Source organism: Hoplias malabaricus, chromosome 4 (assembly GCF_029633855.1).
Source record: "Hoplias malabaricus isolate fHopMal1 chromosome 4, fHopMal1.hap1, whole genome shotgun sequence".
In the NCBI taxonomy this organism is placed as follows: Eukaryota; Metazoa; Chordata; class Actinopteri; order Characiformes; family Erythrinidae; genus Hoplias; species Hoplias malabaricus.
The window spans coordinates 62,260,466-62,332,554 of NC_089803.1; the positions used below are offsets into that span (position 1 = coordinate 62,260,466).

The 72,089-nt window shown below is 38.2% G+C and overlaps 2 protein-coding genes across 3 annotated transcripts in view; both read left to right on the forward strand.

Annotated features, from left to right (window-relative positions):
• The window catches only part of usp6nl (USP6 N-terminal like), a 69,204-nt gene extending 69,050 nt beyond the window's left edge, over positions 1 to 154 (forward strand). For both annotated transcript variants that reach the window (XM_066668191.1, XM_066668190.1), the window contains one exon: positions 1 to 154. This exon is cut by the window's left edge and continues 6,302 nt beyond it. The gene's annotated coding sequence lies outside the window, so the exon portion shown is untranslated.
• A 4,932-nt stretch (positions 155 to 5,086) lies between these two features.
• cpm (carboxypeptidase M) lies at positions 5,087 to 42,270 on the forward strand. The gene is made up of 9 exons (XM_066669391.1): positions 5,087 to 5,192; positions 6,951 to 7,155; positions 16,792 to 16,889; positions 20,200 to 20,369; positions 37,020 to 37,207; positions 37,346 to 37,516; positions 37,834 to 37,986; positions 39,384 to 39,532; positions 40,843 to 42,270. The coding sequence occupies exons 2-9, from the start codon at positions 6,996 to 6,998 to the stop codon at positions 41,101 to 41,103; spliced, it is 1,350 nt and encodes a 449-aa protein (XP_066525488.1). The 5' UTR covers positions 5,087 to 5,192; positions 6,951 to 6,995; the 3' UTR covers positions 41,104 to 42,270.
• The last annotated feature ends 29,819 nt before the right edge of the window (positions 42,271 to 72,089 follow it).

Sequence of the window (72,089 nt, forward strand, 5' to 3'; positions counted from 1 at the left end):
TACACAGTTTGGCTTGGGATTATTTTTGAAAGGAGCCTCATTCTTTTGTTTAATTTTGTTAAATCTTTCATTTTTGTTGAAACTACTAAATGCAACTTTACGATAAAAACTGATTTTCTCTAATAACAAATAAATGAAACCCCTGGGTGGTGATGAGCAAATCTGATCTTTTTTTGTGGTGTTTTCCTTTTCAATAATCGATTCTTAGTCATATTTTGGAGCTCAAATGCTCTTAAAGTTCTGTTCCTTTGAAAAATAGATCTTGCTTCAGTCACCAGATGGCAGCATAGAACAGGCTGAACATTGACAGTTTGTAGACGACGCATGAAGGATGTGCACACTGTTTACACAAGTGTTCAGTTACGCACACACAATTTGGGTAACCTCCATAAAGGCGCATGAAATGAAAAGGGATTCCAGATAAGCGTGCTTAATGCAAAGCGTGGTTTGAGGGTTATACAACTGCAACGTGGAGTTATTGAGCAGTGGAACTATGTTCTCTGGAGTTCCAATCCATCAAATTACCTATTTAAATGATAAGTTTACATCCTATAATAATATAAACACTTTCTAACTTGAACAGGGCCGTCTGTGTGTTGGCTGCATCCTCAGAACATCACTGGTTCAGGCTTAATTCGTCAGCCATCTGAGGCCTCCACAAGAGCACAATTGACCTCGCTGTGTCTGGTTGGATAAGATAGCCCCCTGTGTCACTATATTGCAAGTCCCCGCTTTAGTGCCTATCTGTTAACTGGCCCAATACATGGTTTAGTGTCAGCAGCAGTTCGAAAAGAAGCACAGGTTGGATTCACATGTCTCAGTGAAAGCATGTTCTTGCCCTCACCCTCACCTTCCCAAGCTGGTTACATTTGTGTGATTCAAGGAGCCTTAGGTAACGGACAAAACGGCAGTGACTAAACTGGGGAGATTACTCATGCATTCATTCGTTGTCTGTAATCGCTGATCCAGTTCTGGATATTACTGCACGCAAGACAGGAACACACCATGGAGGGGGCGCCAGTCCTTCGCAGGGTGACACACACTCACACCTATGGACACTTCTGAGTCACCAATCTACCTATTAGAATGTGTTTTGGACCATGGGAGGAAACTGGAGCACCCAGAGGAAACCCACGTGGACACTGGGAAAACACCAAACTCCTCACAGACAATCACCCGAATCCCTGAAGCTGTGTGACAGGGACACTACCTGCGCGCCACGGTGCCACTCTGAGGAGATTATGTTGAAATCTAAAAAGAATACATGTAAAAATGATAAGTCAGTGTCTGGAAAATAAGTATCTGAATCAGTGAGGAAATTAGTGACGAACGATAGAGATGAAGTAGATCATTGTCTCTTTCTCGTCTCTGTATCAGTCCTGAGTGAACTATAGAGCAGTGGAAAATGTGAGGCTCAGTCCAAACGTTTACTGGAGCAGCTCATTTGCAATCAAAACATCATCCAGCTGCTGGCCTGGAGCAAGAAAGGACATGATAACAACCTACATGCTCTAGCTTTCAGAAGTCTGGAGACAGTGTAGACAGTGATAGGCACTCAGTTCTGCAGCTTCATCTGAAGCATTTTGGAGCAAAGGGTTTGCATTACATTGAAAATAAACTACAAATGAACATGAAGTTAGTTTACAAATTCCAAACAGTCAATCAGTCAAGAATGCCATCACAAAGCAGCTTTACAGAGCTCTGGGTCCAAGGAAATAAACCTTGTGAGGAACCAAAACTCATAACCCATCCTCTGGTCAACACTGGAGAGCACTGCAAGTTTCAAGCTGTTTAATATCAGTGTTAAAATCAGAGTTTAATTACAAACTGAAGCAGTTGAATTCTGCCTTTTATTAAAAAAACTGTTGCATTTTCAATAATAACTTTCTAATAATCACTTGCATAACTACTGTCTGCTATATTTTGATGATAAAAATGACTGATGTTTTAAATAGCCACACACACACACACAATGAAATTCAGTATAATTACTCATTACGTGATATGAAAGTTATACCTTTATTTTTGTCATTCATTTTACAAGTTTTACAAGCTCCCAAAGCAAATACAAAGTGCAGTGAGAGTAAAACCACAATTGAACAAGCCTGCAGTCGGCCTACACTGCTGTAATTAGAGTTTCTGTCTGAATAACCTCAGGCTCATTTAACTCTGTGGTTTACTGAAAGTAAAAAGGAGAAAGACTTGTGAAGGGAAAAAAGTTCTGGGAAAAAATGTTTGGCACTAGAGATTTTTCCAGCGGAATATGACTTTTCTTCTACTTCTTTTTCTTCTGAATATATAAGAAGTTTCTGTGTGTATATAAATATATTCATTCATTCATTTTGTTTAATTGCTTCATCCTGTTCAGGGTTGTGGTGAGTCCGGAGCCTGCCCAGAACCACCGGGTTCAAGGCAGGACCCCACACTTCACGTGGCACCTGTCCATCACATGGCATCACGCACTCACATAGTTTCTCACACACTCACACCTGTGGACTCTTATTTAAACAGCCGGTCTACCTACTAACACGTGTTATTTGGAATGTGGGAGAAAACCCACACAGACGGGGAGAACGTCCCCCTGTGAACTGCTCACAGACAGTGCCCTGAGTCATGGTTTGCATGTACAACATCAGAACCCATCACTACCTGCTGCACCACCATGCCGCCCTGTAGTATTAACAGTGTTAATCATCCTAATCATTAAGTGTGTGAGTGTGTGTCGCCCTGCGAAGGATTATCGCCTCTTCCCGGGTGTGATTCCGGGATCGGGACCCACCGTGAGACTGAATTGGAAAAGTGGTTACAAGCAATGAATGAATTCGGAAGTTTTCAGTGTAATATTATCATAAATTAATGTACTGTTTTTATTTAGTGTTAACTTCTGTTGACCTTCTCTTTGTACACATTACATTTTAAGATTCGTGCAGTGTTATTATTTATCTCTTGTGTATTTGCGAACTGAATATTGTATTTCATGTCGCTCTGAAATGATGAGAAATGACAAAGATGAGTGTTGTAATTTAACTTGTTTAGTGTTATTTATTTATTCATTGGCCTTTAAACAGTCTTTACAGCACATTTCCACTGCTACACTAACTGACCCTTTCAAGGTCTTACTCAGATCTCTGTGTAAACAAAGAACCAAATCCTGCAACTGTAGAGATCTCTATCTACTTTAACTGAAATGATTGAAATCTTATGAGAATTTCCAACTGTCTATTGTTGATAACATCACTATATCACGATGAACTCTATCCTGTTCAACTGCTGAGAATTACTCAGTTCAGATTTCTAATGTGTTTTTAAATCGCAGTACTATTAATTGTACTGAAGTGTTTTAGTGTGTAAGGGGATCCACTTATGCGTTACTGTAAGTCTTCATTCATTAGGCTGTATAAATGCTGTTGTGCCAACTGACATAAACCTGCTTAGACACACATAAGGCTTATTCCAACAAATGTCAGTTGTCATAGGGTTTTCTAGGATGACACTGATGATAGAAACTTCTCTGACAACTGATGCTACTGGAAGCCTTTGTAGATGGAGGTTGTCTGTGTAGGTTTATGAGGTTTAAATCAAGCGTGACAGGCTTATGTGGATCCCATGTAACCTTAATAATGATCAAATACCTTCAAATGTTAAGAGTTACAAGTACATTTTAGCCATTCATATTTAGTCACGGGACGACACGGTGGTGCAGCAGGTAGTGTCGCAGTCACACAGCTCCAGGGGCCTGGAGGTTGTGGGTTCGATTCCCGCTCCAGGTGACTGTCTGTGAGGAGTTGGTGTGTTCTCCCTGTGTCTGCGTGGGTTTCCTCCGGGTGCTCCGGTTTCCTCCCACAGTCCAAAAACACACGTTGGTAGGTGAATTGGCGACTCAAAAGTGTCAGTAGGTGTGAATGAATGTGTGAGTGAGTGTGTGTGTGGCCCTGTGAAGGACTGGCGCCCCCTCCAGGGTGTGTTCCTGCCTTGCGCCCAATGATTCCAGGTAGGCTCTGGACCCACCGCGACTATGAACTGGATAAGGGTTACAGATAATGAATGAATGAATGAATGAATTAATGAATATTTAGTTACATTCTTTTTAGTGTTTAATTTCTCTGGTTCATAAAGGTGCTGCTTAGTGGGACACCATGGGCTTTAGGACACTACTAATCCCTTAAACCTAAACCTGTACTCATGTAGAGTACCACTCACCTAAAGACTATTTCAAGACCCTGAGGGACAAACACACACACACACACACACACACACAACGTGCATACATGAGCTTGCATGGACAGGCCTGTGTGTGAGTGTTTGTCCCTCAGGGTCTTGAAAGATTCTTACACTCATATTTCATCAAGTACAAGACCTCTGTTGTGCTTTGTCAAAAAAAAAAAAAAAAAAGGAAAAAGGGAATGAATGAAAAAACAGATGTTTTGGACAGACAAGTCAGGAAGACAGATAAGGATCTCAAAATAAACTGAAAATTGATGTATGCAGTGGCAGGGAATTTATCATATATAATATGCTACACATATTACAAAAATATTTTCATTGACTCCCATTACACATTAACTATGGTTTACCATTTATGAGAATTGATAGATGACATGGATAATAATAATCACATTAAAATATAATAATAATAATAATAATATACATTTTAAAAATTAAGAATAGATAGATAAATAAATAATAACACATAAGAACGGCACTTTACGGCCATAGAGTTTGTTCAGAGCGTCTATAAAACAGTTTCTTGTGGGGTGTTCCACCGGAAGAACTACTGTAGCACTAGTAACACAGATACTGATGTAAACTGTTACTACTCTACTACTACTAATACTAGTCCTACTACTAATGTCATTCTTATTAACGGTACCTATACCGTATTACAGTGACAACATTGTCCGCTCACTATGAAAGTGTAAGGAGTATTAATGTTACTAACAATGTGGCCAGTGAAGGTGTTAGTTTTTCTCTCTAGTGACTGTTTAAAGTGCCCCTCTGTGCCTTTATATGAAGCTCCGCCTCCCTCTCCCGGACAAGAGAGAGAGAGAGAGAGAGAGAGATGGGGCAGAGAGTAGCTCACACTGCAGAGAGGCAGCACACACACACACACTTATACAGCAGCGAAGAAAAGATAGAAGGGAGAGAGAGAGAGATAACGCGCAAGACAGCTGCTGTCTAACTGCAGAAGGAAGGTAAGTAGCAGCAGCAGCGCTAATAACAGTACTCCTGATAGAGCAGAAGTGTTAGGATTGACATAAGAAGTTATATCAATAGTAGTTCTAGTAAAACTACTATTTGTATGTAACTGCAAAAGTGTTTTATAATATCAGTAGTGATATTAGACATCATTTATACACAGTCAAAACTGTACCACATACTAATGCTAAGTAATATCACCACTGTCATATCCACATACTGAGTACTACTGTTCCATACAGTAGCACTAATATTAAATCAATATTATTAATAAGAAACCAGCATCTATTTAAATACTTATAATAGAATTAATAACAGCACTTTTATTAGATTTAATAGTTAGAGTATTAGTAATAATGGCAGTGACATTAATAGTAATACAAGCAATAACTAAGATAGCAAAAGTACTATTAATAACTGTTAATATTAGGAGCATTTATGTATATAGTCGTTTACATTATTAATTATTTATAAATGTAGTGGTATTTCAATATTATAATTATTATTAATAAGTATATCTTATAAGTAACATATAAGTAAAATAGTTACAGTAATAACATTAATGCCATTACCTGCCATACTGCTGCTTTCTTCTATCACTGCCATTGTTATCTAATAACAGTAGTAGCAATAGCATTAACTTTATCCTATTAGTAATGAAATAAGCAGTAAAAGCAGTCCTTTTAATAGTAGTGTAGTAATATTTATAGTAGTCTTATACTAAACAGTTGCAAGTAATAACAACTTCAATATATCATTACACTGTAAGCGTACTACATCGGAACTAGCTCTTTTAGCAGTTGGAGCTTTTTTTGCTTTGTCAACAGAGAGAATGCTTAGTTTCTTTTTTCTACAAACAAGTCCAGCAGGTAGTTGAAAGTTGCTTAAGTTTGTTGTATACATTAAATTATTTCTTAGACATTTTAAACCCCTGTACAAATAAATAAATAAATAAAATTGCCTGTGTAAAATCACGCTGTGAGTGTTGAAATATAACATCCATTGGGTTAATTAAATATTCATAGTTTTAATGTAACACAGACAAATTTGCTGTGTGGCTCTGCGTTGTGTCACTTTTCAACAGAAGCCTATGAATTTGCTTAGTAATTTGCTGTGGTTTGACCAGTAGTAATTTATTCATGGCCTGTGCTAGCAGCGTGTTTGGGCTTGACTTCAATTACATCATCCTTAACGTCATCCTTACTGTCTCTGTCTAAGTTGCAGTTCAGGGGTATCCCAATGCTTTTAGGTGTGGGCCATTTTACATTGGTTCATTGTCATTCAGGCACTACCAATATTAAGTTAATCTGAATTCTGAATAGTTAAGAAATGAACCCACAATTACCACTTACAAAGAATGGGATACAATGGGATGCTCAGAAGGAACCACACATGAACCTGTGGTCACCACTGTGCCTTCCCAGAAGGATAGGAGATAATAATGATAGCAAAGTGGGACAAACTCCATATTAAAACTATATAATAAGGCATCCAAAAACACACGTTGGTAGGTGGTTTGGCTACTCAAGAAGTGTCTGTAGGTGTGTGAGTGAATGTGTGAGTGTGTGTTGCCCTCCGAAAGACTGGCCCCTCCAGGGTGTGTTCCCGCCTTGCAACCCGTGATTCCGGGTAAGCGCCGGACATACAGTAACCCTAAACTGTATAAGTGGTTACAGACAATGAATGAATAAAAAACTTATGGAAGTTTACGTCCACAAAAATTCTTAAATGTTTGTATTTACACTTTTTTACAGACTGGGACAGAGGCCTGGAGCTGGTTTGTGTCCCCAAGAGGCATTATGTTGTTTCTCACACTTTTCAGCTTCTGGATTACACCATTAAGTTTTGGTTTAGAGTTTCAATATCACAATTCCACCGAAGTGGAGCAGTACCTCAGAGGGATCAACAGGAATTTCTCACACATCACACATCTACACAGCATTGGCAAGTCTGTAGAAGGTGGGTGGACGAATATATGGCCGTCATTTTGTATTAGAAATATTATTTTTGTATTTATAGGAAGATTTCTCATATCTTAGATCTCTGAAACTGAAGAGGGGAAAGTTATAAATGTGTGAATTTGCTGTGGGCAGTTTTATTTATTTGATCACATCATAGAAAGTGTTTCAAACATAACTTTTTTTAAGGTGTCAGCAATCTAGCATGTTTTGTTCAGGCTTATTTTGTGCTTTCATGGTAAAAGCATGTGTTAATAAGAACCATAATTTTATAAACCCATGTTACATTTTTTTTTTCCAATTCTTTTTTGCAAGAAAACTGAGGGCAAAGTGTGTGTGTATGTGTGTGTGTGTGTTTGTATGTGTGCGTTGTACTGGCACTGCCCTATTTGTTGTTGGAGTTGACTCTCCTCACAGTCTCAAAACATGAGAGAAAATAGAACAAACACTCCCTGCTATCTAGATAACCTCATTCACAATCTAAAAAACCATACATCTCTTCCCTGCAGCTGTGTCATTTGGTTATCCTCATTCTCAGCAGCATAATCAAATGACACTGCAAAAGCAGGGGACCGACTCGGATGTTCTCAGTGTGACTGGTGGGGGTTATTTGTAATGGTTATTACTGGTTGATTTCATTTTTCCTCATCCATTGTGCATACAACGGGCATAATTAGAATGTCACAACAAAATGTGACAAAATTTATGACATGATATGAAGCAAATACCCACTGTGTAGAGATGAGCCAGGTATTAATACACCCAGACACTCAGAGAATTTCTCCATTTTGAAAGAACACACAGACGAGTTTGGAATTTTCTGCTATCACTTGAAATAATGAGTTTAGGTGTCGAGACTCTCTCTCTCTCTCTCTCTCTCTCTCTCTCTGCACCACAATTGTGAACTTGTGCACTCAACCCCCAAAAGGCCAGTCCAGCCAATGTCCCCACTGAGTTCAGGGCTTCTGGGACCACATTTTATAATTATCAGCAAGTTAAATGCAGTAAATCAGGCTTTATTTTGGTGTTCAGTTCAGTTTCAGTTTGCCCTCAAACGATAAATACAGTATGAGGCCAAATATTTGTGGACACATGGTTTATTCCATACTCATTCTGAATGACCATTTCCCCTCGTAGTAGCTCAACAGAAACTGACCACTAAATTGAATAGCTTCTACACTTAAGACAAGCACATCATTCTCCAACAGTCTGAAGCTGTTAATCTCAAGTTTGATATTCAGCATTTACCGGAATGTAAATGAGGTTCCATTAAAGATAAATCATGAATAAGAGGCTGTTCTTCTTGGAATATTCACTATTTTGCTCAGTTTTTCATAAACATTGGTAAGCTACATTTCTACCAAAGCTTTCAGTTTATTATTAAAATTAAATGTTCATATACCATTAGCTAAAGTAAAAAAAACAAATTACAAAGCACTCAATAAATTACTTCACATTTCTATTACCTCACTTCTGGTGCTCAGTGTTGAAGCTCTATTAAAATTACAAAAAATGTCTATTAACTTGATATTATGTCTATTCTAATTTAAGACTTTTTTACAGCATTTTGTGGATGTTAGATACAACATAATGGAGTGTATTGCAGTGTGTTACATAATACATATTAGATTATGGGTGTGGCATGGTCACACTGCATATAGTATAGCTATCACATAGCTCCAGGGTCTCAGGGGCCAACCCCTGCCTTGTGAGATTGCCTGCAAGGAGTTTGGTGTGTCCTCCTTGGATCTGTGTGGGTTTTCCTTAGATACTCAGGTTTCCACCCACAGTCAAAATAATTACATATATATATATATATATATATATATATATATATATATATATACACAAGAGATAGATAGATGGATGGATGGATAGATAAATATATAAAGAGAGAGATAGGGAGTGTATACAAACTCTTGGGATTTTACTATTATCAGTTATTTAAACTTGTGGCCTGTTTTGGCCTTTACTGTGCTGTATTACACTATATTCAATGGTCTTTAAGAGATTGTGGTTTTACATTGTAATTACAGCATTGTTATTATTACGCTTTTAAACCGTATTCCCTCTCTCAGCCCACATACAGATGCAATTAACCTGTATTGAAACCATGAATGTATCCGGTTCTCAGTTTCTTTTGGTTTCTGTGATAAACAAAAACATGTTTTTGACCACAGAGTGAGTCACAATTTTTTGCCTCAGCTCAGAGTTTCTCTACAATACAGTCCCATGAGAAAACATCTTCAAATCCTCAGAAACCACAAACCCTTTGTTTCCTGTGTACCCATGAGCTCTCGTTGATTAAGGCGTGATGACAGCCCTAGCTGTTTTGAGACACTTGTGCAAGGTATAGATGCTACCATACTGTTTACCTATAGTAATTTTCTAAAGCCTTAAGAGTTTTTTAGAGTGAACACAGATAGGAGAGAGCTGGTGGCCTAGGAGACCTAAAGAATATTTTCCATTAATTGCTCAGAAGTTCTTCTTACACGATTTGACTTAAAATCCTTCAATATTTGTCCTAAAATTCCTCAGCAATTTTCAGAATAATGAAACATGGGACACTTCCAGATAGAAATGTATATACCGCATCAGACAAGGTTCACAGTGTTGATGAGAAACAGTTTCTGTCTTTATTTTACCTCCAGATAAACGTTAGTGTTATTGTCCCAGTGAATCTGAGCATTGTGTGAGACTTAACTGAAATCTCCAGTAAAACTCAGAAAGAGACAGAGAGGAGGTTCCTGGGCATTTTCAGAAGAGAGATCTGAGCTACAGGAGACTTCAGCTAAAGTCACTACTGTCTCTCCATCTGATCTCAGACTGACCAGAAGAATTAGGAACTACGGAGATATTGAGGAGAGATATTAATATACTGATATTTTTGTTTTATTTACTATGAGATGATACATTTCTATGCTATTTCCATTTGAAACTTTTATAAAATGTGCACAGATTTTTGTAGTGGCATTGTGCATACATTAGCTTAGAAAATCAACAAAACCTTTGATTGGACATGGGCCATTCAAACTGCTCTTCTTTTTCCAGCACTTAAAGTTTCAACTGTTTTTATGTTCTTGTGAACGGTGTGGTCATAACTACAGTAACCACAGTATTGTGCCCTGGCTGTGGGAACTATTTTAAGAGTACACTATCATAGGCTTTTCAAGAAAAAGTACAAAAAAAAACTCAAAAATGTGATCTTTCTCAAGTCATTTTTCATATATATCATATTTATCTCTCTAGAGAACTTGGGTATTATGTTACATTCAGTCACAGCGTCTCAGCATCTGATCTCTATCTGAACACAAGCCTCAGCTCGTCACCTCTCTCACGGCTCCAGGTGACACACACAAACACTCATACACACTGTATCTGTCATGTGTTATGAAGTCATTTGAGATAACACCACATTCTCCAGTCAAAAATGAGAGAGATTACAGATGTAATTGTTGCAGAGATTTGCAAAGTTTTTTCAGAGCTTAGACTTTATAGTAGATGTTGGAACATCTTGTTTGCGCTGTGCAGGTGGCATGCAGCCTTGACGGCATTAGAGAGATCAAGGCCTGATATTGGATGATTAGTTCTGGATCACAAACACCACTTCAGCTCATCCTTAAATACTGAATGGAGCTTCATCATTCCAGAGAACACAGTTCCTTTGTTCCTTAGCCCAGTCTTTTGTGAAATGACTGCTTTTCTCAATGTAAATTAAATGCTTTTCTCTATAATGGCATAGAGCACTGTTATAGAAGAAAAATAAATGACCATTTAATCAATATTCATGACCTTTATGCAAAATATACAACACTATATCCAGTCTTAAATACAGTCTTAGAACACTTTGTAAATAAAGGACATGAGGGACACTGTTCTTTGCCACTGTGAGAGTACTGCAACTAATCATTGCCTACATCAGTGTACTACAGTATTATAGATAAAGATTAAAGTATATGATTTTGTACAGTACCGCTGCGTAGATTGACTAAGCATTGGTTTAGGACACAGTCCTGGTCTTAGTGCCCTGAAAGGCAGCTTTGATCTGCTCTGTGTTATCAGACCTGAACTGGAAGGATAAACACACTCCACTAAATGCGTTTGTGATTTGAAAGTGAAATCAGTTCCATTTGAGAGCTGTTCATTCAGACTCAGGCAGATGAAAGGGGAGCATATATACTGCCTGTAAATCAGCACAGAGCATCTCCTGTGGCCAGAAAAATTAGTATGACCAACAAGACTCACGTTTGCTTTGCCTATGGGAAGACGCAGTAAAGTCAGGTTTAGTCTATAGAAACCAAAGTATGGAGGATGAATTATTCATGCGGATGACATCAAGAGGTTCATGTGAAGGTTTAACCCCTATAGCTCTCTGGGTCGGTAGGTAAGCTCACATTTTAAATTCTCATAACTACAAAACTTGCGTTTTTCTAGGTACTAACTGAGTTAAAACAGCATTTCTCAGTAGATGGAGAAAACAGCCCTCTTAAAGTCACTGCCGTCTCGCCATCTGATCTCAGACTGACCAAAAGAAACTATAAGTATTTTAAGGATAAAGGATGGACAAAACAGCCCTCTTCCTTCCCCATCACTGTGGTGGTATCTTTTGCTGTCACTGTGGTGGTACCCTCAAGGCTACATGTTTCTACCTTTAATTAGGGAACATAATTGTACCATATTTTATTATAACTGTAGATTTTAAAATTGTGTTGATTTCATACGCCCTATTTCACCTCCAAGACTTTTATTATGGTTTTTATATGACACAGTTCTATAATGAAAGATTACAAACATGCTCTGGAGAAGAGAATTTAATGTGTCTTTAAGAAACAAAACTGGACTTTTAAACACTGTTGTACCTTTAAAGGTACATTTACACAGTTTGTACCTTTAGTGACCAATACTGTACCTCTACTGTACCTTTTTTTTCTGAGAGTGTAGCAAAGGTGAGCCACTGGCAGTTAGATTTCTTTAAGTGTACTCAGAATCCATTAATGTACGAAAGAATACATATACAGTACTGTGCAGAAGCCTTAGGCACATAAGATAATTATATATATTTAAACTAATGCCTTCACAGTGAGTGTGGTGCTTGTATAAAGTTATATATAATCACAGTTAATACAAAAAGAAAATAATAATAATAATATAAACAAGTAAGAAATATAATAAAGTAGTGGGTGTGACAGAGTTTAAAGAACAGTGTTTTGTTCAGATTCTCCTTGATCGCATGAATTTATTAAATCAACAGCACAACCAGTAAAACTAGGCATTGGATGATAACTTCAAAAAATACGGACTTCACAAGGCATTGGGCATTATTTTATTATAAATTGTTTGTTTGTTAGTTGGGCGGCACAGTGGTGCAGCAGGTAGTGTCACAGTCACACAGCTCCAGGGACCTGGAGGTTGTGGGTTCGTGTCCCACTCTGGGTGACTGTCTGTGAGGAGTTGGTATGTTCTCCCTGTGTCTGCGTGGGTTTCCTCCGGGTGCTCTGGTTTCCTTCCACAGTCCAAAAACACATGTTGGTAGGTGGATTGTTGACTCAAAAGTGTCCATAGGTGTGAGTGAATGTGTGAGTGTGTGTTGCCCTGTGAAGGACTGGCACCCCCTCCAGGGTGTGTTCCCGCCTTGCACCAATGATTCCAGGAAGGCTCTGGACCCACCGCGACCCTGTACTGTATAAGCGCTTACAGATAATGAATTAATGTTTGTTCAGTTTTTTAGCAAATAAACACTCACTGCTCAGATAAATAGCTTTTTAAATCTCATAATCTCTGGTGTCTAAAACCTTTGCACAGCACATGTATGAAATATATTTCATTTTTGTGGATGCACCTGGCATTTCTGATGTATATCTACCACAAAAATAAGCCATTACCCTGTTCTGACCCTAACCATAACCCTGAACCTAATCCTAAATCTAAACCAAAACCTACAGCAAACCATAACCCCAAACCTAAACGTTTGTAGTAGAAATGGTAGCATTTTCCCCTGTGAAACTTTCACCACAACGGTTTCCTGCACTGTTTCTCTAATTCTTGATTAGACTCATAACAGGTAGTTTGTGTGGATTTAGTGAAACAGCACCAAGATTGGGCAGGAGCTCATATGGTAATCATAAAATAATTACCAGTCGCAATTTTGCTGTCTTCACTTAAAAACTTGGAAAATCTCTGGCTGTGACTACATCTGGGACAAAATGTATTTTATTTGTTATGATATATTTCTGGTGATTTCTTTCAGTTCATTCCTCCTGAAATATGAACACTATAAAGGTGCATGAAAATGTAGTTACAGCGCTGAGAAACATCATGAAATGATATGTTCCCATAGAATAGTGTTCTGAAGGTGGGCAAATCAGATAAAGAAATTATTATAATCTACTTAACACTTGATACTAGTTTTATTGCTTAGAATGTTTAAAAACAGCTACCAGAGCATATTTTCCAATAAAAAATTGCCTCTTCAGCACAGCCTAGAGCATGAAAGCCCATAAGAGTTATTGATTCAATTGGATGTTTCCCTTCACCGTTCTCCATGTTCTTCTATGAAACTGAATAGTTCCAGTGTTTATATGCCATCATAGGTGGTTTTGTTTGGTGTTTGGGATTCATGGGCGATGAAGACACTAGTATATCTCAGGTTCAGGTGCTGCTGCCAGTCAGTGGCATTTTAAAACCCACTGGATCAGGTTGCTTTTCTTGGCGTGACACAAAACGAGTACTGAGGGAAAATGTAGTCTGCCAGGCAACCCCTTGTTTTTCTTGCACTCTTTGTACCCCACTACTTCTCTCTCTTCTCTTTTTTTCTTTCTTTCTTTTTGTCCATCAGCCTCACATGCTAATGTACCCTTGTACTCACTCTCACAATCTCTGGGTGGTCTTTTGCGTGCAAATTAAACCAAAAGACCAGAGTGGACTGGAGATAAAAACAGGAAAACTGTCTCGTGATAGGCGTATGCCTGCACTTTACTTAATGAAAACCTTGGGTGACCTTCTGCTTCCAGACACTTAGTTGCTCTTCTCAGGAAGTATAAGAAACAGCCCAAGCCTATCTCAGGCCCCACTGCTTTATTTATTCATGCTTTAAGATTAATGCAAATATACACTATGGCAAATAGTTTGTGGAGGCATCATGCAACATTTGCTCTGATATGAAAAGCAGTTGGATATTTGCCCAATCTTTACTAAAAAAACAACTTCTTTATGACTAGAGGGATGGTTACACTATATGCTGGAACATTTCTGTGAGGATTTGATGACAAGAGAGCATAAGTACATAAACAATATTTAGAGACTGTGATTCTTTATAAAAGAGTAAGATAGAAAACATGAATTTCAGTCTGATACAAGGGTTAAAAACTGAGCTTCTGTAGATATCCAAATGAAGTAAACACATTCGAATTAGAAATGTAATTTCGGAAAGAATCCAAATCTTGAAGGGGTGGTTTTCTTGGGAAATGCAGGATCCCCCATGATTTGTCTTGGGTGTGTAAGTGCGAACTTATGTGTGAGTTTATGTATGTGTGTGTGTGTGTGTGTGTGTGTGTGTGTGTGTGTGCGTGCGTGCGTGCGTGCGTGTTTCTTAGTTGTTGTTGTTGTTCATGTTCTAAAAAGGTATAAAACTAAAAAATGATAATGTAGTATATGTAAACTCTTAGTGGTCACTGTGGTGGTAGCCTCATATTTCAGTACGTTTAATTAAGGAACATAATTGTAACATATTCTATAATAGTTGTAGATTTTAAAGTTGGGTTGATTTTATACGTCCCATTTGATCTCCGTGACGTTTATTATGTTATTTTATTTTACACAGATCTATAATGAACTACTAGTAAAACCACTGTTGTACCTTTATAAATACATTCACACTGTTTGTACCTTTAGTGACAATAATGCACCTGTGCATTATCGCATAGTGCATTATATATATATGTTTTTTACATATTGCATTTACTTTTATATTTTATATTTAACTTCATATTGCATTATTTAGATTGCAACCCTGAGTTACAAGTCTGTTATTTCACCCCAGAGAGTGTCATGATATATAGCATAACAACAAAGTTTGTTTGTATTTAGCATAAACCCGTAATTGAATGCTAAATAACACCTTATATGTTTACATCACTTGTCATGATGAGCTCTTGTGGTTCTCTAGCCTTTTGAACCTTGACTTACAGTACATTCAGTACAGAATGCTTCCAAATCTCTTGGAACAGATTTTTTAAAGCTCTCCAGGCCCTGTTTTCCTGTAGAGCTTAAGCAGATTTTCCTGTCTCCACTACCTCTGATCAGTATTAGTCTTACCTCAGTCGAATTCCTTACTGTGTCTAGACCGAGGTGAATGACCTGGAGAGCTGAGGTGACCAATGATTAATCCAGAAGACGACTGGCTGACCCACAACTGTTAGCCCCAATCTCCACACAGTCTTAAATTGGCTTTAAGCCACTGATAAAAAATACAATACAGTCACACAAATATTTTTTAAAAGCCTTCAAATTTACTGATAAACTGTATATGTCTTTTCCATATACTGATAAATTAACCAGTCAGACAGAGGCTTAATGTACTTATGTTGTGAGGTGGGAATATGGTGGTTTAAGGGTGGGCACCAAGTGCTGTTATTTGGTCATGGGACATTTGCCTGCTGTCCATCAAAAATATATATGACATCCCTCTTTTTGTTTCTAATTGGCATGCTGGCATGTATATTTTACGTTTGTTGGTAACCAGAAATTGAGCAGCTATATTAAGGGTCATAGAAACATAAAAAACAAGCAAACAATCATAGAGATGCTTTATTTTAACAGGCTAGGTACTGCAGTGCCTTAAGACTGTAAAATTAACTTCTGCTCTTAAGCTGACACAGCTCTCTTAATTTATTATTAGATGTTAATTCAACACATCATTTTAAAGCAGATTAGTAACAAGCATTTACAGGTTACAGCATTATTTTACACACAGTCTTTTACACATTCGCTTCAACAATGTGTTCATTCCACTGTGTTAATCTCAAAGCTTTAATTTGAATGAAGTGCATTTTTTCAGAGGTTTGTCTGAGAGATATGTTCCTCCCAACACAGAAGCATGCTCAGACCTGAAGAGAGAGAGAGAGAGAGAGAGAGAGAGAGAGAGAGAGAGAGAGAGAATGAATGAAGATAATACAGTCTACATGTTAATGCTGTATCAGTTTGTGATGAACAGTTTCAGACTTGGTCATATCTGATCAGTGTGTATGGGTTGGAAGGACACATGCTGGTGTGAGAATATATTTATATATAGGAAAGAAAGCAAGTAACAAACAAAAACACAAAGAATCACAGAAATAAAAGAGGTCTACAAATCTGCAATTGAAATTCTCATTAGAAAAGGGATGAGTTATTTTCAGTATCTGTCTGAATGGCTGAATGAATGATTGACATGCAACAGAAGAAAGCCTGGGTCTGGGTTGCCAGGTGCTCCCCAACACTTTGCTGAAGCATTATTTACTCAACTTATTGAATAGATTGACCACAATGAAACAGTAATCATGTGTTGATGACAGAAAGGATTCATAGTTAAATGCCCACTGTGTGTGTGTCTCTCTGTCTGTGTATGTGTGTGTGTGTTTGTGTGTATGTTTGTTTATAGGCCGAGAGCTCTGGGTGTTAATTCTGGGTCAGAGTCCAACAGAGCATCGCACTGGCATCCCAGAATTCAAATACGTCGGCAACATGCATGGCAACGAGGTGAGTCACAAACACACACACACACACACACACACAAAGTCAAACTTATACAACAAACGTGTCTGTATTCATCCCTCCTGGAAACCATTGTGCTGAGTTAGCCTGTGGAGACTGACAGTCACAGAATCAAAACAGATATAAAACAAAACAGCCAGTGTTGTGTGTGTTTTGTTGCAATGAAGCTAAATTGGAACTGAAAAAGGACTTGGGTGTGTCTGTGCATATGTGTGTGGAGGGGAGGGGGGTGCAGTGTGTGTGTGAGTGTGTAGGACAGATACTAAACATCCTAGAGGTTAGAGAGGGGCTTTTGTGTCGTGTGATATGTAGACATTAACAGTTAACTTCAAATGATGAATTTTTATTAGAGAAATCTGACGTATGTTCAAGAGTCTTATCTATCTATCTATCTATCTATCTATCTATCTATCTATCTATCTATCTATCTATCTATCACTAACTAACTAACTTCTATCTATCTATCTATCTATCTATCTATCTATCTATCTATCTATCTATCTATCTATCTATCTATCTATCACTAACTAACTTCTATCTATCTATCTATCTATCTAACATCAGTACCAAATTTCACTAATGTTTATATGACTGAATGCAATAAAACCACAATGAACATGTCTATGTCGTATAAAACATTCGCATATTGAATTGGACATTGCATGTTCTCTCTGTTCATAATAGTCCTCATCAAGTGCTTGAAGACCTTTTAAAGGGATGAGATGAATGACCCTTTTATCCACTTTTAGAAATCAGTTTATTTTTTACCCCAAAATGATTGTAGCATAAACATAAACAAGCATCCGCTAATGGACTGTGACTCTGAGACTCTGGACCCTGTGGAATTACGTCCAAATTAGTCACAGGAAAACATTCCAATCAAAGCTCCAATCAAGCTCATTAACATTAGTCCAATCTTCAATGTCAAACACTGCTTTTTGTTTGCAGTCAAATAAACACACTCCAGCAAACATACTTGTAGCACACATCTAGAGTGGGACAAGGGATCAAGGCGTGGCAGACTTACTGCTTCACTTCAGACGCATAAAACAGACACACAAAAACGGTTAATGATGCATGAATGGAGAGAAAAACTGGATGAGGACAGATGGAGAAAAAGGAAGACAAAAAGAACGATGGATAGGTCATACATTCATCCATTTGGTCATTTATTCAATCATTTATTAAGGCAGGGTGCACTATACTATCCACTATCCACTATGAACAGGGGCAGTGCATTAAACACCATCTGGGAGACTGGTAGATAAGGGTCTGCCGCTCATCATCATACACAAAGAGACAGGCACTGGATCAAGAACATTCTGCCAGTAAGTGAAATTTTTGCTCTGCTATGGTGTATGATGATGAGTCTTGCAGCTGACACACCAGACACACACACACACAAAACAACATCCTCCACCCACATAACACACACTAAGAACACACAAACCCCTCAAACAACACCATTATGGAAGCTCCCCTGTGAGACCCCAGCCCTTCCCAGATTCCAGCACTGCTACAGTATGTGCAATATCCTTATGAATAGATATTATATTGCTTTATGACACCCGCCTTCATAAGGTCACCCACTCATACCTTCGAAAGTGTTATGAATATAGCTTTATGTGTTTTTAAATAATTATACAGACTTACATTATAAAGTATCATGTATACCATACAATGCATTACGAATACAGGATTCATAGAAAGTGTTACCAAATTGGGGACTGTGTGCTTAAAGCTATGGAGTACTGAAGTGTATTACGTAAATACATTATGGATGGCATATGGTAGGCAGCTGATATCTGATTGTCAAGACGTTCTCTAAGCTTTACTCACTGTGAGTCAGCAGTAATTCATAAGCTATTTTTAATGATTCATAAACCTTTATTTATATAATTCCTCAGCACTTTTCCACTGGAAGTGCTTATCCTGACACTAATTTAATTCTGAGCCAATTTAAAGCCAGAGTGCCAGGGCTTGCAGAGAGGGTATTAAAGCTGATGGAGAATATATTTAATGGTTCTAGACTACACAGCAAAGCACTTTCCTAATCTCCACATGCATTATTAATGCAGTCATATATCTAACAGAAAACACATACACCGGTGGAAAAAGACTATAATGCCAAATGTTTGTGGACACCTTGTTTGTCTGTCTTTTGAGGCAGAAGGCTTTATACATGCTGGAACATTTCTATCAGGATTTGATTGCAACCATAAGAACATTATGGAGGAAAGGTACTGATGTTAGATCACAAATCCCAACCCAAGTTATCCCAGATGTATCGACCCTCCAACATCACAGAGGCACATGTCTCACCTCATTTCATGCTTTTGGAGATTAAGCACACACTGGATGTACACACCTGAAGGTTTTTGTCTGTACCATCTACATACTTTAGGGCATATAGCCAAAATAAAAGTACGGGAGCTGTCTAGTTTAGTCTGGTAATCTTGATTCAGAAAGATACAGCCACAGCAGAAACACGTTTTAAGCTACATTTGAAACGTCTTGAAGTTGATAGTAGCTTGGGAAGTGTGATAAGAGGATCAGATAAAGCCTTAATGTCTGTAATACAGTCTGATAAGATTTCCCACACAGACACACACACACACACCTTATAGATTCATTATAAGTTCTATATTTCATATGTAGAGACATGAACACAAACGCCTTTATTCATCTTCTCTCTCTCTCTCTTTCTCTCTCTCTCTGTTATTAGAAAGACATTGGCTTGGCTTTTACTGCTAGATTTAGTGGGAGAAAATAACAGAAATGATCTAGAAGCGAATACAACACACTTGTTTTAGCCGTGTAGATCTTAGCAGAATTCACTTCTCCTAGTTGTACACAGAAAAGCTTCTTTAGAAATTAAAAATGTTAGCAGGGGTTTGTCTCTTTTGTGCCGTAGTAACAACGTCTACTATCAGGTAAAAACTTGGAGCGTTTGGATGTTGGAGCGTTTCTGTGAGGATCTGATGACATTCAGATCATTGAGAGCTTTGGTGAAATCAGGTACAGATTCTGATGACTGGAAGATTAGATTCAGATTCCTGTGAAGCTGCTTTGTATTTAAAAATAAAACAACTGACTGACAAATGCTGATAAAGAATATTTCACTGCCCTTTATTTCTGTTCACATGAAGTTTTCAATAGAATTGAACTGAACAGAACTGAATGTAATTGAATAGAAACAGTATCATGACAAAAAGTGATCAGGATCTTGAACATATTTGTCTTTTTTAACCCTTTCTGTTTCTTTGTGTGTGTGTGTGTGTGTGTGTGTGTGTAGGTGGTGGGACGTGTTTTACTTCTCCAGTTGATTGATTTTCTTACCAAAGGCTACATGAATGACCCTTTAGTGACCAAACTACTGAACAGCACACGAATCCATATCCTGCCCTCGATGAACCCCGATGGCTTCCAGGCGTCATCAAGAGACTGCATGTACTCACTGGGGAGGTAAGAGAGAGGAAGATATGTTTTGAAATCAAAGGAAATTACAAGGCAGAACATCCTCTCTTTGTTGCTGTAACCTACTTGGAATCTACTTGGAAGTCACTAGAGGTTGAACAGTTGCTGTCAGTTTTTGATGGCATACAGGCATTGGAGCTTTGATGAGTTCAGCTACTGAGGTTGGAAGATTAGTTCTGCACTCCAGCACATTCCAAAAGGAATAGGATGGAGCATTATGTTCCAGAGAACATATTTTCAATACAACAGCCCAGTACTGGGGGACTTTATCAAATCAATCAATCAATCAAATTTATTTGTATAGCGCCATTTACAACTGACGTTGTCACAAAGCAGCTTCACAGTTTCAGAACAGAACATTTAAATCAAAGCCCAATGCGAGCAGCCGAAGGCGAAAGTGGCAAGGAAAAACTCCCTCGAGGCTGGAGGAAGAAACCTTGGGAGGACTCACAAAGGGGACCCATCCTCCTCTGATCAGACTATAGATTGAATTTTAAATGATCACCAATGAAGTGTCATTATGCTACATAATAATAATAATAATAATAATAATAAGGTGAGCAGCTGGTCTGGTCTGGTCTGGGCCGCAGGAGAATCCAGCAAACAATCTTCCATCAGTGGGCCACCATTCTCTCAGAAAACAGTAAAACAGTAAAAGGGAAGCAGTTAGTTTAGTTGAGTGCAGCAGAGAATAAGAGCATGTGAATATTTTCATTAGTGTAGTGACGGATCTGACTGTAACAGACTGGGAGGAGGGAAACCAGAAGGAGCTCAGGCAAAGACATCCTTCCGCACCAAACAAGACAAATTGTGAGCACATCATCCGGGTTTACCCTGATACTCCATGTCCATGAGTTCCTAAAAACAACAACCTTAAACTAGACAGAGGTTAGTTGCCAAAGGCTAAACTGAACAAGTGTGTTTTGAGCCTAGACTTAAACATAGTGACTGTGTCTGCGTCCCGAACACTAGCTGGAAGATTGTTCCAGAGCTGAGGGGCTTTGTAGGAGAAGGCTTTTCCCCCCGCTGAAGTCTTATGAATTCTGGGTACTAGTAAGAGGCCGGCGCCCTGAGATCTGAGTAATCTTGGTGGTTCATAGTGTGTGATGAGGTCATGCAGGTATTCAGGGGCGTGACCGTGTAGGGATTTATACGTGAGTAAAAGAATTTTGTAATCAATACGGAATTTAACTGGAAGCCAGTGAAGGGCCAATAAGACTGGGCTGATATGATCAAATTTTCTAGTTTTAGTGAGGACACTGGCTGCAGCATTTTGAATTAACTGGAGTTTACTCAAGTTTCTGCTGGAGCATCCTGATAAAAGTGCATTGCAATAATCTAATCTTGATGCAATAAAAGCGTGAACTAATTTTTCCACATCTGGGAGGGATAAGGAGTTTCTGAACTTAGCGAGGTTCCGAAGATGTAGGAAAGCTGTTCTTGTAATGTTACCTATATGCTGATCAAATGATAGATCTGAATCAATTATAACACCCAGATTCTTAGCTGATGAGCTCGGGAGAACAGGGAAGTCAAAATTATGTATTAAGTCTGATACCTTATTTATAGCAGGTTTTGGACCTAGAAGGAGAACCTCGGCTTTGTCGCTGTTTAGCAGAAAGAAATTGTATGACATCCAATGCTTCACTTCTTTAACACAGTCCTCCATTTTCTTTAGTGTAGGTTTGTCATCTGGTTTGGCTGATATGTATAACTGTGTGTCATCTGCGTAACTGTGGAAGGTAAAGCCATGCCTGCTAATAACTCTGCCCAGTGGCAGCATGTATAATATGAATAATAAAGGTCCTAAAATGGAGCCTTGGGGAACTCCAAATCTCATTTTTGTATGAATAGAAGAAACATTATTTACTTTTACAAACTGATAGCAATCTGTGAGGTAAGACTTAAACTATGATAGGGCTGTTCCTGTTATTCCAACCATGTTTTTTAATCTTTCTAGCAGAATAGTATGATCAATTGTATCGAAAGCTGCACTGAGGTCGAGTAGAACTAGCATGGATAGCAAGCCTCGATCAGAGGCGAGAAGAAGGTCGTTTGTTATCTTAAGTAAAGCCGTTTCGGTGCTATGGTGTGGCCTAAAACCAGATTGAAATTTTTCATATATGTTATTCTTATGCAAGTATGATCTAAGTTGTTGGGCCACAACTTTTTCTAATATCTTAGATATGAAGGGAAGGTTAGAGATAGGTCTGTAATTGGATAGTACACTAGGATCAAGATTCGGTTTCTTGATCAGGGGTTTAATAACTGTTAGTTTAAATGCTTTGGGTATGTGACCCAGTCTAAGGGATGAATTTATGATTGTTAAAAGGGGATTGATTATGACTGGTAATACTTCTTTAAATAGTTTTGTTGGTATTGCATCAAGTGTGCAGGTCGTACAATTTGACGATTAGATGATTTTCTCCAGTTCTAGCTGTGGTATTGGGTCAAAGGACTCTAGTCTTTCTTCTATGTTTTGTTCTATATCATCCACACCAGATGACAGACAGGCTGGATTTAGTAATATTGTATTTATTGTTTGTCTAATATTTTCAATCTTATTGTTAAAAAAGTCCATAAAAGCATTGCTGGTGTGAATCGCTGGGATCTGTGGATCAGTAGCTGCCCGATTGTTTGTAAGTTTAGAGATTACATTAAAGAGTGCTCTAGGATTGTCTTTATTATTTTCAATCAGTGAGGACAGATGTGCTGAGTGTGCATTGACGAGCGCCCTTCTATATTGAATAAGGCTGTCTTTCCAGGCACAGTGAAATACTTCCAGTTTAGTCGACCGCCATTTCCGCTCTAATTTCCTTGCGGTTTGTTTTAGGGTGAGTGTGTCTTCATTATACCAGGGAGCGAGTTTTTTCTGTCATAGCTTTTTACGCTTAAGTGGTGCTACACTATCTAAAGTTGATCAAAGTGTGTTATCTAAGTAGTCCGTTAGTCTGTCCAGCTCCAGTGCTGGACTACTGACTGAGGTCAATAAATCAGTGATGTTTTACACCCCTGTAGCATGACTTTGAGCATGGTTTTAGTTTCCAGGTGTGTCTTGTCTTGGGGTCTTTTTATAGCCCATGCTGTAACTTCCTGGTGTTCTGCCATTTGAGTTTGTCTTGTGTTTGTCTTGAGTCTGTATCTTGATTTGCTTTTTCTTGTGTGACTTTGTCTTGGTTTTCCTTAGACTTTCTTATTTAAGGTTTAATTTTTCTCTCTTTAATTTGTTTAATTCTTTGTATTGTTCTTAGCGCAGTCCTGTGTTTTCTTTTCCTATTTAATCTGGTGAATTTGCTTTAGGTTCTTCTGGGGTCTAGTAGTGTCTCTTGTTTTGTTGAGTCTATGTTCTAGTCTTCAGTGTGTAGTGTAGTTTCTTTGTATTTGCTCTACTAAATTCTCTTTCAGTCTTCCTTTTAGTCTTCTGTCACTCATTTAGTTTGTCCTCTGTTTGTCTTTTTGTACCTAGCGTGTTATTTTGTCTAAGTATTCTGTCTGTTTGGAATATAGTCTTTAGTATTCTTTAGTCGAGACTCTTTTGCCTGTCGACCAAGTGTGGAGAAATAAGTGCACTGTTTAGATTTGTTGAAAATGAGAACAGACAATTCCTGGGCTCTTGCTCTGAACTGAGCAGTGGCTCATTCTCATTTAAACGAACAGGCGCTGAAACCAGCTGTTCTGAACAGAGCTGTTTGGACAGGGGGAGAATGGTGCCGTGAAGTCTGATCTTTGTGGTATTTTGACCTAAGCAGATCAGACATTTCTTTAAGACTCAAGAAATGTGTTTACTCTATAAAAGGTTTATATGTCCACTTTAATATAGGATAAAAAATAAACATCTGTTTTAAAATATCTGCTCAGAAGCAGCTCCCAAATTCTCTGCAGCACCTTATGTGTCTGGAAATAAAGGCCTTCTTTCTTTTTCTTTTTTTAACCAAGAGATAAAACTCTTTGATGCCATCCATTTGTTTTTACAACACAATGAAGTGACATCATGGACGCTCTCAGGGGAGGAAACATTTTCCAAGCGACAGTCATCAGTAAAAATCAAAAACACTGAACTGCACTGATTGTAAATTTCCTTTTCTGGGACACAAACAGAAGTCTCAAAAGTCTTCAAAACAACAAGAAAAGGAAAAAAGGTCTAAAAATAAGAGCTGATTAAATAAGCATTGTTCTAAAGGAAACAGCACTTGATTAAACAACAACATGGTCATCCTCTGGATGTTTCTGCTATTCCATGAGTGAGTTAAAGACAAATTATAAACAAAAACCACCTGACATCCTCTGTTAGAAAGTAAGAGTCTTTTTCACATCAGACACTTCCTATGAATCCTGGGTGCATAATGCTTTAGAAGTGCATTCATGACACATTGCTTCTTAGGTACCTGACAGAACAAGGATAAACACTGATCAGCCAAAACACAAAAGCCACCTCCTTGTATTGCTAAATTTACCAGCTCTACTGGCTCTATAGGTGCACTTTGTAATTCCACATCTCCAGATTACATCTGTTACTGTGTGTACAGGACCAAAACAGAGCAGGTATTATTTAGTTTCCCATGCAGTCACACTGATGTGGTGGTGGTGTGTTATGTTGGTACGAGTGGATCAGTCACAGCAGTGATGCTGGAGTTTTTGAACCCTGTGTCCACTTACCGTCCACTCTTTTAGACACCTTGTACCTTGTTGGTCCACCTTGTACATGTAAAGTCAGAGAAAGCATCTCATAGATGCTAATTGCTGCATAGCCTATATTAGTTACCCTCTATCACTGCTCAGTCTGATCCACTCAAGTGGAGCTGTTTTCGTCTGGCAGCTGTATCTTGCAGTGGCACAGATATAGGTCTTGGATGTGCTCTCCCTCACACACAAGTGCACATGCATTGTTGACCTCATTCAGTCCCTTCACTGCACTTAGTTGCACCACCCCACTGTCCTGATACATATAGCTGATAAAGTGGACAACAACGTAAACCAATAAGCCTCTGGTTTATGTTGTGGCTTATTGGTGTATAGATTTTATGTGTCAGGCATTATAATGCACAATTAAATCTCTGGATAAAAACACAGTTAAAGATATATATATATATATATGTTACATTACTATTACACACACATGCATACTGCTATTATACACACTGCACACATCTGCTGGTAGGTATATGTTCCAGCTGGTGGTGTGTTGTGGTATTTTTATTGTCTGTGTTTCCCCTCCACTCTCTTTACTCTCTGTGAGGGTTGGCATCAGTCAAAGTCAAAACTCTGTAGACAATTCTACAAATAAAGAGTTTTTTATTCGTACTGTTTTCTACATTGTAGATGAAATAAAAGCTGACTACTTCTAACTCTGCAAAGTACGTCTGCTCATTGCAGATATTTAAAAACAGCTGCATGTTTCTACACGTAAAATGAAAATTTCAGGATTGAGGGATCATGACACATATGTTATCCATTATTAAAATATGAAACATAATTATGAACAACACTGTAAAATTAGATTTTTCATAGAGTTATAGAAATGCATTGCCAGTGCTTTAACCTCATATATGTAAATTTGGGCTGACTTTCATGTGCGCAGTACTTGGAGAGTTTTAAAGCACTTTAAACAGATGGCTGTATATTTAGAGACTAAAATTCTGAAGCTGTCCACTGACCTCAGTGATAGAACAGTAATTATGTGAGGGCGTCTTCCTATTCTTCACATTCATTAATGTTTTAAATTCACATTAGCTCAGACTTCGGGTCCCTGACTGTGTACATCAGTGTCAGCTATTATTAATGGGCCATTACATTGCTGAAAGCTTTAATTGACATGAAGCAGACGTGGTAGAACCTCTGGAGTTTAAAACAGTTGAAAGTTCCACAAACCTAAAGCCAATGTCTATATTTGGTGACTGTCCAAAGTGCTGTCAGATTTACACGCAGGAGAGCCATAATTCTGCTGGATGCTCAGCACAAGACATTTTTAGGCTTTTTAGGTGCCTTGTCCTGCTTTAGCATAAACATCAAGGATCCACACATGTGCTGGATGGAAGAATGCCCCACTCTCACTAACCATTGGTCACTTTATGACTCACTAAAAACCTCTGAATGTCCCAGTGGGAATGCTATAATTTGATAGAGCGAGAGCTGGACCAAACAAAAATCTAAAATAGCTGGAAAACATCTGTCTTGCCTTGGACGTTTTGGTTTTGGTAGTTCTGCAATCAACGGCGAGGAGGGTTCTATGAACTTTGCACTAAAGTTATGTTTTACGGACAGAAATCTGTGGACACTTTTGTTCAACAAATTCTTCTAAACTGATCAGTGGTACCAGTAATGTGGTATCAGAGTGTATTTCCATTTTGTTGCAGTAAAACCAAGGAGAGGGGTGAGGTTCAACCACAGAAATGGGTGTAGTGGACCATGAAAATGTATGAAACTTCATCCTGGAAATGACTGTGGTGTAGCTACTGAAATTGTTGCAATGTAAACATGGAAATGAGAGGAGTGTGACAGAAGAAATATATGTAGCATAAATATGGAGATGAGTGTAGTACAAACATAAAAGCAGATGTGACCAAGAAAAGAAGTGTACTGTAACCATGGAAATAAGTATGGTGTAACCATGGAAATGGATGTACTGTTAGTAGAAATCATACTCCTGAGCCATTAGTGGTGTTAATGGTATAGTTGTGTTTCAGAGGGCTTATCAGTTAACTCATGTTATAATTCTGTTTCTGTACTCGGGATTATGGCAGTGGGTCATAACTATTTAGAGATTTGCTCATGACGTCAAAGTCTAAAAGAGGGAGAAGGGGCCAAGAACTGGATTTTGAAAAGTGGGGAAAAGTAGTCCCCAGTGGAAACTAAGCTTCTGCAGCTGTTTTTTCTTAAAGGAGCAATATGTCACTGGTAAAAAGGATGTGAGAGGGGATTATTTATTATATTTTACCTTTTTATAATTTGTAATTCACTGCAAACCTGAAATGGATTAAGCAGCATAGAAGAAGAAGAAGATGATGATGATGATAATTTGTAATTCACATGAGATGATGAGTCAAATTATTTACCTGGCCACTAAATGTCACTATAAAAGCTTTAATGGTAAGCAGTCTTCTACCGTCTAGAAGTGTGATTAATCTGAGCACAATGACTCTGAGGAGACTCTGGACCACCATGACCCTGATTATTCATTCATTCATTCATTCATTGTCTGTAACCGGGCGCAAGGCAGGAACACACACTGGAGGGTGCGCTAGTCCTTCATAGGGTGACACACACTCACACATTCACAAACATGTTTGAGTCGTCAATCCAGCTACCAACGTGTTTTTTTTGTTTGGACCATGGGAGGAAACCGGAGCAGCCGGAGGAAACCCATGCAGACACGGGGAGAACACACCAAACTCCTCACAGTCACCCGGAGTGGGATTGGAACCCCCAACCCTAGGATCCTGGAGCTGTGTGACAGCGACACTACCTGCTGTCTTTTTAATATTATTTGCTGCTAAATGGACAATTATTGAACAGACAGTTACTGCTCTTCTCCTGCTGCTTATTAGTGTAGAAAGTTTTCATGATCCCCTATGATCCCCTTCATCAGTATGATAGCTTAACTGTGAATTACAATGATTTTACTTGCATTTTTGTACAACAAATGAATGAGTGAATAAATTAATGGATGGGTGGATGGATGAATGCACTAAGAAATAATCATCTAAAATGTATTTCACACAGTTTGTGCTGTATTATGATTATGAGGAGAGACCCATCAAGTCGTGTGTGTGTGTGTGTGTGTGTGTGTGTGTGTGTACCTGGCCTATAGGTCTGCCAAGGACACTAAAGAAAATCAGCTCTATCCTGTCACTAATCCAAACACTTTCTACTATTTATAAACGCTGCAATGCTTTGTTTAAACTCCTTCATCGGTTTCAGCAAGACGTTCGTCTACACCAGGGTCCACAAGAACTTCCATTTGGACATTTTCTGCCACCCACAATTAAATATGAATTTCACTAACTTTAGTTATACACTTAGTTCACTTATGCACATTTCAATACAAAAGTCTGAGACCTGAATTTATGAACTAATAATCAAAATATGTATTTGTTATGAAATATGTCTGAGGTAAATGTGTAAATAGGTTTAAAATAATTTACCTGTCATGCATACATTCATTCATTCATCTTCTTTTCCACTTATCCATTTCAGGGTCGTGGTGTACCTGTAAACTATTTATATTTAAATTATTTAGAGAATAATTTACAGAAGGTGAAAATCTAAGGGAAATAGGCGAAAAACAAGCTACACCATTCAAAACATGAATAACCTGGTACCACACCTAAACTTTCCTCATCTGATAAAAAAAACACTCATAGCTTTCATCTTGAGAGAGAGAGAGAGAGAGAGAGAGAGAGAGAGAAAAAACCTCTAATCTCACTTCAGATCTGAAGCTGTATTCATTCTTCCTCTGTGATCTATGGATCTGAAAAAGCATGGAGCCTTTAAGACGTCCTTGGTGAGAAAATGGACAAATCACAAAAGAAAACTCAAAACTGAGAATTTAGTCAAACCATTTAAGACTGAATTTTGAAGAAAATCTGAATTTTTTTGCAAAGTTCTTTGCAAAACTAAAAATAAATAAAGCAGGAAACACTAATAAGCAAATGTAGAGGGTAATTACTGAACAAATTTTTATTTAGTGATTTCTTCTCTTTCGCTGACTGAAAAGAAGAATAACTTCCTATTGTTTTACTGTAAATGTCTGTAAAACACTGTAATAAAGGTTGGTTAAATAGTCTTTATTGGACTTTAGCATTAGATGGAAACTAGTACTTTATTTAAGCATTCCAAGCACTGAGGTTAAGCTTTGTAATTCAATACTGAATATATTTACTCAATTTGAGCTATTGCCAACACACGTTCAAACTTGCAAAACCTGTAACTAGAATCTTACCTGACCAATAAATCCAGCTGTGATTTTTATTTTGTTTGTTTTTGTTTTTGTATTCGGAGGTTAAGTTAATGTTAAAGGAAATTACTTTTTCAGGATGGTAGGCATCAGAGGAAACCTGTATATCCACAAAGGCAAACCAATCATTTGTAACATTGTAGAAATCTGGAGAACAGTGTTTGAGTAAAATATGTATGAATTCAGTTTGAGATGAGGCTGCTCTTTAACCTACAGTTTATTTTGAGAGTGTCCTTATAGTAATGAGTTACTGTGCAAGTCTATAGTTAAATCTTGTTTACATGTAGCACCATAGCAGAAGCTTTTACTGCAGCAAAGAAAACAACTGTCACATTAATCCACTTGGTTTTGTAAAAGGTGTTTAATGAGAATGTGTCTGAGAAATGTTGGTCATTTAGTGTAATTATGATGTTTGTGATATATGAGAATTTTATTTAAAAAAAAAAAGAAAAAACTTTTCCCAGAAGTAATTCATGAGTAAAGCATGAGCACATGTTAACAGAGATTTCAAAGAGCAATTCTAATGGATCCATGGCATGAGGATTTCCCTACTTCAGTCATCTAAAGCAGTTGGACATTTGAAGTTTGTTTTTCTCTGTGGCCATTTCAGCTGTAGCTCTATTGTGAGCAAATTCAAAAACTGTTTGCTATTAGAGGAAAACCTAGAGGCCAGTAAAACACGTCTTGTTTCCTGTTTACCAAAATGACTTTTACAGTTGTTTGTTTTGCCAAACTTGCCCACCCAAGAAGTTCTTAAAGCATTCATTACACATTCAAACGTGAGTGTCGCATAAATGTGTTTCTCAAATCTGACTTTGAGCTGAATTATATTTACTGAATATTCTGAGAAAATGTAATACATTTAATGTTCCTTAAAAATATCGTATCACTGTTGGGAACAAAACTGCATATCTCCATTTTTCACTTTATATCTAACTCTACGTTTTGATGTTGTATGAAAATACTAAAATAACAACATGCAGACCACTAGAACAGCCCTATCTCAACATTAATTTATACATTATTCACAAAGAGATAAATGTCCAGAATTCGTACAATGGATGTACATGTTCATTTCTGATGACCACACAGCGTGATACTCCCTTAACTGAGCCCTAACCTTCCAAGCTCCAAAAGGTTAGATACATTAGGATTTTCTCATTTGCAATCCACAACCGTTTACAGCACTGTTTCTGTTTAGCTTCTTCAAGAACACAACAGACAGTTAGATTTAGACAGATCAGATATTCTGTCACAGGGCATACACACACTTACACAGTTACTCATACACTCACATTCTGACACTGATGCTATCCAGCAAACATGGGGGAGCAGCTAAGATGGTTGAGAGGCATTATGGGTAAAAAAATAAATCTTCCCTCCGTGGCAGATTAGGGTTTAAATTTTCACTTAGGTTGAAACAACTTAAATGTAAATATCAGTCCTGAATAGAGTTTTTAATGTGGTTTCTTAACAATACTCCAACAACTTGCCTGTTGGTTGTTTACAACCATGACAGCATTATGAGGTCAGATTCCATTAACCAGATTACCCTTGTAGCTCCAGTGCAAGACTAAAAAAAACTTCTGACATCAGCACTCTCTTGGGTCATCAGCTTTCTTAGATGGAAAGGGGAAATGCATGTACATATGATTTGATGTAAAACCATTTTAATCAGCTAGATTTCAAACTGATGCTAGTAATTTTAATCTGGACATGCTACAGCGACACTGCCACAACACTTACAATGAGAATGTGCTGAGTTCAGCATTTCTGTACACACTGTTTTGTAGGACTTAATGCAGGGGATTAAACAGGATCACCACACACAGCTAATGCAAACACACTAGCTAATCAAAGTCGTGAGTCAGTAGTGTGCTAACTAATGCTAGCTGCTGTAAGGTGAAGGATGATAGCACATATCACAGATAAAATAGCCTTGTATCTCCATTTTTGTTTTTCTTTTTGACAGAATTTTAAACAAATGCTATTTGAGCTTTATATTGTGTCAGAATATCATGGCAAATGGATTAATGGACAGGGAAAAATGACTTATTATGTGATAAATTATAACATCTAAACCATTTTTACATGAACTTATACTGCAATTTTTTTTGTAAGATTTCCATTTTGAAGACAGAAGATTACAGAAGCCTTAAAGCTCATGGTGAAAATAAAAATTTAAAGTAAGTTCCAGGACCAAGTTTCACATAAATATTCTGCTTTATATATCAATCAACCAATCAAAACTTATTTATATAGTGCCTTTTACAACTGACTTGTTCACAAAGCAACTTTACATAATTAGCATCAGAACAAGTGGCAAGGCAAATCAGAAAGCTCCATGCAAGCAAGCCAAAGGTGTCAGTGGCTAAGAAAATCTCCCTCGAGGCTGGAGGAAGCAACCTCGGGAGGAACCAAGACTCAAAAGGGGGACCTATTCTCCTCTGATTAAACTACTGACAGAAATGAACAGTATCACCAGTCAAGTCTGTCATTATGCTACAGTGTACTTATTAGAATACTGATGTAAGTGTGATGGAAGTAATGGGGATTAATGCAATAATAATAATGATAATAACTATTATAATGGTGAGAGTGGCATCAATCTGGGGCCACAATAATAGTGTTGGAAGCATCAGTCAGAGTGTTGCTAATCTGAGTCAATTTCTACTTCCGTGTAATTGATGGTGGTGGGTAATGGTGAGTGGTCTGAGGCTGGCAGCAGTAGTGGGAGGTGTGCAGCTGGTCTGGTGTGTACCGCAGGAGAACCCAGCAGACAATCTTCAATCAGTGGGCCTTCCTTTTCTTGGAAAACAATAAAGAAAAGGAATTGGTTCAGTTGAGTGCAATAGAAAAGCAAATGTAAATATTTTCATTAGTGTAGTGACTCCAGCTGATCTGACTGCAACAGACTGAGTGGAAGGAGGGAAATCAAAGGGGAACGGACGTTAGATATTCCAAAAACATCAACATGAATCCGCTTCACCACTGTCAAACCAGAGTGATTGTGAGCGCTCCAAAAACAGTAGAAAAAATATTTTAAGCTTCACTTGTACAGTTTTAGCCATTAAAACAGAACTAAATTAAAAAACATTCTTCCTGAAATTTTTGTTTTCCTACTAGTGAGAAGGATGAAGTTATTTATTTTCGGTTATCTCTCCAGGCTTCTTTGAAATAAGAGAAAACATGTTCTGAGGAGCTAGGTGTTATAAATTACAGTTAAAAATAAGATATTATTTTTTCTAAAATCTGTCACCCCCAAAACTGGTATAACATGCTAAGTGTTAGCCATCAAAAAAATCACAACACTTATAGAAAGAAAGTATACTAAGGGCTAAATTTGTGATGCTAGAAATATTTGTTCAACTGCTTTTGGTGTGTATAACAGTCAGAGTAAAACATAATGTGGAACTTGCACTCAGGAACCTACTTTAAACTTTTAGTTTTTGTTTGTTCCATTGAACCCATCATGGCTTCCGTAGAAGACTTTGTCTAATTGCGATTATATATTTAGAAGTTGTCTTGTGGTTGTTTGAGCAAAAGCTATTGGAGCTGGTTTAGTTTCTTTAATCTGAAATTACTCTTTAATTTACAGGAAAATAGACATCTTCATTTATGTTAGTGCAGTAAACTTCCAGCATTGATCTGGGGATCAATGCAACATTGTGTTCACTCAAGTGACTGCCATTAAATCCTCACAGCAGTGTTCCAACATCTAGTGTAAATCTCAGTTGAAGAATAAAGCATTTACTGTAGCAAGGTTGACAAACACTATATGAATTTATTTACGTTTCATTTCAGTATGCCATCATGGCCGAAAGTGTTAACACCCCTGAGATTTTTCCAGAAAAGTATTTCTCCCAGAAAATTATTGCAATTACACATGTTCACGTTTTGTTATACACATGTTTATTTACATTTTGTTTATTGGAAAAATACAAAGAAAAGCCAAAATTTATATAATTTCACTCAAACTCTAAAAATGGGCCGGACAAAATTACCCTCAACTTAATATTTGGTTGCACAGCCTTTGGATAAAATAACTGAAACCAATCACTTCTTATAACCAACAGCAAGCTTCTTGCACCTCTCAACTGGAATTTTGGATCACTCTTGTTTTGCAAACTGCTCCAGCTCTCATATTTGAAAGGTGCCTTCTACCATTTTGGCAAACTGCACTCTAGCTTTTTGTGTCTCTGTGTCAGCATTGGGGTCCTCCTAGGTCTCCTGCCATAGCGTTTCATTTCAGTCAAATGTCGACGGAGAGTTCATGCTGACACGGATGCTCCCTGAGACAGCAGAACAGCTTGAATTTCTTTGAAACCTGATTGGGGCTGCTTATCCACCATCCGGACTATCCTGCATTGCAACCTTTCATCGGTTTTTCTCTTCTGTCCACGTCCTGAGAGATTAGCTACAGTGCCATGGGTTGTAAATGTCTTGATTATGTTGCGCACCATGGACAAAGGAACATCAAGATCTCTGGAGATGGACTTGTTACCTTAAGATTGTTGATATTTTTCCACAATTTTGGTTCTCAAGTCCTCAGTTTTCTCCACTTTCTCTCAATGTAAAGACTGAGTCAACTTCTCTCCTTTTTATCTGGTTTCAAAGTGTGATTTTCATATTGCCCACACCTCTTACTTGCCGCATGTGAGTTTAAACATGCATCACATGCTTGAAACAAAGTCATTTACACACAGTTTTCAAAAGTGTTTTGGAAGTTTTGCAAGAAATTTCAATTTTATATCAATATCAATTCTGGCTTTTTTCTGTTTTTGTGTTGTTCCAATAAACACAAAGGAAATGTGTATAACAAAACGTGTAATTGCAATACTTGTCTGGGAGAAATTCTTCATTTTCTGGAACAATTTCAGGGGTGCCAACAGTTTTGACCATGACTGTATATATAAGACCAATATCTGACCAATTAGAGCTCACACATTATATTACCATAACACCTTCACGAAATATAATGTGATAATTTAACTGTATCATTGCACATGACAGCTGTAATCATTTCCATCCACATGTCTGTCAAATCTCATTACACATCGGATTGAGACAGATAGCATGATTACCAGACATAGGTGTATTTGGATAGTTAAATTAAAATTAAGAAGTGGAAAGAGTGGTGTTTTCATGGACTATTTTAGAAGTCTTCATGCAAATCAATTTCATTCATTCATTCATTGTCTGTAAGCGCTTATCCAGTTCAGGGTCGCGATGGGTCCCAGAGCTTACCTGGAATCATTGGGCGCAAGGCCGGGATACACCCTGGAGGGGGCGCCAGTCCTTCACAGGGCAACACAGACACACACACACGGACAATTTTGAGTTGCCAATCCACCTACCAACGGGTATTTTTTTTTGGATTGTGGGAGGAAACCGGAGCACCCGGAGGAAACCCACACGGACACGGGGAGAACACACCAACTCCTCACAGACAATCACCCGGAGCGGGAATCGAACCCACAACCTCCAGGTCCCTGGAGCTGTGTGACTGCGACACTACCTGCTGCACCACCGTGCAAATCAAATTATTCCTAGTAAAGCTTGAATAACTACAAAATATCTTTCTAAAAATCTATTATTACCCTGCACTTCTTCACTTTCCTTCTGTTTGCCTTTTGATTTTAGTTTGTTGTATTTCTTTGAGCTAGGAACTGAAAATATGAGCACACTCCTGTGATAAATTTGCCCATTGCTCATTGTCTTTATGTCCAGTTATAAGACATAAAAAACCTGCATGCATCTGGGAAAGACATATTGAGACCTTTTTAAATGAACCTTATCTATTATTCTCCCAATTTAGATAGGTCTCAGGGACTCTATGAGTAGGAGTGTTAGGCTCAGCAATTGTTTAAATACGTGTAATGTTTCCAGGGTTTTTCTTTGGGCTGCAACAAGATCCATTTGTCATTTCCCTCCCTAAAAATGCCCCGGAAAGACACCTGACCCCACAGTTTCTCGGAGCTGAGAGTCACATTCAGTCTCTGTATTTGAACAAAACTCAAGGCAAATTTTAGGAGTATAATATGCAATCAGACAAGTATAGTGTGGTTTATTGCCCTGAGGCTACGGAGCTAGAATACTTTTTCTAGGATCTTTTCTCCCAAGGCCTTTTATTTTTATCATTGACATTTTATAAAACTGCCCTATGACTCTAGGATTCCCCAGGGCCTGTGTTCTTAGAAATTTAGTAAACAACGCTATATTCTCAGCTGTCCTATGTTCCCTAATTTTAATTTTCATTTATGACTCAATATAGTTGTACTGAATAATTAAATATTTTTTTATATTCCTTTTATTATGGTTAAAAATCAAAAGAATAAATAAAAATATATCTACATTTGAGCTGGGTTGTATTAATCATTAGGGGTGCCCGATATAATATTGTTCACGTTAATACCGATATGTTTTTTAATTCGAGAAGTCTTTTGCCATATTCCTGATATTGTGACGTAAGAGTTTCTAACGCAGGCAGCTCAATCTACAGCTGGGGGATATATCACAAATATGCATAGATTTCATAGTGTTTTCTACATGATATAGAAAATGACAATATTAATTTTAGGCGTATCGAGGTATTAATTTTTGGTCATATCACCCAGCCCTAACTTGTATCACAGATTTCAGGACTGTCTTTTTTTTTATATTAAAAAAAAGTTTTTTTAATATAAATATATCATGAATGTATATCTTTATCGCAAATATATCCCAGTATGTCGCGATAATATTTGAATGCCATATCGCCCACCTCTATTCATCACAAGCAATAAAAACATGGAATATTGTCAGGGATCATGGGGCAGACTGACTGAGGCGGACGCACACACTAAAACACAAATAAACTTTATTACAAAAAGAATAACGAAACAGACTGGGACTGGGAAACACACAACAACACGACTTGACTAGGGGAATGAAACGAGTACGAGAACAACTTGCAGAGACAAACAGACTTGATAACATAACCGACTTGACACGATACAAAGAACGAATGACCAACAAAAAGGAAGTGAAGGAAGGGGACTTTAATACAAAACACAGACGAGATGCACCTGAGACAGATAACGAGGGGGCAGGGTAACAAATGAGACAAACGAGGAGGCGGAACAAAGGCGGGACTAGAACAACAACAAAACAGAGCCATGTGCTGAGGACGAGCACATGGTCGGGAAAACAGACATGACGAGACGAGGGCGTGACAAATATATTGTTGTTAAATGTGAAGCACCTTTTGAAATGTAGTGACTGGCTTAAAACATACTATAATCCATAACTCTCCTGTTCCAGGTGCAAATAACAGCTAAGGGAATCAAAATCAGCAACAAAAAACAAGGACTGCGCACCACAAACAATTCTGAATAAAATAAACATAGAACAAAAAGTAAGGACATTTGTGTTTGGTAGATTATTTATTTGTTGTAACAATGCTTCTTGGCAATAAATTGTATACCGTTGGAAAGCCTGTTAATTTCCCTTTTAAATGTTGCCACATTTGCAAGGAACATGCAGTTGTGGGAGGAGCAGTAGAGCTGAGTAGGTGAAAAATTTGCCAAATCTTCTCAGATTCAGGAATACATGGAATTTACTTATGTCTGATCCCATAAATCCCATTCAACTCCAGATATGTATTTTTCTGGTCACATTATGTTTTTACTGTCTTACTCTCACAGGTTCAACAACAATGGTGTAGATTTGAACCGCAATTTCCCAGATGCTTTCAGCAGTACAACTGAAGAGGTGAGGGAGAAGGAGGTGGTGGCTGTGATGGAGTGGCTGAAAACAGAAAAGTTTGTCCTCTCTGCTAACCTTCATGGGGGAGCTGTGGTGGCCAGCTATCCTTATGATAACAGCAACGGAGGTTAGTTCCTAAACATCTGGAAAAATCTGATTCAATTGATTAATCTCTAATGTCATTTTTGTTAAACCTTTTTTTAAATCTTAACTTTGGTGTATGCTGATGATGTTATGAAGGCTGTCTTTTGGTGTTTATCCTCAGGCAGTGAGCTGCAGGGAGGCTCCAGTATCAGTCCTGATAATGATGTCTTCATCCACCTGGCCCAGACTTACTCCTTCAACCACAGCTCTATGCACAAGGGAGACAGCTGCTATGACTCTAAAGACTTTACTGGAGGAATCACCAATGGATTCGGATGGTATCCTCTGCAAGGTACAAAACTCTACTAACATTTTAAGAGAAACAGTCTGTTTTAGAATGTTCCTGTACTTTATGGATTCCCCCAGGGGTCACTTATGACTGATAGTGGTCCACAGACCATTAACCCTTCTCAGGACTTTAGTGGGATTGAATTGGACAGCATTTACATTTATGGCGTTTAGCAGACGCTCTTTTCCAGAGTGGCTTACAAAAGGTCTTTGGATACAAGTAAATGTGACATCAAAAAAAAAACCTGAATATAAAATACCTACACTACCCCTCTACTCTCTTTCTCTCTCTCTCTCTCTCTCTCTCTCTCTCTCTCTCAGGGGGGATGCAGGACTATAACTATGTGTGGGCTCAGTGTTTGGAGATAACCCTGGAGCTGTCCTGCTGTAAGTTTCCTCCAGAGTCTGAGCTGCCGGGTCTTTGGAATGCCAACAAACCTGCACTGCTCGCCTACATTCAACAAGTTCATCTAGGTACATACTACACCTTTACAGACTTTTACTCTCCTCATGAGCTAATCCCAATTTACTGAGTGATGTAAAGGTCAGTACAATGTGGAAATTTGCAAATGATTCTTCATTTCTCTCTATTTTCTGTTCTCATCATGAACATGTCCATATCCTTTCAGACCCAGAGTGTTGAGTTCTCACAGTGGAAGGTTGGGCATAAACAGCTTTAGATTCTTTTTTCCCCAGAATGTGGCGCTTGATTTTTCTCTCACTCTTAGAATATATGAAAGCCTACAGTGCTGATTTAATAGCAGGTTGTGCATGGTTGTTAGAAGTCTGTGTTTTTTGGTGGGTTTAGTCGTCTAGTTTGAGAGAGCCTTATTTTTATACTTCTTTATGCAGGTGGGTCATCTTATATCTATGAAAATATTAAAGGAAAATGAATAACATGTATTTAATGACATTTGATTGGACTGTTCCACACAAGATGAAGAACTATGAAACTAATCTGAAAACGTATGAGTTTGTAGACCAGCACACAGACGTTTAGTGTTTACTGTGCACTGTAGAGAAAAGCACAAACAAAACACAGTGAATATCAGTATGTTCAGATGTATGGAATAATAATATTTATATAAGGATTAATAGATGTGACGAACCCCATGGCCTAAATTTCCTGTCAATGCAAACGTTCAAATATGTCATTTTAATGATTATTTTACTGTTTTATTTGGAATAAAATTGGTGAAGGTAATGTGAATAAAGTGTTGAAACAGGGAAGTCCTTACAGCTTTCTTAAAACTTGGACTTTGTTATTCTTAACTTTCTTGCTGTGTTGTAACAAATGTAACAATGTTCTTCTACATTAATGGTAAACAGACCTGAGCTGATCAGTGACCTGCTGCTATGGGATACAATTACAGTTCAGTGGTTTGGAAAAAGATAGCGTGTCAACATGACACTACAGTCCACACCTAAAACTGACACACACACACACACACACACCTGGGAAAACTGACCCCAACCTCTCAGCTCACAGCTAAAGATCTAAAACAAACAAGGAAAGATTCAGTTTCTATTTTTCTTATTATATTAGGAATAATGTTTGGATTGACCACGCCAACATCAGTGAATTTACACCATATGCACCTGTCTTTGTTTGTCAAAAAATGCCAAATTATGCCAAACAATGACAGGAATTGTGATACCATGCTGTCGGGTCCAACAAATATATCGATTATTTAGAAATGGAAATATATCAAAATGTCCATCCCGGTATTATTCTTCACAACTCGATACAATAGATCATTCTAAAATCTCCCGAAGCTTCTCCTGACAGCACTTATTTTCACATGTGAGTTTGATGTGGCTTGAACAGTGCTGCAGTGGAAATGTGAGCTTTTCTTTCTGATTTCCCACAGGTTTGAAAGGTCAAGTGCTGGACTCGAATGGACTCCCAGTCCAGAACGCCTTGGTGGAGGTGGAGGGGAGGAGAAACCTTTGTCCATTCACGACGGATGCTAATGGGGAGTATTACAGACTCCTGCTTCCTGGGAACTATACAATTACGGTGAGAAAGCGCCCTCTACTGGAAAAGGGGACTAAGCACTAAATGTGCTGTGCTTATTGCCCCAATTATTAGAAAAACCTACCTTATATTTATATTGGCTACGTTATTAAACACACTTCCCTTGTATTTCTATTTGCAGTTTTCTTAGAAAGCCATCTTTATTAAAAACAAACCTTGTCGGACAGTGTAGTTACTGACCGTAACTAGTTTGTGTTGTCCATCCATTATCCATTCATTTATGAAGTATAGGGAGTTTGTTTTATAATAAGATGCTCGGGGGAATTACAATGGAATGTATGTATACAATAAAATAAGGATTATCTCATTTTAAATATAATGTGAAAAAAGACACCCTGAAGATACTTACCTCAACAAAACATGGGACCTTTTCTGTTACAGTAATTAATACAATAGCAGGGTCCATTCTGAGGGTCACAGCACACACAGAATCAGTAAAGTCACTTTGTTAGGACACCAGTGGATGTTGAACTTGGCCCAAGTCTTTGTTTTCCTCGTACGATTGAGACAGAGAGGAATTAGTCACCATTGCATGTATAGCCCTGAGCTCAAAGCCACCCATAAGACCAAATAAAGGGCTTTATGTGGCAGACTTGAAGAATTATGTTCTGTTTAAGTAAGGCCAGTTGTGGAGGAGGTGAAAACAAAACACAGTGGCTTTAAGGATCAAGAGATTATTTCATTGTTCTTGTCAGATTGTCTTTAAATAGTTGGATAGGCAAAATGAACGTTTCCTACTGAGAGCCCTGTACCCATAGCCAAACGGCTAATGCTCCGGTGATGGGGTGTTTGTGTGTAATGTTGTAGATCATGTCCCTTGTTCAGGTTCAGTGACCTAAGTTAGTATTAAAGGAATACAACTGTAAAAGAGTGTCTGAAAATGCTACCAGGCTGTTGAATGTTTACAGAATTTTAACATAGATGCTTCATGAGCTCCAGCTCAAGTCAAGAATTTTAGTTTGATATTATTTACTGTAGATATTACAGTGCACAAAATGAGACTCCCCATTAAAACACAGGGTCCAAGGTTTTTAAAATGTTTGGTTAGTTTGTAGCTTGTGTAGTATGCTAGCTAGTTTGTGTAATGATTAATCTAGCTAATCTAGACATGCAGTTAGCAACATGCTAATTGACATACATAATTTCCCATGACTTGTTGGCAACATCAGATTTGTAGAACAAAGCAAACAACTAAATGTGTCTGAAAATATCTGAAATATATCTAAACTGCTATTTTTCAAAATTTTAACGAGTATGTGAACTTAGTTAATAAACTCTATGTATATTTGTAGGTAACCCACCCGGCTCATGAACCTCTCACAGAAACCATCTCAGTGCCATATGGTCCGGACAAGTTCAGTGCTTTAACGCATAACTTCCAGCTTCAGAGGAGATTGAGCGGTTCTACCCTGGATACAACAGTAACATACCCCTGCTCTTCCAGAAACGGGATCCAGTACCTAGGGAACAACAGTGCCGCCCTTGTGCCCAGTGCCTTTACTGCACTTACTGTATTTACTGCACTGCTGCTCCATAGACTCCAGCTGTCCTGAGGACATCTTAATCCTTAATGTTAATGTCAGCAACAACACTACACTGTGCTGGCCTCGCACAACCACACAAACCAAGCCTGTTGGATTTTATTTTGCTCTGGTTATCAGTTGATTTTCTGCTTTCTACAAGATGCTACAGCAGGAGATCAGACTCATATATTTACAGTGCCAATGAAAGAGGCTGAAAGCCATAGATTAGCTATGGCCTAGTCTTGGATTTTTCATGAATGGACATCAGAACATATTTTTAGTTCAGATATATATACAAACTTACTCTGGGTCTTAGATACTGAGCCAATATGTCCAGACATATCAGACGCTCATCCAACATTTTCTTCTGAATTTTTTTTTCCTGACAGCTGCCAAATTCTCAAACGAAAGACATAGAAAATATATCAAAATATATCTGTATGAAGATGTAAAGAAGAACAAAGACTTGGGAGTATGAAGTTTTTGCTCTCAACCTGGTCATCAGAGAGAGAAAGAGAGAAAACACGTATTACTATCATTCTTCATATTATTATTAGTGCATTGTGATGGTGAATATTGTACAAGAAAAAAACAAATACACTACTGTTCAAAAGTCTGAGATGACATGTTCAATATATGTTTCTGATAAGTAATGATCACATATTCATTGATGCTTTATTTACAATGATGTATTCAAACACTGCACATAAACAGGATACACAGGAAAATAGATGTTTTATGATTTATTCAAATTTTCATTGATTTGAAGGACAGTAACATGATTAATCTCTTTTTACAAACTACGTCCCTTCCTAGGAAAAGCATATATATATATACACGACTTCTATGTGACATTATTTATATTTTAAAATGCAATGATTCCAAACATTTGAAGGGTAGTGTGATTGCAGAAATGACTGATATATCGATATCTATCTTATTCATTGTGTAAAAGGTTGATTTCTTTTTTTTTTTCTTTTTTCATCATAAAGGCAAACGTCAAACCAATATTTTTTATCACATTAAAGAAACTCACTCAAAAGGTTTAGGGAAATGACTGATTCGAGAAGTGGCTGTGAGGGTTTATATGATGTGCAGGTGTTATCTACAAACGTGTCCATTTCTAGAAATGTGTCAGAATCACTGAGAACTAAAAGACTATGTGGTCAAAAATGGGTTTCACCAGAGAGAAACATCTACCTCATCTTTTAAAGCCGTGTGTTGGTACAGAGATTATTCGTGCCTTAAATAAACTTCTCCCGAATGTTCACAACTTTATGCCATTCATTTATTTTAAAAAATAAACATTCAGAAACACTGCTGGTTACATGAGAATAAAGTTATTTTTGAGGCTGCTGAAGCAGATTTAGGCGGCGCGGTGGCGCAGCAGGTAGTGTCACAGTCACACAGCTCCAGGGACCTGGAGGTTGTGGGTTCAATTCCCGCTCCGGGTGACTGTCTGTGAGGAGTTGGTGTGTTCTCCCTGTGTCCGCGTGGGTTTCCTCCGGGTGCTCCGGTTTTCTCCCACAGTCCAAAAACACACGTTGGTAGGTGGATTGGCGACTCAAAAGTGTCCGTAGGTGTGAATGTGTGAGTGAGTGTGTGTGTGTCTGTGTTTCCCTGTGAAGGACTGGCGCCCCCTCCAGGGTGTATTCCCGCCTTGCGCCCAATGATTCCAGGTAGGCTCTGGACCCACCGTGACCCTGAACTGGATAAGCACTTACAGATAATGAATGAATGAAGCAGATTTAAAGGGAAGTTCCACTGATTTTTAAAATTTTTGCATATTTCACTGCGTCATGGAGACTGTTTTTTTTTTGTCTAAATAAACTTGTTGAATCCAAATTGTTCACAGTAGATGCTGAGAATTATAACCATTCTGAGAAATCATATTCTACCGTTTCAATAATAAATAATACATTTCTCTCTAGAGGAGATTCTGCTTCTTGAGCACGTCCTTGTTTGTTAGGCTCATGCTGTATATTAAGATGGTTATAAAGAGTGTTCCACACAGAGATGCTGAATTTGGCATCGTTTCCATTGTTCTTTGAACAAAGAGTTATGGTCTTTACTGAAAAACAAATACAAACAAATCTCTCAAAAAATCTTGACATAAAATCCAGGCTAATACTCTGAAATTTGATTCCAAACATTTTTGAAGCATTTCTAATGATCCATTCTCTTCTTTAAGAGGTTTTACGTGGTATGAACAATGTAGAAAATATGAAAAATGAAAATATACAATTTTTAGGGACCACAGTTAGCAGTCTCTGGGCTTCATTGAACATTGTAACGAATCTGATCAACACTAGATGGCATAGTAGACCTACAAGTTACTGAATGGCTTGCTTTAACAAGTCTACACATTCAGGTACACTCCCACGGCCACATCCCTGATTTAAAAATGTAGTGGAGTTTAATAAATAAACAAATATAAAGCTAGAAAGAATGAAAAAGTGAAATTGCAATTGCTTTACCATCCATCATTGTGCAGTCTTGCCTTCAACAATTATGAAGATGCAGCACTCAGATCATGTTCTAAGGTGTAAATTAAGCATGAACACAATGAGAAATGTGCTCCATATGTTCCAAAGTGAACTAATTGGGGCATTAAAAAAATGCACAGGCCCGTGGGGTCTTCACTGTAATTTGTGGACTCAGGATACTGCCTGTTTAAAAAAGACAGATCATTCTTAATTTGTTCTTTATCGTGGAAAGCATCCAGCACGTTGTCACAGACGTTTCACTTATTTTCAGTTAGACTTCGTATTATTTATGCATTTATAATGTGTTATAAATACATCTGCGAAGTGTTATAGGACACATTCTTGAATTTCCCCTGGGGATCAATAAAGTATCTATCTATCTCTCTATCTATCTACATGGCACTTAATAACGCCTTCCAACAATGCATTATAAAGTCTGATTGTGGAACAGCTCTGGAATGGTGGACCCTGGGTGGAGTCTGAGTGACATACCTTTTTAAAATTGCACAACAGAAATGTTTTCTTCAAACTCTGGATGACTCTCAGTGCTGGTGTGAAACTGACGTGGTTGGGGTCATTCTCTAGTCCTTCCTCTGTCCAAAATAAGTGTAATGAATTATAGACATTCTATCAGTTCAGTTCTCCTGCTTCTCACAGTCCACCACTTTTCAGCCCAGTCCTTAAACAAGAGCTCACGTCTTGGGTTTATAAGCAGTGACTTTTGGATTCTGCTTCTTTTTACAGAAAGCTGTCCTCAGATCCACACCAGCTGAAGTGTGAGGAAACCTGATGATCCTACGAGTCCACAGAGAGAGTGTGTGAGGTCCAGAGGAACTGAGAGTGAGGGTCTTGGATATGTGTTGTGAAGCAGTCCCCCTTAAGACCCCAGAGTCCAGGAATAGAAAGTTAAGTGCTGCTCTGAGGAAAAAAGGCAGGAAGGTGAGAAGGTTGCTAGGCTGAAGGAGGGACTGTGTAGGTTGGCTGAACTCAACGTTACACAACATTACACCAACACTATACAATCTGAACAATTATACAACACTGTACTACTGTGCACAGCATTATACAACCTTACACAATGCTATACAACATACACATGTGTAACACATGTATAACACACATAATTACATAAATACAGGCTCTTCAGCCCTGTAGCAACTAATAGCCGCCAGTCCACTGCTCTGTATTTAGTTCAGCATTACACAACATATTTTACACCAACACAAGCCTTTAACTCACTGTACCCACTAATAACAGCCTGTCCACAACTCTTTCCATTTAAAAAAAGAGAGAGAGCCAGTCCTTCACAGATGTAGCAAACAACTTTCATGAAAATAATAATGCACAACTCAGTTTAAACTCCACAGGTGGGTCCCCATCATGTGGATGTACATGTTTGACACATCCAGGGTGATAGGGGTCAGTATAATTGCTGTATTATAATAACTGACCCATTTTAGAATCCACCTTTAAATAGTGTAATTAGCCGTTAGCATCCACAGTTGGAACATAATAAGAAACAATGAGCACAAGAAAAGTACAAAATTCACACGCAACATCTGTTTGGAACTGTTCTTAATTAAATCATTTAAAGAGTTTGGCCAGGTTCAATATGCACTGAACAAGCACCTCCTTCAGGGAAAGTCATTACCCAGTGTGGTTCAGACTGCACCCAGAAAAAAAGCTTGTATTTCAGTTTGTGCCTTGATCAAATCTGTTATAGATTTTGTTGGAGAAAAAAAAACCTGTGGTGGTTTGATGTCTACAGGATAAACAGTTCTATATGTATTCAGTAAACACAATACCTACACGAATATGACCGATGGCCCCTTTAAATCTGACCCAAAAATCTTTTCATTTTTCTGTGGCTGAATATTTACATCAGATGGTAAATACTCATCACCCCCACTGTGCCTGGTCTGACACGAGCCCTATAAACTCAGCTAAGACTGAAGATCAGAACGTACAAAAGCAAAAATAAAACATTCTAACGACAGAGCAGTAGCTCTAACGAACTTGGCTCTAATTCTAATTTAGACAGTTAGTTTAATCGGCTTTATGGATTCATTCAGGACACAGTGGTACTGCACGTGGGCATTAAGAAAATCAATGGAATTATCAGATGAATGCAGTAAGAACATAAAACTAATTGCATGCTTTGGGATCAATTTCACTTCAAGTTCATTAGAAACACCCAAGTGCCAAAATAAAAGTCCCATTCTACTCTTAATTGAAAATAGATCTGATTCAAATGAACACTAAAATATATATGACATGATCAATATTACTGCTACTACTGGAAGTACTAATGCCATTTTAAATTACATAAATTGTTATATTATGTATTCATTCGTTATCTGTAAGCGCTTATCCAGTTCAGGGTCGTGCTGGAATCACTGGGTGCAAGGCAGGAATACACCGTGGAGGGGGCGCCAGTCCTTCACAGGGCAACACACACACACTTTCACGTCACCAATCCACCTACCAATGTGTGTTTTTGGACCGTGGGAGGAAACCGGAGCACACGGAGGAAACCCACACAGAAACGGGGAGAACACACCAACGCCTCACAGTCACCCGGAGCGGGAACCGAACCCACAACCTCCAGGTCCTTGAAGCTGTGTGACTGTGATACTACCTGCTGCGCCACCGTGCCGCCCTATTTAGTTTATTGATTAACTTAATTATTGTGCTTGTGTGTGTGTCACTGCAGGCAAAAAAACAAGAAAAAAAAACTTCCTGTCAAGGGCTAGATCAATAACTTCAGTTCAAGTTCATGTCATCTGATATGATCAGTAAAAGGGACAGTCTATATATAGAATAAATCAATGGATCTCATCAGGTTCAAAGAAGTCTCATATAATCATTAGCATAAAGTTTCTTTAACCGCACGTTTGGAACTAAAATTAAGAGTTAAAAACATTATTTCAAAAAGTATATTCATTGTAATTTCCCAGGGTGATGTCTGTACTTTAGACATAATATCTACTGTATATTAGTATTTTATAGAATGTAGTGTATATTCATGATTTTACTCAGTTTACTAGCATCTCATTACACTGTTATACCAAGCTAACTGTGGTTATAGATCTTATAGTGTATAACATCAATGTGAGAATAAAACCCTCAATTGTATACCCCTTCTAAATATGACACTGCTAAATTCATTCCAAAATTATATTTTTTAAACTGATTATAAACTAAACTTTAATTCTGTGGCTGATTTCTCAGAGAATTGATTTGCTGCTCTTCACTCTGTTGTTTTTGTGCATATATATATTTGCATTTCCATGAATTTACTGCATTTAGAGAAGAGCCAGAGGCAACTGAATGTGAGATCCAGCCAATGTAAAACACATCTGAGAGCGAAGGATGATAAACGAGTGGAGAGACAGGGCTCACAAGTCGCCCAATTAGAGCGAGGGAAGTTTTCACTGCAGGTATGTTTAACCATGAGCTTAAATTAGCATATAGTATTACATTAGCATATGTTTAAACTGCTCTGAGAACCAGCTCCTCAAGAAAAGCTGAGAATTCAGCTTTCAGCTTGTTGGAGCATAATGATCGCTCTGGAATAAGAACCAGTTTCTCGTAGATGAATAATATTTGCTCACAAAGTGAAATATCTGTGAATTAAAGAGGCTTTTATATGTTTAAATTCACATGCATAAGAAGTACAATGTGTCAGTACAACCATGATCAAACCTTTTTGGTTAATTGTCCAATTTATTACACTCTGGTGTCATTTTTATTAACACATCTGAGGAAATTTCAGTGTTACATTAGCTCAAATGTAACTGAGGTTTGAATTGACATACCATGATATAAGTCTTTTGGCATGTCCACTTTTCAGTGGGTTTATTTTCAAAGGCAAAACTTAGATAAAAGTTGAAATACGCCTTAAATAATTCTAGTTAATTAAAAATGCTAATATAAAATATACATTTGATAATGTTATATATTATAATGTGTTTGATATTTCCAGTGGTTCAGATTGTTAGTGCTACACAACACTGCACTGCCAAGGCATTATTAAACAGTTGTTGGTACTATGCTTACAGAACAATGTTAGCAATGTTGCGTATGATTTCAGTTACATTTGCACATTCTTGTATTTGGTTTTTAATGAAAAGAATTAAACACATCCTTCACTTACAACCAATTAAATATGATAATACCCAGCAGGCCCTAGAGCTTTACAGAGTTTTATATTAGTCATAACATTAGATAAGTTCCTTTAGTTTAATTTAGAAATGTTAGCCACATCTCATGTTGTATTTTTACCAATTTGTCAAATTCACCAAATAAATAAACAGTAATTGTGTTTTGAATGAAGTCTGTCCATTGTTGCCAAACTTGACTGTTTCTTTTTCATTTGTTCATTTGTTATTCATTTTAATGTAGTTTTTTCTTCATTTGTCTACTTTACATGTATAAACTTTAAAACACACAAGTGAAAAATGTAACATTGATTTTTACAAGAGAAGTAATGAAGGGAATTTGGAGCAGGGAAATCTCAAAGAATTTATCTAAAGTATTATTCTGCTGTTTAAATTACAAATTTGACATGTTATTTCATAAGAGTGTAATGCTTTTGCAATAATTTTATAAAGTAACTTTCAATTAATATATAATAATAAATTCTTATTACAAACAAATGAGTTGGAAAAGTAGCGTTTGCGCTGACTCCGCAAAGGCTCCATTGGTTTGAATAAGTGAGGAATAATTCGATAAATTCAGGTGGGGATTCGGGTGCTGAGGGAATGTGGATGGGTTACAGGCCATAGAGGCTATTCAACAGTAAATATGTTTTTGTTCTCAGTAACGGCATACTCTCAGTCACCTCAGACTTTCATTTTGATGATGAGGTCTTTAGCTGGTAATCTCTGTGAGGGGCCTTTACAATGTAGTTTAACTGGGTTCAAGGGCATAGTTTTAAAATATTCAGTATTTATACTGGGTACATTACAAAACCCTCCAGTAACAAGAATCACTTAAATATATCACACTTTGAAAAAGAAAGAAAGAAAGAAAGAAAGAAAGAAAGAAAGAAAGAAAGAAAAAATTATAGGAGAAGGAAAACATCTTAACGTTCAACATGGTGGCACCACAGTTGGAGTCACTGTCACACAGCTCCAGGGTGCTGGGGTTGTGGGTTTGTGCCCTGTTCTGTGTGACTGTCTGTGAAGAGTTTGGTGTGTTCTGCCTGTGTCCATGTGGGTTTCCTCTGGGTGCTCCCGTTTCGTCTCATAGTCCAAAAACACACTGATAGGTATATTCGCTACTCAAAAGTGTCTGTGTGAATGAGTGAATGTGTGTTGCCCTGTGAAGGACTGGCACCCCTCCAGGGTGTGTTCACACCTTGCACCCAGTGATTCCAGGTAGGCTCTGCACCCTCTGTAGCATTTCTACTGGTTCATTCAAGAAGATATCTTCACACAATTTGAAACACAGCTGCTGTGTTCAAATGTTGAGGTAAAGAAAAAATCCACAAAACTGGAGATACCTGTTTTTCTTTGAACAGGGAAGATACTATGGAGAGAGATTAGTCTCAAAAATACATAAATGTTAATCCACAAAATAATCACAAGTCGCAGATATGTTTCACTATTCACAAATGAATAGGGTGACCGAGTCTGAGATGGTGAAAAAGAGGACACGCCTCCGGGGTGGGGTAGGTGATGAGCTCTCGTCCCTCGCTGCCGCTGTGTGCTTAGCTGAACCTATGTGTGCTTTTAGGTCCTTTACATCTTTGTTTGCTACACATGGGAAAATATGGGAATTTCTTTTTTAATTCATCCTAGAACTTACATTTATGTTTCGGCATAGCTGCTCGAGGTGAGGGTAGGTACAGGAGCATTGCCTGACGTAAACAAGGACTACTGACGTGCAGACTGACCAATTAAATGTTTACAGAGAAGTTTATCGACCAATAACGGTAGCTCTACAGTCAGACCGTCCAATCAGAAGATTTTAGGCTACTTCACCACGCCCCCTTCTCACTCAAGCGAACCAATCGGAGTAGGGAAGGGCGGGACTAGTTTGTGAACGAAACGCTTCTCGAAAATTCTATGTAAGCTCTAGAAAAACAAAATGCCGGACATTTGTGAAATTCCGCCCGGACATTTTTTTAAGTCTAAAAAAGAGGATATGTCCGGGTAAAAGAGGACGTCTGGTCACTGGTGTACAAATTAATACATCCCACTCTGTTTCACAGTTTGCAATTTGTACAAATACAGTTAAATTCATAAATAGATGTTTTTGTTTTTTATAGGTATATCATAATTTTTTGCGACAATAAATACATTAATTTACATGTACATTGCATGTATTTGTAAAGTTGAAGTATCGAATTTAATAGTACTTGTAAATTGTTGAATCTGCGTTTCTGGATCAAGTCACTCACATGTTTTCATTGACGTTTATTTGTTCATTTCCTCTCGCGGGTTTTTGGATTTTAAGACTTTCCTTTCGCATTTCATCCGCTCCAAATACAAATGCAGCCTGATCCACAAATGTGGCCTCCGCTAGGTGGCACAAGCTTCCGCTAGGTGGCACTGTTGTTTTAGGACGTGTCGGGCCAACTTAAATGGAGAGGCATTTGTACAAAAAGCCGCCACTGGATGATCATTGGGGAACACCTTTGGAGGTGCCCTAAATTTGACGACGTTAAAGTACAGCGGGACTTCCCTAATTTCGCTGTGGACCAGTAATTCCGCTGTGGGTTGTCAAATAAAATACTTTAAAATCATCCCGTGTTTGGACAGTTTTTTGACACTAAAAGCCGAGCTGCATGTTGGACTGACTGTGCCATATTTTTGAGATGGGATTGTTAAGACGGGTGATCTGTTTCAGACAGATGCTCTCCCTCAGCCGGATCTGCGCTTCTCATTGGCCATCACTTTTATTTAGCCAATCCGCAGCCAGAGTTACGTGTCTTTCATTTACTGCGGCAGCCAATGGAGTCACAGTCTCGCCTACAGGGGGTTTGTTTTGCCGCGCCCCTGAGAGCAACGGGTCATTCCTCAAACACTGGGGAATACAACAGTGCCACCTAGCGGAAGCTCGTTCGCCTGCTGGCCACATTTGTAGATCACGCTGCATTTGTATTTGAATCAGGTGAAATGCGAAAGCAACGTCCAAAAACCCGCGAGAGGAAATGAACAAATACACGTCACGAAAAACACGCGAGTTTACAAGTACATTTTAAACTTGACATTAAAAATATGTGCAATGTACATTTAAACAAATGTATTTATTGTCGCATAAAATTATGAAATATCTATGAAAACCAAACACATGTATTCGTGAATTTAACCGTATTCGTACAAACTGCAGACTGTGGGGCACAGATTGGGATGTGTTCGTTTGTGAATAGTGAAACATATCTGTGACTTGTGTTTAATTTGTGGACATTTACTCATTTGTAAAGTATTTTGAGACTAATTTCTCTCCAAAGGATACAGTCTATGACCAAATACACAACTTTAACAGTAAAATTACTGTAAGCACTTCATAAAATGAAAAAGATAAAATATGTCAAAATTGTACACAGAAATAATAATAAGTTGCTGCAGTGTATTATTTATATATTATTTATACAAAGAGATATTGCCAGCTAGAGTCTGTAGAGGCGTTATGTGGAGATCTTAGACAAACATATAAAATTAAATGTTACTCAAACAGCAATGAATCAATGGATGCTCTGGAAAAGCACTGTAAGATCTATCATTAACTTCAAATATGAAAGTCTTCTCTGTGTGCTACAGCGGTCCCTGTGACATTTGTTGTTGTGGAAGATGTCTAATTAAAGCTTGGGTATTTGGAATAAGTGTCTGAGGTGACTGACAGCATCTTATTACTGTGAGAAACATCCATTTAAAATGCTGTCGTTTTTTGTTAGGGGCCAGAGGAAAGTAGCTAAAAGTACACAGATGAGGAAAAAACTCTTCAGGTGGAATCTCCAAGGTGAATTAAATAAAATGACTCTCCAAAAAAGGTTGACATTTCTCTTTCTCAGAAACCCACATTCTGGACTTAATCACATAATGGATACGGCTGCGAGGAACGCATCTTTCTTCTTCATTCCCTCCAAAGTATAAGTTATTTCTCTGATATAAAAGAGGAACTGTGTTTGCTTCACTTTTTCAATAATGCTGCATTTAATAAATAATATTTCAAATCAAGCTTTGTAGCCAAATTATGATTTATCACAGTGAGCCGCCTCCAAATTACATTATTTAAATCTGTTTTGGAGGAGAATCAATACCTACTGCAGGAGGAACAGGAACAGATTGAAGAGGGATGGAGAAAGGGAGGGAAGAGAGGATGGATGGAGAGAGGAAATGACCTTTTTAGTAGCCACCCAGACAGTGTGGATTTCTGCTTTCTGCTGCACCTTGGAGAGTGATAAAAAAAACCTGCCAGATACACTGAACCCTTTAAATTATTTATTTAGGTACATAGTAATTACATGCTTTCTAACTTGTATGCTAAATAGCATAAGAGATACTACCATGTTCTGATCGTTTTAATCCGTTGCTACAGGAAGCGGAAAGCTATCAATACAGTTTTACTGTACAGTGTACATATATATATATATTTATATAACTTCATAATGTACAGGTTTCCCAAAGTACATTACATGTGTAATTGCCTGCTTTTGATTATCAACCCAGTGGTGCTCTTTTCTAAATACAGTGTCGGCCTCTGAAAGATGTTGAGAGCTATTACAGGAGTTTGGCTTTAATATTTATATGCAGTTACACAACAATGAATGACACGGAACATTACTCTCACACAGCTCCAGGGTTCTGTGAGGAATTTGGGGTGTTCTCCCTTAGAGTGTTTCCTCTGCGTGCTGCGGTTTCCTCCCACAGTCCAGAAACACATACTGGTAGGTGAATTGATTTTGGCCGTGTGCGTGCATGTCATGCCCAGGGTGTGTTTCTGCCTTGCACCCAGTGATTCCAGGTATATTTCAGACCCATGGTGAACCTGAACTGGATGAAATACTTTCAGAAAATGAATGGTTTCAATATTATATAATTACAAATAATTTCATTCATCTTCTGTAACAGCCTGTGGACATTTTTACACAGTCGGCCCAACAACAACACATGCTTTTAGATTGTGGGAGGAAACCAGAGTACACAGAAGAAACCCACACTGACACAGGGAGAACACAATTCTCACAGACAATGGCATGAGGCAAGACCCTGGAGTTGAGGCGGGGACAGTACCTGCAGCATAATCATGTCACACTAATTGCATATAAATATTTTATGCACCATATTTTATAGATTTGGCGGCACGGTGGCGCAGCAGGTAGTGTCGCAGTCACACAGCTCCAGGGGCCTGGAGGTTGTGGGTTCGATTCCAGCTCCGGGTGACTGTCTGTGAGGAGTTGGTGTGTTCTCCCCGTGTCTGCGTGGGTTTCCTCCGGGTGCTCCGGTTTCCTCCCACAGTCCAAAAACACATGTTGGTAGGTGGATTGGTGACTCGAAAGTGTCTGTAGGTGTGAGTGTGTGAGTGAATGTGTGTGTGTGTTGCCCTGTGAAAGACTGGCTCCCCCTCCAGGGTGTATTCCCCGCCTTGCGCCCAATGATTCCAGGTAGGCTTTGGACCCACCGCGACCCTGAACTGGATAAGCGGTTACAGATAATGAATGAATGAATGAATTTTATAGATTTGACATTTTTATTATGTTGCCAAATGATTCTTATATATTCACACACCTGTTTGTGCATTTGTATATGTAAGTGCATGGTACTTAATCTCTACATAGTCTCTATTCTCTCTTAGGAAAATACTGCTTTACATGCTTTACTTCACCAATCCAGTGAAGTTTTAGTCAGATGCTTTACCCTGTAAATAATAGAGAGCTATTACTGTCATTTTGCTGTATCATTTTTTTCATGTCACTTTGCTTCAACACACAAAACTAAACAAAACAAAACAAAACAAGAAATTCCATATGAATATTTTTAACCCTTTTTTCACAACGTGTTTTAACATGTTTTACCAAACAGAGCAAAACATATTAGTCATTGTTCTCGTTTTTAGAGTGGTCCATCAACCAAAGTGATCAAGACAAGAGCAGCCATTTTGTCACACACTGGTGATGAAGGGCTAGCAAATGACAAACAAGCTATAGAGGACTTCCCTATAAAGTGGCCAATATCTGCAAACAGACAAATATAAAGGGCATTTAACTTGCAATTTCCAAAATGTTCCCACAGGTGTCAGTAGAGCTGCTGTCATTGAGGTTGCGTTGACTCTGACTGTGCAGGAGCTCTTAGCTTAGCCTTCACAGCGTCAGCTTTACAGCAGATCCACTAATACAGTGTTATTTCACAGAGCAGCCATTTGATCCTCGGTGCTAAAAGCTGTAGCTCTATAGCAGAGAGCTCTATTTTTAGAGGGAAAGTCTAACGCTGGGAGCAGAGAAATGGCCTTTGATTTGACAAAGGTCTACCCCTTACACACACACACACACACACACACACACACACAACTGTCTGCTGCCTGATGTGTGATTTGCTGTAAATCTCTGATCTGTGATAAATGATTGGGGTCCTCTGTCCGGCTGGATGGTCTTGAGTGAGGAATGCATTGAAGCATTGTATGACCTGAGGGCAAACTGTGTGTGTTTTCTCTGTTTGTGTGTGTGTGTGTGTGTGTGTGTGTGTGTGTGTGTGTGTGGGTGGGTTGGTGGGTGGGTTGTGTTGGTTTCTGATAACCCACAATGCTACTTCTTTAAATCATTTATAAATATCAATCAAACATAATGTAGCACAGTATCATCATTTTGAACATTTTTACAATATTCAGGACCCCCGTCGGACCACCACAGAGCAGTGTTACAGGTGGATCTGTCACATCAAACCTGCTGTGGTTTTTTTCCAGCACTGTGCCCACTAACTGTCCACTCATTTAGATACACGTACACATACACCTTGTAGATGTAAAGTCAGCGACAGTAGCTCATCTGTAGCATGTGGTGTGTTGGTCACTGCAGCACCGAAGAAGATCCATCAGTCATGTTGATCCTCTGGGGGTCCATACCATTGAAGAAAAGGTGAAAGGGGACAAACAAAGTATGCACAGCAACAGAAAGACTAGACTTTGTAAGATTACAAAGTGCTCCTGTATGGTCAGTGTAGAAACAAGGGGGTGGCTGGTGGGCGTATACAGGAATCAATTATTCAACTGGATGCATTCAAACACCACAAATTAAAATCATTCATTCATTCATTTATTATCTGTAACCGCTTATCCAGTTCAGGATTGCGGTTCATGACTTTTTTGTAGTGCCATATTGGACAATTACAGTTTCTTCAGAGATGATTAAAAAGTAATTAGCCTTCCTGAAGTGTTGTGGGTCAGATTTGGCTCTTTCCTCAATTCCCTAAAATTACAAAGGCTCACCTTGTGAACTTACCATCCAACATTCCTCCATAATTTACCAAAACATGAACTCAAATCAGGAGGTCAGCCATGCTGTACCCTTAAACACTGTACCCTTAATGTCTTGATTTATATCGTCTTGAAATATCTTCTCAAAAACAGTAAAATTCTCTTGTAATATACCATTATTTTGCTCCATTTGAATTAGTGATGTGTAATGTCCCAATGTTTACAGAGAAGTAGCTGTAGAACCTCTGACAGGAACAATACCAATGGACATGGAAAGTTCAGTTTCCTTTAGTGTTAAAACCTCATGAGGAACAGACCAACGTAAAAAGGCTATGAACTACCACTGAAGGTTAGGTGTTTATGCTTCTGCAGAGTTACAGTACTGGAGTTTTTAAGATGCAATGTTTTGTTCAGATGGTGACAATATGCTATGACACCAACAGCTCTTTGTTCTAAAGCAGCAGCAGATGTGTTGAGAGACAAGAAGAGAGAGAGAGAGAGAGAGAGAGAGAGAGAGAGAGAGAGAGAGAGAGAGACAGACAGAACGTGGGAGTGGATCCAGCAGCAGCAGCAGGAGGGTTCCTGTATGTTTTTTGTGTCTAATAGCAGAGCTGGTCCTTCAGTAGTTCTTGTCTCGTCTGGATTCGTGCCTTAATTAAAGCCTTGATGACAAATCGCTCCACCCCAAACATCAGCAAATGTGCAGTTAACAGAATCAGAGTTTAACACTCTTTGAGTGGGCTACACGCATATGTTGCAATGCTCTGCGGATAAATAAATAAACAAAAAAATAAATCATTTTTGGCAGGTAATTACAACAGAAATGTAGTCAATGTATTGACTATTCCTCATTATGAAATAGTTGTAAGAATATTATGAGATTATATTACTTTTTAAACATGTTTATCAAATGACATGATCTCACTCCATTGTCTCAGTCCAAAACAATGTTAATACCAGGGCTCCCAATATTAACACATATACAGTGACATAAAAGAAAGAAAACAAAGTGTCATTCAGATTTGTGCCAATTATTCCTTGTACACAGACCATTTCGTAACAACTGTACAAAAATTGTTTATGATTTGCTGTAATATTGCCATCGCTACCACCCAGCTCCTGTCAACTGAAGGTGATGTAAATTCATCCAACCGTCCTGCTCTGTACTACAAGACAAATATACAAACAAATGTGGTCTGCATAATGATTAGTTACGAGCACTTAGCTCCCATCCACTGGTGGCACTGTTTCATTAAACCCACACAAACAGCCTGTTATCAGCCTGAAGAGGAACTTTACAAACAGCGTGTTGAACTGCTGTGGGGGAGAGTTAAAAAGCAGGAAAGCAAAAAAATCTTTCTGCTACTAAACTTTCGGTGCTTAGAGTTAGGGTTATGTTTAAGTTAGGGTTAGTGTCAGGGATTTAATTCAGTTTAGAGTTATGTGCAGATTTAGGTCTGATTTTTCCCACTTGAACATTCAGTATGTAGTGTATAAATACTAGGAATGAGCTTGTAGTCAAATATGTTTGATAATCTACCAAAAACAAACAAAAAAACGTTATAAAATTCATTCTACTATTCAATCCCAATTGCTAAGACAGCACTTATTTGCAGTACTGATTCTAAAGCACCTCACATGTCTTAAAACGTCTTCCACTGGTGAAATTATATATATATATTTATATATTTTCCTCTTCTTAGAATTTAATTATTATTTAATTTTGACTGCACATAAGGTTTTAGAATTCATACTCTGCTCTGCTCCACGGGAATGAGGAAGCTCCAGCCTCCTTTGACATATTCTTTTTCGAATGCATTTAAATGTATTAATTATTCACCACTGCACTGGGAGCGAAGATTAGCTCACATTCAGTCTGGAAAATACTGGAGAATAATAAGAACATTTCTAATGGAAAACTTTGTCTTTGAAACTTTAATACTGAGTCTAAAATCAGCCATCACATTTAATTATTAATCTACACTTCATCATTAAAAACATGGTGACTTTGATAAAAACATTTCTCACTTTTGATAGAGATTACATTTTAAGATAAAAAAAGTTAGTATTTAATTATAACATGCAGTACTGAATATTTTAAGGGAATTATCGGTTGTAAAACTTTTAAGTTCTCCAATATTGTTTGGAGCAGAACATTAATTATTCATTCATTCATTGTCTGTAACCGCTTATCCATTCAGGGTCACACACTGGAGGGGGCAACAGTCCTTCACAGGGCAACACATTCACTCACACACTCACAACTATGGACACTTTTGAGTCGCCAATCCACCTACCAACGTGTGTTTTTGGGCCGTGGGAGGAAACCCACGCAGACACAGGGAGAACACACCACACTCCTCACAGACAGTCACCTGAAGCGAGACTTGAACCCACAACCTCCAGGTCCCTGGAGCTGTGTGACTGCGACACGACCTGCTGCGCATCTATGCCGCCCAGAGCATGAATTAGCATGTTCCAAACTTCTAAACGTTAGTGCAAATATCTAATGAATACAGAAATATTAATCCTGTAATAATCAAATCCCCTCAATATTTCCCTAGCGAACTTGATCACGGAACAAATCGAAAAACAAATTTTGTTTTTGCTCAGTGAGTATTGAACTTGGCCAAATTATGTAAATAAACGAATTAAAAGCGATTCCATATAGGAGCTGTGTGTTAATTCTGGCCTGGTCCTGTGTTCATTATTCCTCACTAAGTCCCAGCTTTGGAAGCTAGTGGCTAATGTGTGAGTTTCTTAAAATGGCTCAGAATTGTAAAGAAAAAAAATATAGCTTTGAAAGGTTAGTCAATTTGTCCAAATTCGTCTTCACATTTTAAAACGAATTAAATTTTATTGACACCTAGTGGCCTGGTTGTGTCAGAGATTCTGTGCTAATTGACATTACTGTCAATAATTTGGGGACCCTATCTTATGAGCATAGATTGGCTCATTAAGAAATTTGAAAACAATAGGATTCTTCATCTTCAAAGAAAATGTACAAATAGTTAATGATCACTTCTCATTAATATTGTTCAATATTTACTTGATGTAAATAATTTCTTGGATATTGCATATACAGATAATAATACAGAAATCAAAGTGATTGATATTTGATTTGAGTTTGACTTCCCTTTAGTGGTAATGTTTCTGAATAATGTCTAAACATATATATAATATACACTGAGATATCCGTGTTCTATATCTGCCTCATCCTCATCAGGGTCACAGACAGACAGCCTGGAGTCTATAGACCAGGAATCACTGTTAAATACAACATTTAAGTAAAAACAAACAAACACATTTCAAACAAATTTCACAGCTGAAGTGACATTGGGCAAGGTCCCCGGGCATCGAGGCGGTTGGCAGACGGTTGTGTGTGTTCACCGCCCCTTATATATGTGAAGAATAGCTCACTAGTGTGTGTTTGTGTGTTCACTGCCACGGATGGGTCAATGCAGAATGGAATTCATGAAAGTGACCTTCCCAACTTTTTCTTCACCTTAACTTCAAATACAATGTTTATGTTTCCCAGTACATTAAATGAAGCAAATACACAGACAGTTCATTTTGTTCAAGGTACAATATGTATTCATTTTTATTTTAACATAAAATGATCAACACAACATTTACATGTGTCTAATTATATAATTAAAGTTTATCACTGTTGATGCACACATGGACTTCAAAATAAGGCTGAGTATCTCTGCTCACACACATTTTCACTCAGTACAACACACAGTTTTCACTGTAACTTAAGATATATATTTCAACTCTAAGATATAAAATAGTTTGCCACAGTTGCCTCTTCGATTTGAGAAAGTAGGTTATCATTGTACAGTGCTTCAGTCTTTTGTCTAAAAGCAGTTACTCACAGCTTTCCACATGACACAGTGTCTTTAATCTGCTTTTATAATCCTGAGATCGCACAGAATTAAACCAACCAATGAGAAATAGCAAGGGTCAAGTAAAGTTTATTCTTTAGGTCTTTCATTTCTTTAAGCTGCACCCATTGATGACACAAAAATACTACCACAGCCATGTTCCAGTACAAAATCTAAAGCCTTGCTGTTACTGCAGCAAAGGGGGAATAAAATACCTGTTAATACATTACACTCGATCATTAAGTGCAAGCATTTTAAAACTAGTTAATATAGTTTTTATTCCTCATTATGTGATTATGAGTAAGGAAATAAGTAAGATTCTTTAAATATTCCAGACAATATAACTTGCTAATTCAACCTCTCCCTCTCTCTCTCTCTCTCTCTCTCTCTCTCTCTCTCTCTGTATATAACACTTTCTTTTTTTTGCAACACTCAAAGGTCTAAAACATTTTCTATGTACACAAAATGTATTTTTCTCTCAAATATTATTCACAAATTTGTCTAAATCTGTGTTAGTGAGCACTTCTTCTTTCACCACGATAATCCATCCACCTCAAAGATGTGGTATGTCAAGATGCTGATTAGATAATTGGCATGCTGACTGCAGGAATGTCCACCAGAGCTGTTGGCGGTGAATTGAATGTTAATTTCTCTACCATAAGCCATTCCCAAAGGCATTTCAGAGAATTTGACAGTACATCCAACCAGCCTCACAACCGCAGACCGCGTGTAACCAAACCAGCCCATGACCTCCACATCCAGCATCTTGAGACCAGCCACCCGGACAGCTGCTGCAACAATTGGTTTGCATAACCAAAGAATTTCAGCTAAAACTGGCAGAAATGGCCAAGGAAGCTCATTTGCATACTCGCCATCCTCATTACAGTCTCCACCTGACTGTAGTTCACCGTCGTAACTGACTTGAGTTCTCTACACCAGTGATTCCCAGTCTTCACTGTACAGGGCAGATGGCAGACTGCATGTATTGGGTCATATGGGTGAGTACTTTGCTGATGTCAACGTTGTGAATCGAGTGGCCTGTGGTGGCATTGTTGTTATAGTATGGGCAAGCATATGTTATGGACAACAAACACAGGTACATTTTATTAATGGCACATTTGAATGCACAGAGATACTGTGATGAGCTCTTGAGGCCCATTGTTGTGCCATTTATCCACGACCATCACCTCTTTTTGCAGCATATTCTTCGCACAGCAGTTGAAGAGGAGTGGACCAACATTCCACAGGCCACGGTCAACATCCTGATAAACTCTATGCGAAGGAGATGTGTTGCACTGCATGAGGCAAATGGTGGTCACAGCAGATACTGACTGGTTTTCTGACCCCCTGGACCCCCCCCCCCCCGGACCCCACCCCCCAATACAGTAAAAGTAAATTGCACATTTTAGAGTGGACTTTTATTGTGGCCAGCCTAAGGCATACCTGTGCAATAATCATGCTATATATATATAAAATAGCTAACCCCACAAAAAGTAGGTCACGTGATAAGTGCAAATGTCCCCCACCTCCATTCTTCCATGCTCCATGACTCAGCAGAAGTGAGTAACTTGGGGGTAGGACACAGTCTGAACCCTGTGGTAGACTCTTATTCCACTTGAATGCATTTGTGCCTGAAGGAAACAAGCTGATTATGGTCCTCTGAAGGTGACAGCTCAGCCATCCACTGGTAATGCCTTATACATTCATTACAACTCACCAGGGCTGAGATATTCTCTACAAACAAGTCAAACATGAGTTTGAGAATCTTTCACTTGTCACTATAATACAAACCTTGTAGATGCAACAGCATGGAATATTTGTCAGAATTTCACTAGACATTATGTGATGTTGTGTCTAGTCATATTTGGGTACTGCATTCCTGTGTTGGAAACACCTCCTATCTGTGAAACATGGTGGTGGTAGTGTGTAGAGTGGTTATTTTGGTGTTTAGTAAGCCATCCACACTGGAGGACTAAAAGCAATTTCATTCTTTAGCTAGTGTGTGTGTGTGTTTTAAATCTGTTGCAGTCACAGGGGTAAAGTCATTATTTGGTCACATTTGATCACTGCAGTTCAACATAGAAATCTCATGCAATCTGTGAAACATGATGGTGGTAGTATCACTGGCTGGGTGTTTTTTGTTGTTAGACAGCTATCTGCTGCTAATACCTTAAACATTCATTACAGCTCACCTGGACCAAGCTGTTCTCTCCAAACAAGCCTGAGCCGACATGACTGATGCCTCTCACAGAAGGCTAACTCGGCTAATCACAAGGACGGGGCAGTCGATGACCAGGCTCATGTGGTCAGTGGCTATAATGGGGTGCTAACGATGATTGAACAGATAGTCCAGATAAAATGGGGTGGCTATTGATTGGGAGAAGCTGAGGAACGTAAGCACTCACTGGTACGTAGCAGAGACATTATTTGTCTCATTTGAACCTTAGATAGGCCCTTGTTTGCTCCAGCTTGGCTAATAGTGCCTGAAATGCCATCACACAAATCAGATTCCTGTCTACTGGAATGAGGAATGTGAAGGGAGGTGAAATAGCAACAGTGAAGTAACACTGCCTATTAGTGTGAAGAGTAGAAAAATGGACATGGCAACTTACGTTTGGTACAGAGAGCTAATTGCATATAGTAATGAAAGCAAAATATCTATTAGCTAGAGTTTCCAAACTGCCATTTACTAATGTCAATTTTACGTAAGGTATTCTTTAAAATTAACTTGGTTTTCATAGTAAAATAAACTACTGTTATTATTATTTAGCTTTAATTAACTTCTATATAGCTGATTTTAAAAAATGAAAATTACTATAATTACCATCACCTAGCATATCATCACCACCTATCAAGTTAGTAATGGGACAAATCAAATCTTTTTTAAGGAAATACATGCTACGTCCTGGATTTGCTAATGCGAGTCAACAGCTAAGACGCTAATCATTATCGGTAAAATACTGCAGTAGTATTTTGAATATGAATAAATCTACTCTATAATCAGGAGGAATACATGATTAAATTTCTCACATTTTCAGACTTCATCATGTCACTTTTCTCTCATGGAGGTCAGTCTTTCTTTCAAAGGTAACAACATAAACTAGTACCACCTTCAATTAGACAAATAAAACCAAAACCTTATTTAGTTAGACACATAAAACCAAAATATTGTCAATTCATTCATGGTCAAAATGCCCCACTACAGCAATAACTGCTTAATTTGTACACAACCTGTCTCACTGTGGGCACTTTTTTCAGCCTGATGAGAGTCATTGACTCTTTCTTTGAGGTCCACAGTAAGCTGCTTTGTTTCTCCATGTTGCACTTCCAAAAACATGCTGGATAGATCAGACTCATAAATGTGGAAGCAACACTATAATATTAAAATGCTTGCTTATATAATCAACATTTTGATCACAAGATGAATAAATGAATGGATTTAATAAATGGTAAACTCACTGGATTAAACTTTCACTCAAAGCGGATATTAGCTTAATAAACACATTTGATATTTTTACAGTGTTTTACGTAGTCCATAAAAACTGTATAGATAATGAAATAATATCACTGCTTGAAATATTACAGAGCAAGCAGCTTGTCCCATTGAGACATGGACTTTATGTAGATTCTTAAGGAATTTTAATGCTGGAGAAGGGATGCCAGTTTGTAGGCATTTCCTTATAAATGGATGGCCTCTCTTTCCATAAATCTCTGTCATTAGTTCCAGATAGTGTATGTGTGTGTGTTTGTGTGTGTTCAAGTAAATGATACGGGAGACATCTTGTCTAAACATGGATGGTTGCCTACTCTCCTTGTTCGCTAATTGGCTGAGTATCACTTTCCTTGTCAATTTGGGAGGTGAGCTTCATCCATACTTGTTTTCTAGCCATGTTTATTGTTTTTATTGCGTTTTCCCTTCCAGATCCAACTCACAAACTTCTTGGACTCTTCTCATTATCCAGTTCTGCCACAAAACTCTCAGTTTGAATCGTTTGTGGCTCTCGTTATGAAAGCAGTGGACAGAGTGCATCTTCCATGTCATCGTGTCAGGGTGGACACACAGATAAATTCACAACAGCACTGAAAAATGAATGCAGTTTATCGAGCGCTGATTGTTATTAAAAACCAGAATGTGTTACAGAAACTGGGAGGGAGGGGGTGCTAAAATCCAATCAATAATGTTGTGCGTCTCACATTCTCATCAGCAAAACACCATTTGAGGGAATATGTTTTGGAACAATAATGTATACCTCCTGTACCATTCCACTACTTTAGAATCAATGTGAAGGCAAATTGAAATTGCTCTGGTGGTTCAGCTCCTTAGTACCAGAGTTTGAAGTGGTTTTATACGTTAAAGTGGACAAACTGGAGTTTTTTGGTGTTCATTTGCATTTGCATACTTGTGGACTGATTGTATTTACTTTCTCTGATGATTAACTAGAGAATCAAACCCTTGAATTAAATGCCTAATATTTGAATATGAGGTTTAACAGCATAAACACCTTTGTGATGAAATGCAAAAGTGGCCTAATGAAAGATTATGAACTAGGCTAGCATTGGCATGAAAGGTCTGTCATCGTTTCTAAACTCCAGGCCCTGAATGGCCATCTGGGATGCCATCTGGAAATGGCAAAGTGTATAATGAATTTATGTTGAAGGCCTTAAAGTCACATAGTTAATGCCAACAGAAATCCAGGTCAGAAAATGTAAAATATCTGTGACTGATAGAGGCTCAGCACACAATAAAAACGGCAGACATGCCAAATGATTGAATGAATCATTTATAACATGTCAAGCTTGCGTCAGTGCTGGAGTTCAGCTGTCACACTTACCTAACATACGTTTGTACACATGACCAAAGGTAATAACGCCATACTCTATAATTTAAAATCATGTAATATTCATGGCCAGATCTGTGCAGGAAAGTTCTGGATGAATGTAACCTGAAGAAAGTGTGGGATTTAGGTGAAAGCTCTAGATACGTTTCAGGTTGTATTGGATTTAGTGAATGGTATTTGACTTTTATACGACATATTTAAACCAATACAATGTTAAATTAACCTTAGGAACCTTTTTCCAATATTTATATTTATACTGTTGAAATGCCAGATGCTGTTACCGTGTGTCAATAATGAATTTCTCAGTGGATTTATTTAAAAAAGCAAATCTTTTAGGCTGTTTAAGCAATCGTTAAGATCATTTCATGCATTCACACTATACTGTATTGCTCAAGGCATTATAAGTGTGGCTATAAGTATGTAGGGAAATGGATTACTTTATGTAAGCATTACATAATTTTAATATGCAATATTCACAACATGTTATTCTGTCAATGTCAAAAAATTAATCTCTGTGTAAAGCATTATGACTAACACACTGGAAATGTTTTAGCTGAAATTAACTTTACTAAAATTGTGCCCACAAGTGCTCACAAAAACATCTTGATTTTGCAATGTGCAACTTGTAATAACATCATACAATGAATTCTGACAGTTTAATTGAAGCTTGAGAAGACCTGTTAAATTAGAACTAAATACAACAAAACCAACTCTGTATTAGCTTTCAGTTCCTTATTGTGTCAAACAGCATTTGTTAAATTATGATTCCATGAGCCCAGAATTCATAAATCATGGGTCAGTGTGATTTTCTGTGTAAAAGCAATTGAATATGGAAGGGTGGGGGTTGGGGGGCTTTAGGGATTTGCCCCAGCCACCAACAATATGCAGCATCCAGCTGGATGATGCAAATGCAGCCAATCTCCCCTAGTCACCACACATCAGCCTTTAGGCTGTAGGTTTTAATACACTACACAAACTGAGACTGAATTTTCTTTGACACTGATAATATTACAAGCTGTGTAACTCAGTGCAATAAAGTCTAATAATACACATGGCTATTAAATGTAGTGCATTTTTTATAAATATTTGGATGCAAGTTTTTTACGAAAAAATACAAAATAATACAAAATATAAATAAATAAATAAATAAATATATTTTAAAGATCTCATAGACGTTTGTAGCCATGGTCTTCATTTAAAAATCTATAACTGATTTAGATTAATTACCCAGCAAGCCTTGTTCTCTTATGTTAACAGAACTGCTTAAATCTGAAACAAAGACCATGAGGTTTGTGTCGAGAAAACAAAGACATTACGAAAAAATTGCATTTCTATTCATTTATTCATCATTAAATGTTCACACAATGGCAAGAGCAGCTGGTGTTATTCAGTGGTAGAAAAAAAAAGAAAGTGGATAAAAATATATGAGGTTTTGTTCCAACCCTGATGAGAAGCTTCTTGCTAGCTACATTAACCTTGAAGCAGTGCGAAGGGAAACAAGCATGTTTCAGAGACATGTCTCTGATGTGACTGGTGATATTTACACTTTTAGAACACTTGTAAAAATGGTGTGAATCTTCACATGTAAATATCAGTCAGAAAAGTTGACATTGCATTTCTTCAGTGAAGGAAATATCCATAGGATGTATGCCATATTGTAGCAATGTGTATCACAGGTGAGAGACTTGACATTCCATTCATCACAGTAAAAGGCAATAAGCTCCCAGTCTCTTTGCTGAAAATGCACAAAGCTCCTGGTCACGAATGGGAAAGCGAAGATTCTAAGTGCATGTCAGATGCAGAAGATGTATATCATGTTATCATATGTCTCACAGAGGAAAAAAAAACTGAAGGTTGAGGAGGAAATGGAGCTTGAAAGTCGTGTGTATCAGTCATACGTACAGCCAGAAAGGTGCCTTTTAACTGGGAGAGAAAAAAGACATGCTACTGTCTTTACACAATGAAGAAATACAAGAGTCTGGACTGGATACGCTCACTTAAGTGATGTATAGAGCCTAAAGAGCTGAAAGAGAACACTATCACATGCCGACAAAGAAGACACCTTTGGAGCCAAAGCAGAAGCCAAGTGTGTCTTTTTATAGTTTTATGCTGCAGACTTCGGTACATTCTTTATAAAGAAGGTTCTAGGCTCTGTGTAGCTTTCGATGCAACTACATGGCGAAAATAGTGCTAAGGATATGCAAACAATATTCTTATCAATATGTTTTATATTATTAAAAGAATCAAGAGAATATTGTATAGCAATTAAGTCTAAACACAACATGGATAGTGCTTCTAATAAGTCAATTCAGGTATTTTAAGGTGCACACATTGCTAACACATGAGCCTATGGTCAACATGCTCAAAGAAAAACATGGGCTAAAGGGGCATAAAGCCTCCCAGCATTCAGCCTAGAGCTGTGTTCTCTGGAGTCATGGCAACAAGATGAGACCAGGTTTGTCAAAGAGCACCATCCTATACCTTTGGGATGAGTTGGAGTGGTGTGTGTGTGGTCTAGAACAAATCATCCAACATCGGTACTCATGCTCTCATGGTTGAATACAATCAAATCCTCACAGCTGTGTTCCAACATGTAATGTAACGTCCTGTCAGAAGAGTAGAAGCAGCTGCAAACTCCTGACTAATGCCCCTGTCTATGCTTTACTCCACTATACTGTGCTGAGGTCCTATTGTTTGCATCTGTGTTCTTTCACTGGGAGCGCAGTGTTTTATCTTTCCAGTGTTTTACTGGTGGTGAAATGCACTTTGAGATTTTCTAACGTAAATGGAAAATGCTTTATAAATAAAGATAAGCTGTCGACATCCCAGCAAGGGAATACAAAGCATGGCCTTTAGCTTTATTCCCAAGGCAGCACTGTCTTTAATATCCACACGTATGATGCTTGATGCTGTTTTGCTCCAAATAAACCTGCTTGGGCTTTAATGTTTTATTACAAACTGACAAAACGTTCTTTTCTATTAAAAACAGATTGAAAAGCCTGGGATCCCCAAACGTTTGAGGGGCAGTGTGGGTCATGTTTGCTGCTTGTTTTATGTTTGGATGGTTGTTGTATTTCGGACACCCTCCGGGCTGGACATTATGCATTCTAGATGTTTCCCGGAAAAAAACATATCAACGTCTTCTGCTTTGAATTTGAATGATGAGCTAGAGGTCCATCTTATAGAGGCCTACATTTCTGTAATCATGTATTTGCAATTCAGCTACTTTAAGGTACCCCCATTGTGGCCACAGATGTTAAAATGTGTATAATCCCAATATAATCTCAGTAGAAAGCATGACAGGAAATGGAATGCTCTGAAGCAGCCGCTCAAGATCATTTAAAAAAAGATCAGTATGCCCAAGGCCAAGCTTTAACTAGAAGGGTGTAAAACCTCTCAGCGCTGGGCTACAGGACATTGGAACTGTGTTGTCTGGAGTGACTGAGCTCCATCCAATACCACTGGGATGAGTTGGAGTGGTGTTTTCGATCCAGAACTAATTACCCAGCATCAGTACCTAACCTCATTGATGCTCTCATGGCTGCCATCTGATCCTCAGAGCAACGTTTCCACACAGAGTGTGCTGAAGTGTAGTGTACAAAGGTAGAAAGTGTTGTTGCAGCTGAAGGGTGATTAAAATATATTTCATTTCAGACAAAATGCTGCTCAAGCAGGTGTGCTTGAAAGTTTAGCCATATAGTGTATGAATAACACAGATCACACCAGCAAAAATCATCCAAGATCCCCGCTGATATAGAGGATATAGTGAACAATTGTGTCTTTGCAGTTAAGACTTCAAAGTGATTTTGTGTGACAGTCTGAGGATTATTTACTTAATGTGTGTTGTACAGAGATGTAGGCTCAGGTAGCATGTTTGATTGCCCATGTAGAGAAAAAGCTCATTAAAATCTGTCCTAATGTGAACCTCCTTAATTATGATGATATTTTAGGCTGGTATTGTTTGATGTGTGATTCAACTGTTTGTTGGTTTGACATTTTAAAAAAGTGCATCTTGTAAATCAACAAATTTGGCTGAGCTTCAGTTGTTAGGTAGTGTTTAAAAAACAAAACAAAACAAAAAACAGCCTAAAACTTTGAAACTGGACTTTCTCAAAAATAGTTATATGAAAATAAGACCGCAGTCCAAAACTAAAAATTTATTTGTGTTGCTTAACAGTGGTATGGTCTCAGAATCATGAGCTTGACCTTCACCTGGTGTGATGTGTTCTCCCTGTGTCTGTTTGGGTTTCCTCTGGATGCTCTGGAAACCTTCTGAAGCTCACAAACAGATGTTAATAGATGGATTGCCTATTCAAATGTGTCCACAGGTTTGAGTGTAAGAGTGAATGTTTGAGTGTGTGGTGCCCTGCGATGGACAAATGCTCCGTCCAATGTGTGTTCCAGCCTTGCACCCAGCGATTCCAGGTAGGCCGTGAACTGGATAAGTGTCAGGGTCGCAGTAACACAGCTCCGTGGACCGGGAGATTGTGGGTTCCAGTTCCGATCTGGCTGACTGTCTGTGAGGAGTTTGGTGTGTTCTCCCTGTGTCTGTGTGGGTTTCCTCCGGGTGACTGTCTGTGAGGAGTTTGGTGTGTTCTCCCTGTGTCTGTGTGGGTTTTCTCCGGGTGACTGTCTGTGAGGAGTTTGGTGTGTTCTCCCTGTGTCTGTGTGGGTTTCCTCCGGGTGACTGTCTGTGAGGAGTTTTGTGTGTTCTCCCTGTGTCTGTGTGGGTTTCCTCCGGGTGCTCCGGTTTCCTCCCACAGTCCAAAAAACACACATTGGTACGTGGCTTGGTGACTCAAAAGTGTCCATAAGTGTAAGTGTGTGAGTGAATGTGTCGCCCTGTGAAGGACTGGCGCCCCCTCCGGGGTGTGATCCCACTTTGCACCCAGTGAGTCCGAGGCCCTGGGCTGGATAGGTGGTTACAGAGAACGAATGAATGGGTGAATGAACAACCAACCTATGTCTGCATTGTGTTGTTTTTGTGTTGTGTTATACAAACATGTTAAAGGACTATTAATTTGTTTCCCATAATAGTAAAACCATTGTAAATCAGGTAAAATTTTAATAAATGATGCAATATTGTACCTTCTCAGAATAGTGTGGTGTTGTGGGTTTGAGTTGAAACTGGATGGTTCAATCATTTTCTACGCACTTTTATGCTGAGCTTGTCATAAATAAATCCCATGGATATATCTTCTGCGCCATCTCTCTAGAATGCCTTAATATTAGCTGCCATATTACAAATTATTTTCATCAAGTTTTCACAGTTAATTTGTGTCAAATTCCTAGGTTTTATCTTGCCACTTGCACTTGCTTGTCACATTTTGCCATTGGCAATCAATGTGTCATATTCAATAGATAAAAACACTCTCTCAAAGTGAAACATTACATGAGACAGAAATATCATTCATTGCTTTACTGTATAATGATGTAGCCAGGGTTTTGTTCATGTCAATTTGCACCTATTAGCCCCCCCACACACACCAAGAAAAAGTTTTGAGATACAACTGAAATGGAATTAACAGTTTGAAAAGTTATTCCAAACATTAAATTAAATTATAAAAAATACATTTCATACTTTCTACTGGACAGAGGAAAGTACATTTGCATGAGGGACTCTAACAAAGGGTGGGTAGGTACGGATTCTCTAATCATGGAGTGGGACAAGCACATTTTAATCACACCGGTGTAGCTCAAGAAGCAGACTGAGACAAATTTAACCATACTGGGGAATTTTACTGACCTGTCTGTTCATGCTGTATTTGGATAGAAAATCCATGAAAGCTGTGATAGTCACTCTTTGACACAGACAGAAAACTGAGGTTTGGGAAACACTGATATAAGAGAAAGGTGGGGAAAACTTGAATCAGTTTGAATGTATTTCACTACATTTTAAGATCATATTTTGAACTCTAGTGGATATTAAACTGAACTGACACTTATTTAATAATCATACATAATTAGCTGCTGAGTTATATTAACAGCCTGCCAATATCCCCATAGCTACACATCTTTTTTACAAGACTTTTCCTCCATGGCGCTCTCATTTACTGTGTGTATTGATTGTGATATTTTTCACATGATTTCTGTAAAATAGTTCACAACATGTAAAAATGGTCTGTAAATTCAAACATACCAGGGGCATTTTAGAATTACTTCTTGTACCAGGGAACACACAGAAATTAGAGGGTCACAGCTGTACACCTCTGCTTGCCAAACAGTTGTAGGGGCACAACTGTGCATCCAGTTAAAAGCCTGATAAACACTAAACAGATTATTTTGCCATGGATGAGAAATGAAGGACAAATTAACACTAAAAAAGTAAACGCTGATTAATCTTTTGTTTATGTGCACTTAATTGAACAAATAAAAACAGAAACAATATAAATCTCGTTTTTTTTACCACCCATCTGCATCTATATTTCTTCCTCTGACGTGAACAGAAATTGAACACTCTAAATGTGACGGTAATTTGCATGGTGTGTCCTGTAGGTATGCTCAGCAATCCTGGATAACATTGATTTTTTACACCCATGGTTTTAGCAGGACACAGCAAGTTAAGCTATTTGGTCAAAGACGATCTAATACAGAAACAAACACACAAGAACAACTAAAATGTATCTTATTTTGATCTAATTGCTGTAATCTCTGCACATGTTCTAAGTGCAGCTGAAGTAAAGCCTGCCATTTTATGAGGGTAATGTGTTCTGTTTGCTGAGTGTAGATGCGGTGGCAGATTGAGGGGTGTCTTCATCTTCTCCTCATCATCATCAAACCTGCAGCATCACAGTCCAGGCACATCTTCACTTCCTCCTCATTTCCTGCTCACATCGAAGTGTGCTTCTACAGTCTCCAAGGTCTAGATGAAGTGTGTGTGTGTTTGTGTGTGTGTCTGTGTGAGTGTGTGTCTGTTTTAGTGAATCAATCCCAGGAGCTGTCTAGACTGCAACCTTTATAACCAATACTAACCAGAGCCTGCAGGCACCACAGTAGCCATTCATCATTCCACATTTCCATATTTTTAATTAACGTTTGAAAATAAAATCTGTGCTGATAGGTCTGTTATGACCTTAACTGGGACACTGTCAGGTCTCTCTTTGTGTAATGATAATAAAATAATTAATTAATTAATACTTTATTTCATCTTCTGGAATGACATCATCCAGAATCATTGGGTGCAAGGTGCTCACTGGAGCACATGGAGGAAACCCACACAGACACAGGGAGAACACACCAAACTCCTCACATACAGTCACCCGGAGCGGGATTTGAACCCATGACCTCCAGGTCCCTGGAGCTGCTTCAACACTTAATGAACATGTTAATATGACAATATTGATGTCATAAGCAGTTTATGCTGCATTATTGATCAGCCACCATTTATTTGTTGAATCCATTTTTGAGAAGTGTAAAAAAAAGTCAGATCAAGAGATCAACCATATCTCACACTCAAGAACCAAGCAGTGAGTAAAGGCTAAAGATGTGCACATGAACACTGGAAATACTCTGGAGAGAGGATGAGGGGTTGGAGAAATGAGAAGGGCTAAACTTGGTGGATGGCCACCCATGCAGAGCTGTGCTATTGCTGGGAACAGCACTTATTCATTACAGTGCATTTAGCTGTGTGTGAAAACTCACTGCGGGTGTGCTAATTCATATTCCACATCTTTGGAAAAGAGAAGGGGAGCGCTTATGTTTTATGCATGCCATAAATGGAGAATTGAAAGTGGAAAATTGAAAACGTATCAAAGCTGAACATTTGTTGCTTGACTTGGCGAAGGGAAGGTCTCCCTGCTGAAAGCTGGCTGATATAAATAGCCCTTTCAAAGCCTCGTGTCCGGTAGAAGATGCTGTCTTTCTGTGGCCTACACTCTTATGGGACACCCATCCGAAGGGAAAGCAGAATTGCTGTAATAAATATACTCTATTTAAGCTTTAACTATTTATAACCTGAAATATGGTCAGACTGAATGTGCAATGTCTCCTGTAGATCATCGGCTAATGTGATAACTATCTGGAAAATCTCATTTTGCATATAGTTTGAGTCAACTTTAGGATTAAGTTTAGGCTTTGGGTTCATTTCATACTGTCATTTAGTTCAATTTGTTTTATTGAAAAAATATGCAGCACTGCACTCAGCTTCAGCAGGAGGACAAAAACAGTACTCAGCCTTTGGGGATCCCTGTGCATTCAACCAATCCTACATTGTGGTCTACTCAGATTAAAGTGCTACTTGAAAGCATTAAAACTACTTTAGTGGAGGTAGCCTGAGCACAAATCTGAAGTTTTTCCAAGTTCACCAAATCAAAATGCTATAAAATAAGTTTTCCCAGTGTTTTTTTTTTCCTCATTATGGATACATTAATTGTAAAAAATATAATAGA

Excerpts from the sequence above, each read along its gene's own strand:
- cpm (XM_066669391.1), top strand. The coding sequence starts at position 6,996 with ATGTTGTTTCTCACACTTTTCAGCTTCTGGATTACACCATTAAGTTTT. Across the intron at positions 20,370-37,019 it reads TGCATGTACTCACTGGGGAG|GTTCAACAACAATGGTGTAG; the intron begins GTAAGAGAGAGG and ends TTACTCTCACAG. Across the intron at positions 37,987-39,383 it reads CATTCAACAAGTTCATCTAG|GTTTGAAAGGTCAAGTGCTG; the intron begins GTACATACTACA and ends GATTTCCCACAG.